A 72089-nucleotide genomic window follows, 5' to 3' on the forward strand; every position below is an offset into this window, starting at 1 on the left:
TCTGCCCAGGCTCCTCCTATACCCCTCCTCTCTGGCCTCACCCAATCTGACTAGGCTTCTCCTAAGCCCCTCCTCTGCTGTCTGACCCCACCCAACCTGCCCAGGCTCCTCCTATACCCCTCCTCTCTGACCCCAACCAATCTGACTAGGCTCCTCCTAAGCCCCTAGGCTCCTCCTAAACCCCTCCTCTGCTGTCTGACCCCACCCATTCTGCCCAGGCTCCTCCTATACCCCTCCTCTCTGACTCCACCCATTCTGCCCAGGCTTCACCTAAGCCCCCCCTCTGCTGTCTGACCCCACCCAACCTGCCCAGGCTCCTCCTATTTCCCTCCTCTCTGACCCCACCCAATCTGACTAGGCTCCTCCTAAGCCCCTCCTCTCTGACCTCATCCAATCTGACTAGGCTCCTCCTATACCCCCTCTGCCCAGGCTCCTCCTATACCCCTCCTCTCTGACCTCACCCAATCTGACTAGGCTCCTCCTATAACCCCTCTGCCCAGGCTCCTCCTATACCCCTCCTCTCTGGCCTCACCCAATCTGACTAGGCTTCTCCTAAGCCCCTCCTCTGCTGTCTGACCCCACCCAATCTGCCCAGGCTCCTCCTAAGCCCCTAGGCTCCTCCTAAGCCCCTCCTCTGCTGTCTGACCCCACCCATTCTGCCCAGGCTCCTCCTATACCCCTCCTCTCTGACCCCACCCAATCTGACTAGGCTCCCCCTAAGCCCCTCCTCTGATGTCTGACCACACCCATTCTGCCCAGGCTCCTCCTATTTGACCCCACCCAATCTGACTAGGCTCCTCCTAAGCCCCTAGGCTCCTCCTAAGCCCCTCCTCTGCTGTCTGACCCCACCCCCTCTGCTCAGGCTCCTCCTATACCCCTCTGACCCCACCCATTCTGCCCAGGCTCCTCCCATACCCCTCCTATTTGACCCCACCCAATTTGACTAGGCTCCTCCTAAGCCCCTCCTCTGCTGTCTGACCCCACCCATTCTGCCCAGGCTCCTCCTATTTGACCCCACCCAATCTGACTAGGCTCCTCCTAAGCCCCTCCTCTCTGACCTCACCCAATCTGACTAGGCTCCTCCTAAGCCCCTCCTCTCTGGCCTCACCCAATCTGACTAGGCTTCTCCTAAGCCCCTCCTCTGCTGTCTGACCTCACCCAATCTGCCCAGGCTCCTCCTAAGCCCCTAGGCTCCTCCTAAGCCCCTCCTCTGCTGTCTGACCCCACCCATTCTGCCCAGGCTCCTCCTATACCCCTCCTCTCTGACCCCACCCAATCTGACTAGGCTCCCCCTAAGCCCCTCCTCTGCTGTCTGACCCCACCCATTCTGCCCAGGCTCCTCCTATTTGACCCCACCCAATCTGACTAGGCTCCTCCTAAGGCACTCCTCTCTGACCCCACCCATTCTGCCCAGGCTCCTCCTATACCCTTCCTCTCTGACCCCACCCTTTCTGCCCAGACTCCTCCTATACCCCTCCTATTTGACCCCACCCAATCTGACTTGGCTCCTCCTAAACCCCTCCTCTGCTGTCTGACCCCACCCAACATGCCCAGGCTCCTCCTATACCCCTCCTCTCTGACCCCACCCAATCTGACTAGGCTCCTCCTAAGCCCCTAGGCTCCTCCTAAGCCCCTCCTCTGCTGTCTGACCCCACCCATTCTGCCCAGGCTCCTCCTATACCCCTCTGACCCCACCCATTCTGCCCTGGCTCCTCCCATACCCCTCTGACCCCACCCATTCTGCCCAGGCTCCTCCTATACTTCCTCCTCTCTGACTCCACCCATTCTGCCCAGGCTCCTCCTAAGCCCCAACTCTCTGACTCCACCCAATCTGACTAGGCTCCTCCTATACCCCCTCTGCCCAGGCTCCTCCTATACCCCTCCTCTCTGACCTCACACAATCTGACTAGGCTCCTCCTAAGCCCCTCCTCTGCTGTCTGACCCCACCCAACCTGCCCAGGCTCCTCCTATACCCCTCCTCTCTGACCCCACCCAATCTGACTAGGCTCCTCCTAAGCCTCTCGGCTCCTCCTAAGCCCCTCCTCAGCTGTCTGACCCCACCCATTCTGCCCAGGCTCGTCCTATACCCCTCCTCTCTGACCCCACCCAATCTGACTAGGCTCCTCCTAGGCCCCTCCTTTGCTGTCTGACCCCACCCATTCTGCCCAGGCTCCTCCTATTTGACCCCACCCAATCTGACTAGGCTCCTCCTAAGCCCCTCCTCTGCTGTCTGACCACACCCCCTCTGCTCAGGCTCCTCCTATACCCCTCTGACCCCACCCATTCTGCCCAGGCTCCTCCCATACCCCTCTGACCCCGCCCATTCTGCCCAGGCTCCTCCTATACCCCTCCTATTTGACCCCACCTAATCTGACTTGGCTCCTCCTAAACCCCTCCTCTGCTGTCTGACCCCACCCATTCTGCCCAGGCTCCTCCTAAGCCCCTCTTCTCTGACTCCACCCCTTCTGCCCAGGCTCCTACTAAGCCCCTCCTCTGCTGTCTGACCCCACCCATGTTGACTAGGCTCCTCCTAAACCCCTCCTCTGCTGTCTGACCCCACCCATTCTGCCCAAGCTCTCCTCCTATACCCCCTCCTCTCTGACCCCACCCATTCTGCCCAGGCTCCTCCTATTTGACCCCACCCAATCTGACTAGGCTCCTCCTAAACCCCTCCTCTCTGACCTCACCCAATCTGACTAGGCTCCTCCTATACCCCCTCTGCCCAGGCTCCTCCTATACCCCTCCTCTCTGACCTCACCCAATCTGACTAGGCTTCTCCTAAGCCCCTCCTCTGCTGTCTGACCCCACCCAAACTGCCCAGGCTCCTCCTATACCCCTCCTCTCTGACCCCACCCAATCTGACTAGGCTCCTCCTAAGCCCCTAGGCTCCTCCAAAGCCCCTAGGCTCCTCCTAAATCCCTCCTCTGCTGTCTGACCCCACCCATTCTGCCCGGCTCCTCCTATACCCCTCCTCTCTGACCCCACCCAATCTGACTAGGCTCCTCCTAAGCCCCTCCTCTGCTGTCTGACCCCACCCATTTTGCCCAGGCTCCTCCTATACCCTTCCTCTCTGACCCCACCCATTCTGCCCAGGCTCCTCCTATACCCCTCCTATTTGACCCCACCCAATCTGACTTGGCTCCTCCTAAACCCCTCCTCTGCTGTCTGACCCCACCCATTCTGCCCAGGCTCCTCCTAAGCCCCTCCTCTCTGACTCCACCCATTCTGCCCAGGCTCCTCCTAAGCCCCTCCTCTGCTGTCTGACCCCACCCAATCTGACTAGGCTCCTCCTAAACCCCTCCTCTGCTGTCTGACCCCACCCAATCTGACTAGGCTCCTCCTATACCCCTCCTCTCTGACCTCACCCCCTCTGCTCAGGCTCCTCCTATACCCCCTCCTCTCTGACCCCACCCATTCTGCCCAGGCTCCTCATATACCCCTCCTATTTGACCCCACCCAATCTGACTAGGCTCCTCATAAGCCCCTCCTCTGCTGTCTGACCCCACCCATTCTGCCCAGGCTCCTCCTATTTGACCCCACCCAATCTGACTAGGCTCCTCCTAAGCCCCTCCTCTCTGACCTCACCCAATCTGACTAGGCTCCTCCTATACCCCCTCTGCCCAGGCTCCTCCTATACCCCTCCTCTCTGGCCTCACCCAATCTGACTAGGCTTCTCCTAAGCCCCTCCTCTGCTGTCTGACCCCACCCAACCTACCCAGGCTCCTCCTAAGCCCCTCCTCTGCTGTCTGACCCCACCCATTCTGCCCAGGCTCCTCCTATACCCCTCCTCTCTGACCCCACCCAATCTGACTAGGCTCCCCCTAAGCCCCTCCTCTGCTGTCTGACCACACCCATTCTGCCCAGGCTCCTCCTATTTGACCCCACCCAATCTGACTAGGCTCCTCCTAAGCCCCTAGGCTCCTCCTAAGCCCCTCCTCTGCTGTCTGACCCCACCCCCTCTGCTCAGGCTCCTCCTATACCCCTCTGACCCCACCCATTCTGCCCAGGCGCCTCCCATACCCCTCTGACCCCACCCATTCTGCCCAGGCTCCTCCTATACCCCTCCTATTTGACCCCACCCAACCTGACTTGGCTCCTCCTAAACCCCTCCTCTGCTGTCTGACCCCACCCATTCTGCCCATGCTCCTCCTAAGCCCCTCCTCTCTGACTCCACCCATTCTGCCCAGGCTCCTCCTAAGCCCCTAGGCTCCTCCTAAGCCCCTCCTCTGCTGTCTGACCCCACCCATTCTGCCCAGGCTCCTCCTATACCCCTCCTCTCTGACCCCACCCAATCTGACTAGGCTCCCCCTAAGCCCCTCCTCTGCTGTCTGACCCCACCCATTCTGCCCAGGCTCCTCCTATTTGACCCCACCCAATCTGACTAGGCTCTTTCTAAGGCCCTCCTCTCTGACCCCACCCATTCTGCCCAGGCTCCTCCTATACCCTTCCTCTCTGACCCCACCCATTCTGCTCAAACTCCTCCTTTACCCCTCCTATTTGACCCAACCCAATCTGACTTGGCTCCTCCTAAACCCCTCCTCTGCTGTCTGACCCCACCCATTCTGCCCAGGCTCCTCCTATACCCCCTCCTCTCTGACTCCACCCATTCTGCCCAGGCTCCTCCTAAGCCCCTCCTCTCTGACTCCACCCAATCTGACTAGGCTCCTCCTATACCCCCTCTGCCCAGGCTCCTCCTATACCCCTCCTCTCTGACCTCACACAATCTCACTAGGCTCCTCCTAAGCACCTCCTCTGCTGTCTGACCCCACCCAACCTGCCCAAGCTCCTCCTATACCCCTCCTCTCTGACCCCACCCAATTTGACTAGGCTCCTCCTAAGCCCCTAGGCTCTTCCTAAGCCCCTCCTCAGCTGTCTGACCCCACCCATTCTGCCCAGGCTCCTCCTATACCCCTCCTCTCTGACCCCACCCAATCTGACTAGGCTCCTCCTAAGCCCCTCCTCTGTTGTCTGACCCCACCCATTCTGCCCAGGCTCCTCCTATTTGACCCCACCCAATCTGACTAGGCTCCTCCTAAGCCCCACCTCTGCTGTCTGACCCCACCCCCTCTGCTCAGGCTCCTCCTATACCCCTCTGACCCCACCCATTCTGCCCAGGCTCCTCCCATACCCCTCTGACCCCACCAGTGGCCAACTAAGGACACCATCTTTCTCAGTGTATCGGACCCACACCTCATTAAAAGATATAGGACCCACACCATGTTTACAGTACAAGTCATATAGGGGAGTCCCAATCGGAGGAACCAGACATGAGTCCTCCAATCGTGAGTCACTGTTGCAACCAAAACAAGACAACATACAATTTCTCCGACTTACCATTTTTCAGTCCGGAACACAAAAACAAACAAAACAAGAAACAGATATGTGCACCTGAACCAAGAACTTAGGCCTACCAAAACGAACTGATGTATCGATACCCAAACTAAACCAAATAGATTATCGTAACCAGAACAACCAGTGATAATCTTACGAAACCAAACCAAACCAAGAACCAAAAAGGATTTTAACAACCCTCACGAAGTAACCAGCTAGCAACCACTAAATACTTAACTGAGGTACTGTAGACGTCACCAAGGAGAAACCCGTCACGTTTCGCTGTACTGAGGACTGCACCTCGGGTCCAAGACAGGGCGACGGTCAAGGCAACGGCCCACTGCAGCCGTCTTGAACGGGAACCCTCGTGGAAGAGAACTTCGGGCCACTTTTGCGATATGCCGGGATCGATGAAGTGGGGCGCCTCCCTCAGGAATCTTCACACGAAGCTTCTCGAACTCTTCAGGCTTTTGGACCGGTACCGAATGACGTCGCCCGACGTTGGGCGCCAATTGGAGTTCTGGACTTTTTGGTTCCGTCCAGAGGTGTCAGGGAACAACACCCGAAGACCCCGGAGTTCCACCTGCCTTGGTGCACAAATGAACAGAAACACGGGCTTCTCGATGGTGGCGTCAAAGACCAAAGGTTTATTACTGCAGGGACACAGAAGTCACAGAAACCACGCATGGGCAGTGTCTAGGAGCCTGTTCAATTTGTACAAAGAGGGTTGCTCCTTATATACTAAATTTTAAGCTGGGGGCGAATTCTTTACATGTAATACATTCTCAAAACCTTTGTGTCTAAAACAATAAATATTTGGCGTTACACAGGAACCGTCGATAAAATCTGATACCAAACATCTACGAAGAGGGGTTCCCACTAGTTCATCACAATCCCTTGTCAATATTGCATTCAAGAGCCGGACCGCCTCATCGTAAATTTCGTTACCTCCCCCTAATAAAGATTCAGAAAGAAAGGAACGGAGCCAGGTGTGGAAGATAGGAAAGCGGGATAAGAGATGTTTGTGGGTTGTAAATGGGCAAGGCTACCGGCTTCGGCCGCCTAATCATGATCAGGACAATGGACACGAAGACCAGTTTAGCAGGACTGGCCTCGGGCAGAGGAGGCAGCCTTTGTCGAGTCATGCAGCTACAGCGTGATCTGGTTTAAGGTGCACGTGTCATGAAAGAGGTGAATCTCCGGCTAAGGCTACGTGTCCTTAATCGAAATGAAGTGATCAGAGGTTATTGCGTATGTGAGGGCAAGAAACACAAAATGGCTGCCATGATCTAAGATGGATGCCGTGGGTAGATCAGAAATGTGTTCATAACAGGAGTGCTCTTGCTCGTAGCATAGCGAAAACACCAGGATATGCTAAATGGATCATTTGCGGTTCGCTGATACCAATATTATGTATTTCCGACAATATTGAAAACACGGGTTCAAATCGTCACGGAACCTCAGACCCTCCTTTTGCCCTTACATAGGCAATTACTCAGTCTATGTCAGAATCTAATTCTATGCTCATCAGGTCAGTGACATGCTGTTGTATCATCATCCTTTCTCGTGCCTTTTCTCCAAACGCAGGTGGTTTCCTAAAACAAGTTGCAGCACAAAGACTACACAGAGCAGGACCACACTGGATAATCAGGCAGCATGAGAATAGGAATACTAAGATGACACCAATGACCATTAGAACCTTCCATCCCCACGCTGAGATCAGAGTCCAAAACCACTCCATGAAGGACCAGTTTCCCTTGTCTACGTGTATAGAGTCGGAAATCTTGTGTAGCTTAGAGATCGCCTCATAGACTGTTGGAGCATTATTAGGAATAAAGACACAGCAGCTCGATTGGATCATTCTGCATACCCCACCTCGATCTGCAAGTATAACGTCTAGAACCATACGGTTCTGCAACGTCATGAGTCTATCCGCCTGAAGCTCAGCTGTCAAATTGCTAAGGGCACCAGCAGTTTCGGTAATAGTAGATTCAACTACCTGTGTTAGCTGACGTATGTTTCTACTATTGGCCATAGGCCCCCAGAACGGAAGGAAACCTTTGAAGAAGTCTCCAGCTTCCTGACCAGCGGTATCTTCCTTGCTGAAGACACCTCTCGCTACTCTGGTCTTGTGGTAGTCAGATGAAGCAGTGTATGTCGGAGGTAACAATCGAGCAATATAACAAGAACCTGAAAAGTCGGCAGGCAACCATGTATAAGCTCTGTCTCGACAGATGAAGTAGGTACCCCTAGCAGTAAGAAAGGCAGGGGAAGAGTTAGCCGGAAACACATAAGTCTCTACGCACTCACTCCTCCCTAGCTGAGCTCTCGGATTTCTCCCATTACCTTGCAAACAGACCTGACCTCGGTGAGGTACGACCCAGATTGGAGTTGAGCTTTTACGCTTGCTTTCTCCCAAACTAAGGCGATACTCTGAAGAATTCCAACTCAAATATACTCGCAATTCGTCTCTAGGGTAAGATGGAGTATTATTGACGTCCTTGATCATGTCAATAATTCCCTGGACTAAAGCTTTGTTGGCAGAGTTATATTTAGTGGAACGTGGTGGACGTGGAGGATAGGTTTCAAGGGCATAAGCAAAGATGGTTTGAAGGGCCTGAAATGATCCATTATAGCTAAAAGGCAAAACCAGATAGGGAATACCTTTATCCATAGTGTGGGGTATCAAGCCACACACCCAGCAGTCTGTAGTGTTAACTACCAGTTGGTGTTGATGCAAGAGCTGTACAAAAGTATTATTAATGAATTCTGAGCGTCGAGCTTGCTCATGTTCAGGAAACGAGTGAAAAGAGTGTATAGAGGAAACAGTAGAAGTAGCAGGATCAAGGGGAGGTACTGTGGTTACTGGTACAAAAATCAAACTCATACCGAAAACGATTCCACCCACCAACGTTATCAAAACAATCAAAAATGTAATGGCACATTGTATCAAAAAGCATTTGCTGTGAAGAATTCTGTAAAGTCTGTTTCTGCTAACATAAATCACATTTTCTCGTTGCAGCGCAGGAAGCTCCATCTTCTACAATCCGCTCGCGACCACTGATGATGTGTACGTAGATGAAAATGCCTCTATCAGCCCTGGGAGTTCCCAGAACCAACAGAAAGATCGACCTTGTGTCAGACCCCCGCAGATTCAACTAGGCACACAGCCACGACCCTACGGCTACCCAGACGGCAAGGCAATTTTAAAACAATAAAACAATAGCAAACTTCCTGGCTGAAGGCAAAAGTTCAAAATTTCAAAATATCACAATGGGCAGTTGCCTGCTTTATTTGTCCATATTACGAGGTCGTAAATTGTATCTTTGCTTTGCAGGTACTGTTTGATCGGCAAATAGCGTATCACTGGTAGCTGTTGCAGTGTTCAAGTTCGCAGATGACAGAGTTTTTTCTGATGCAGGGGACAAATGTTCAGAGTTCAAAGGAGTCTTTTCAGGAGGAGAGTCAGAGTTTGGAGTGTCGGTGATCAATTCGGCATCGCTGAAAGGGATGAACTTTGGCGTGTGTTCAAATTCGGAGGCACCAATTCCCTTCTTCACCCAGTCGTCGTAAGGAAGTGGCAAAGGTACACGTTTGACGTGAGATGCATGTACCCAGTGCTTGCGACCAGCTACACGAACTGCGGTTCTTGTCACAAGCAGGACTTGGTAGGGGCCGACGTATCTGGGCTGAAGGTTCTTCGTCCTCGCGAAGTTTCTTATTACAACTTGATCGCCGGGTTTCAGCTGATGCCCTGGACTCTCCGGAGGCTTTGGTAATGCATCGAAAACCTGTTGGTGAATAAGACTCAATTTAGCAGTCAAGTCGTAAAGGTAGTCTATCAACATAGGATATTCTAGAGAACAAAACTCTTTAGGCCTCGGCACACCCCAAATATTTGCCGGGCGGCCAAAGACAATCTCATAGGGGCTAAGCCCCACTCTAGAATGTACAGTTGCTCTCGTTGATAACAAAGCCAAAGGAAGTGCGTCTGGCCAGGGTAAACCTGTGGATGCTTGTATTTTAGCTAGTTTTAGTTTGAGGGTGCCATTGTAACCCTCCACTAAACCAGCAGACTGGGGATGGTTCGCACTGTGGAACTTCTGTTTTATGCCTAGGCCGGCACACACACTCTGCATAACTTTCCCTATAAACTCACTTCCGTTATCTGACCATACAATCCGTGGCATACCATATCTAGGGAAATATTCTTTGAGAAGAATTTTGGCAGTTGATAGGGCAGTATTGTCCTTTAGTGGGTATGCTTCGATCCATCTGGAAAAAGCACAGACTACCACCAGGACGTACTTCAGATTATTACAGCGATCCATGTGAATGAAGTCTAACTGGATCACTTCAAAGGGGCAGGAAGGAGGAGCGAAGTGACCAGCAGGAATTGGAGTTCCCTTGCCAGGATTATGCATCAGGCATACCATACAATTTTTCACCACTCTCTCTGCACACTTACTGATCCCATCATTCTTCCAGACTGGAGCCAACATCTTACAGATTCCTTTAGAACTTATATGCACTACTCCATGCGCCATTGTCACCACTGCAAGCACATACGCATCAGGCAACATCCAACGCTGCTGTTCTGTCAAATCAATCCAACACCCATTCGAATCCAACTTGCCCGTACTTTCTCTCCATACACGTTTTTCCTCCTCAGTTGCCTCTTTCTGAATCTCTTTCACACTTTCCATTGTATCCTCACACATTCCAGACTCAGCAATCCATCTTGCAGACGTAGCAACATACATTCTGCTCATCATGTCTCTAGCTGTCTGTTTAGCGGTTTCATCAGCAAAAGCATTCCCACGACCAACATCATCCGTGATTGCTTTATGAGCACTGCACTTTACAATCGCAACTTCAGTCGGCAAGGTTAGAGATTCCAACAAGTCGTTAACTAGCTGACCATGTTGAATCTTAGTCCCATGGGACGTAATGAAACCTCTTTCTTTCCACAAACGGCCAAAACTATGGGCCACGCCAAATGCGTACTGACTATCTGTAAACACATTCACTCTCTTTCCCTTAGCTAAAACACACGCTCTTGTTAAAGCTATTAATTCTGCAGCTTGGGCAGAATTCTGACTCACTCTTGCAGTCTCCACAATCGTCTTCAAAGTCGTTACTGCGTAAGCAGCAGTCACATCACCATTCTCCAATTTAAAACATGACCCGTCCACATACAGCGTGCCATCTGGATCTGATAATGGAGTGTCTTTTAAATCAATACGTCCTTTTGTCTCTTCCTCCGTTCTAAAACAACAATCATGTGGCTCGGAATCACTCGACTCTTGATTAGCCGGCAACAGCGTTGCTGGATTCAATACATTACATCTTTTGATCTGAATATGACTCGCTAGTAATGTCAGCTCGTAACCAGATAGTCTCGCACTGGTAAGGTGTTGTGTCTTGGTTCGGTTCATGAGTGTATCCACCGCATGAGGAACCATGACCACTAGCATGTTGTTCATCACCAAACCAGCAGATTGTCGAATGGAGGCTGCAGCTGCCGCTGTAGCTCTCAAACAACTAGGTAACGCTCTAGCTACCGGATCTAATGTTGATGAAAAATACGCACAAGGGCGTTGTTTATCACCAAACTTCTGTGTCAGAACACTCAACGCGCAACCTTCTCTCTCGTGAACGTAGAGCGTGAATGGCTTACTGTAATCAGGTGTACCCAATACAGGAGCTGAACACAATGCTTTTCGTAATTCAGTAAAACTCTCCTGACATTCATCAGACCATGGCACCGGACTCGGAACATTTTTCCCAGTCAAAGCTACCAACGGTTTTGCTAAAAGAGAAAAATGTGGGATCCACTGCCTACAGTAAGAGGTAATACCTAGAAAGGCACGTACTTCTCTCTGTGTGCGAGGAACACTCATCTGCGTAATTGCTTTTATTCTTTCTGGGGTCAACTTCCTTCCCTCCTTTGACAAGAGATGACCTAGGTAGGTCACTTCTTGGCAGCAGTATTGCATTTTCGAAGGTGATACCTTGTGATTCAAATTAGACAAATGATGCAATAACGAAATCGTAGCTGCTTTGCAAGTTTCCTTGTCATCGGCAGCCACTAGAAGATCATCTACATACTGCACTAGAGCAGAACCTGGAGGAAGGACAAAGGAATCTAACTGACTTTTTAATGCTTGACTGTAAATAGATGGGCTCTCACAATAGCCTTGTGGAGCGCGTTTAAATCTGAAACTTCGACCTCCTAGACAGAAACCAAAAATATCTCTGCTTTCCTCGGCTATCGGAATGCTGAAAAAGGCATTCTTCAAGTCGATGACTGAAAACCAAGTAGCTGTAGCAGGAATCAATGTTAACAAGGCGGTAATGTCTGGAACCACAGGAAACTGCGGGACCACAATCTTATTAACTTCTCTGAGGTCGATGACAAACCTATATACTGGAGGCTTTGTAGGATCAGTTCGTTTCAAAATCGGTAATACAGGACTGTTACAAACATTTCCTCTAGTTTCTTCAACCACACCTTTCTTAATCAAATCTTGCACAATCAATAAAAGTGCACGCTCACCTTCACTAGATATTTTGTATTGAGGAATTCTTGGAAATTTTACATTTGCTTTCAAAGTGACTACATATGGTGGTATTTCTAAAAGGCCTACATCATTAGGACCAGTCGCCCAAAGAGAATCAGGGAGTGAACGCAGCTCTGGCGGGAGTGCATCCATTGACAAGTACATCGGAGAGGTGATTCTTTTACCCAATGTAAGCTGTACTCCTTCCGGAGAACAGTACAATGTCGCATATAGTCGTTTTAACAAGTCTAAACCAAGCAGATTTTCATTACAACCTGTCGTCAAAATCAGGGGTGCTTTCAATTGACACGGTCCAACAGAAATAGACAAAGGACCAGATATGGGGTTGTAAACAGGGGCGCCTGAAAAACCTACAGAAACATTTGTTAAGCCGGACAAAGGTGCGCCAGGGAGTTTCGCATGAATGATAGAACTTTTTGCGGCACCAGTATCCAACAGAAACGGTTCGACTACACCTGATGTTGCTACTGCGACATAAGGCCCACTCTGATCCACTGGAACTGATACTACTCCCTCTCTCTGTCCATGGCTGTCCTAGTACCCATTTTGCTGAAATCCCTCATCCACTTCACAATAGTCTTCAACAAGATATTGTTGAGATCTATTTTGCTGAGTAGACTGTCCATTTCGTTGATCAAAGTGATTGGAAGGACGATCATTCGTTTGTGGAGGCATAGCACCTCGCCCTCGACCTCTAGAATTCTGCACAAAACCACCACGACCTCTCTGAGCTGCTGCTGCATTATTTTGCGCTAAGATCGGACACTCATTCTTGTAGTGACCCTCTTTCTTACAGTACGCACACTGGTTCCACTGATATTGAGGTCTCGGTGAACTATAATCTGTTCTTTGATACGAGCCCTGTTGCGTATTAGTCTGATTCATGCGAGGCGGATACGCCTGTTGCAAAAGAACTTTAGTCTTTAAATCTTTCGTTTTCGTGTCTGATTTCTCTTTTTCCTCTTTATCCCTATTTTCATAATACTGTGCAGTTGCAAGTATTTGCGCAGTTGTAGAAACAGCCCACGCACTCTCTGAATCCTTTAATTTATTGCATAACTCAGGTAACAAATTATGCACGAATTTATCGACAAACAGTCTCTGTCCTCCTTCTGTGCTCATATCCTGACCACTATGATCTACAAAAGTCTCTTCGAACCTGGTGAAAAAGTCGGAGACACTTTCGTCTTTCTTCTGCCTGCATGCGGATAACTTGTCCCAATTAACACGCAATGCGGGCATCAGAGTCTTCATTAAGTCGATTATTCTACCTGGAAGATTAGCAATTAGGGGTTCGGGTTTTGCACCACCTGTTTGCTGACCATCCGCTGCAACGATAGCTGCCCAATCACCACCTAGGGCAACTGGATGATTCTCTCTACGAATTTTAGCCCAAATTGGTTGCGGAACTACATTTCCAAATAACATATTGATGTCTGCTAAGTTCATTGTACAAGCCTCAACTGTCTGTGTTAATTCCTTATAGTATCCGGCAGGATTCTTACGCGGGTCTGACAAGGCCTGCTTCACTGCTAGCACTTCGGCTCGCTTCCACGGAATGTGTATCCACACTCTTTGGAATTGCGCCGGAGCAGCTACAATACCATTAACATTATCAGCTTGCACATCTTCGCGCCAAATTGGAGGAACCTCCCTCATTGGATATTGGCGACTTAACTTCATCTTGCTTTTCTCTAAATCTCTTGGTGAACGAAGTGATGGATCACTCCTATAACTTAAAATCAGTTCCATCGCTTCTTCTATATTTTGACCTACTATCATTCCTGCAGCAAACTCTTTCTGAACCTTAATTAAGTCTTCTAAATTTGATTCAACATCATCTTCTTCTATCTCCTCACGTAACAGCGAGCACATCTCATCAAAGACATACCGTTGCGTTGGTTCCTTCCACTGCATAAATGTATCTAGCACATCTCTCGTACTATATCTCCTACTCTTCGAAATCCATCTGAGAGCCGTGGAATCTAAAATTCCCCGTTCCTCAGTGCTCGGAGCTGACTACGTCTCTGAACAGAGTCAGAAGTAGGAGTCTTGATTAAGGTTTTATAGAAAGGAGACAGAATGCTAGAAACAGAATCAGTGATTCTTCGACGAACAGAAAGTGGAGTCAACACACTCGCAGACGTAGAGAACACAGTAGAGGTAGGAACAGATAGCGGAACAGTATGAGTATCGAGGAAGATAGTTTGTGGAACAGTAGGTGTAAGCGACACAGATACAGGTATAGAAGTCGGCAAACCAGGAGGAGGAGGAGCCGTAGGAACATTCACATTGACCACAGGAGGTACAGGAACTTGATTCTGAGGAGCAGGAGCAGGAATACCAGGTTGTCCAGCAACCGGCAATTGAACATTCGGTACAAGTGGAGCCGTAGCACCTTGTGCATACGGTGGAGGTGACCGTAACAGATAAGACAACAGAGGATCGTTTTCGGAATCCTCTAGTATCTTAGCTGTTTTCGATGGCAAGGCAGGGTAGCACTTGTCAATCGCTAAATTATGCTCTCTAATGGCCACCTCTATGGCCTTCTCTGACTCGTTAACTTGCAGCTGCTTAGCCGCTTGCTTCAGAGTCAACTCTTCTTGCTCTTTCTGTTCTTTCTTTAACCTTTTCATTTCTCTCTGTTTGGATTCTTTTCGCCAGTAACGGAAAGAATCAAACATTGCCGGCCGGGCTTTCTTCCTAAACAATTTCGCTTCTATTGTCAAGAATTTCGGGTTCAAAACTACCATGCAGTGGCCAACTAAGGACACCATCTTTCTCAGTGTATCGGACCCACACCTCATTATAAGATATAGGACCCACACCATGTTTACAGTACAAGTCATATAGGGGAGTCCCAATCGGAGGAACCAGACATGAGTCCTCCAATCGTGAGTCACAGTTGCAACCAAAACAAGACAACATACAATTTCTCCGACTTACCATTTTTCAGTCCGGAACACAAAAACAAACAAAACAAGAAACAGATATGTGCACCTGAACCAAGAACTTAGGCCTACCAAAACGAACTGATGTATCGATACCCAAACTAAACCAAATAGATTATCGTAACCAGAACAACCAGTGATAATCTTACGAAACCAAACCAAACCAAGAACCAAAAAGGATTTTAACAACCCTCACGAAGTAACCAGCTAGCAACCACTAAATACTTAACTGAGGTACTGTAGACGTCACCAAGGAGAAACCCGTCACGTTTCGCTGTACTAAGGACTGCACCTCGGGTTCAAGACAGGGCGACGGTCAAGGCAACGGCCCACTGCAGCCGTCTTGAACGGGAACCCTCGTGGAAGAGAACTTCGGGCCACTTTTGCGATATGCCGGGATCGATGAAGTGGGGCGCCTCCCTCAGGAATCTTCACACGAAGCTTCTCGAACTCTTCAGGCTTTTGGACCGGTACCGAATGACGTCGCCTCACGTTGGGCGCCAATTGGAGTTCTGGACTTTTTGGTTCCGTCCAGAGGTGTCAGGGAACAACACCCAAAGACCCCGGAGTTCCACCTGCCTTGGTGCACAAATGAACAGAAACACGGGCTTCTCGATGGTGGCGTCAAAGACCAAAGGTTTATTACTGCAGGGACACAGAAGTCACAGAAACCACGCATGGGCAGTGTCTAGGAGCCTGTTCAATTTGTACAAAGAGGGTTGCTCCTTATATACTAAATTTTAAGCTGGGGGCGAATTCTTTACATGTAATACATTCTCAAAACCTTTGTGTCTAAAACAATAAATATTTGGCGTTACACAGGAACCGTCGATAAAATCTGATACCAAACATCTGCGAAGAGGGGTTCCCACTAGTTCATCACAATCCTTTGTCAATATTGCATTCAAGAGCCGGACCGCCTCATCGTAAATTTCGTTACCTCCCCCTAATAAAGATTCAGAAAGAAAGGAACGGAGCCAGGTGTGGAAGATAGGAAAGCGGGATAAGAGATGTTTGTGGGTTGTAAATGGGCAAGGCTACCGGCTTCGGCCGCCTAATCGTGATCAGGACAATGGACACGAAGACCAGTTTAGCAGGACTGGCCTCGGGCAGAGGAGGCAGCCTTTGTCGAGTCATGCAGCTACAGCGTGATCTGGTTTAAGGTGCACGTGTCATGAAAGAGGTGAATCTCCGGCTAAGGCTACGTGTCCTTAATCGAAATGAAGTGATCAGAGGTTATTGCGTATGTGAGGGCAAGAAACACAAAATGGCTGCCATGATCTAAGATGGATGCCGTGGGTAGATCAGAAATGTGTTCATAACAGGAGTGCTCTTGCTCGTAGCATAGCGAAAACACCAGGATATGCTAAATGGATCATTTGCGGTTCGCTGATACCAATATTATGTATTTCCGACAATATTGAAAACACGAGTTCAAATCGTCACGGAACCTCAATTCTGCCCAGGCTCCTCCTATACCCCTCCTATTTGACCCCACCCAATCTGACTTGGCTCCTCCTAAACCCCTCCTCTGCTGTCTGACCCCACCCATTCTGCCCAGGCTCCTCCTAAGCCCCTCCTCTCTGACCCCACCCAATCTGACTAGGCTCCTCCTATACCCCCTCTGCCCAGGCTCCTCCTATACCCCTCCTCTCTGACCCCACCCATTCTGACCAGGCTCCTCCTATTTGACCCCACCCAATCTGACTAGGCTCCTCCTAAGCCCCTCCTCTCTGACCCTCACAACACTGCTTTCTGAAGGGGCGCCAAGAATCTAAAGTGATTGTGAGCACTTTGCGGGCTTTTTAGGGGTATAAAGTGCTATATGAACTATATAATGCAATCCAATAATAAAGGATGAATGAACTGGTTAAAAGTTGAAGAGGCTGTACTATGGGTGCATTTCAGGAATCTCTTTCAGGGTAGTGAGTGCTGTGTAAATGTACTCAGTTGGATCATTTACATTCCTGTCAAGTGATACTTTTGCAGCCAATCCTGGCCGTTGGGCTACAGTGCTTTGCATTCTGGAGCTTGTCGTCCATTTTTTAGTGATATAAGAATCCATAAAGTGAAAGTGCTGCTGTCTATAAAAGACAGTTATGGCTGAGTGTGTCGCACATGACAATTGTCAAAATTGCAATAACATCATACGCGGAACAGTCACCAATCAACCTATGAAGGGTTACAAAATTAAGCTTCATGTAACGGCCCCCTGTGAAACAACCGTCGTTTACCTGTTAAAATGCCCCTGCGGCAAAGTGTACGTGGGGAAAACTGAGAGGAAGTTACAACTAAAAATGAATGAACATAAGTCGAACATAAGAACCAGGAATACGAGTAAACAGTTGCGACACACTTCATGGAAGAGAAGCACAACATATCTCAGTTGAGATTCATGATTTTGGAGACAATTGACAGAAAATTACAGTCTTACAGACCCGGCCTCAATGAACGAATAGAATATGCCTGCTACCTCTGAGTAACAGGCATTTATGTTTGCTCGCAGGAACTGTGTTAGTTGCTTAGCAATAAGCCAACATCCATACTGTAAATAATGGATCTAAAATAATTAATGTTATGGACACAATGTAATGTATTATTTCAATTACACGCTGCTAACTCATTTAAAGCATTCAGTCTTTATTTGATATTGTCTTCAAGACACGTATCCATTCAACAACAAACATATCCGGCACTGTGCACTCTTGTTAAGTCCGTTTTTACTTTTTACTTTTTACTATCCCAAACAGCATCATCACACATACGCATGCCACTGTTTACAAACGCATCGCGGAAAAAGCACCCTCGACACTCCGTCGCTGAACGGATTCGCCGGTCACAGACAAAAACTCCGACTTTAGAAACACTTTGTGGAAACGGCGTACAAGTAAGTTCTACAAAGGAATTAAAGAGCTTTCGCTGAGCGCGATGGTATAGAATGCCACAGACACGCGTTGAATACTAGAGTGTTCTAGTTATTACGGACGACCGCATCAAACACCTTTCTTCCAGCATTGACATTTTTTTAAATTTCCGTTTTTTTAAATTTCCGTTGTTATTCTTTTCACAGTACTTTGTGAAGCACACACTGCAGGTACTGAACGTGAATAACTTTATATATTTTTTAACACGCTGGACACCTTGAAAAATCACAAGCACATAAGGCACATTTTTTGGTCACTACATTCACACCCATATGACTGCATAATGAGCACTATATCAAAACGCATGTCATCTATCATGATAGAAATCCAGATAATAGAATGAATAAGTCCTGTTATCACAGTATTATTTAACTTATAGATTGTACTCCCTGATGAAGAGCACATATGCTCGAAATGCATTGGAGTGTATCAAGTACTAAAAGTGTTTATTGAAGAAGCAATGTACTAAGAAGAATAAACCCATGGAATGCAAATAATTTCAATGAAATAGAATGAATGAATACATTCATGAAAGAACAATAAAAAGTATTGCATGAATTATTTAAACCTCTAAGGATGGTATTGGAGTGCCCAAAGGGGGATGAAACCAAGATTCTTGAAAGCACTAATTTGCAGCACATGACATTGTGCCACTTGACAGCTTTGTAATTACAGAGAGAATGTGGCAGACAAGGTGTGATGTGAGGCTGTCTTGGTGTGGTAATAGCAGGACAATTTGAGGATCCTAGGACAGCATGATATGAAAATAATTTGACACACCAGAGAGTGGTTGCCAGTGCAGCATAGGGTGGCTATCTCACTCTCCATGTGGCCATAGAAGCCATGTCCAATACTGGTTATTCATCTACAAATCCTCGCCATCAAGCATTACAATCCAAATAGTTCTATGGAAGCAGACCGGGGCCAGACTGCCATTTTATTCCACCGGGCATTTCCCGGTGCGCTGGTGCCCTTGGAGGCAATTTTTGATAGTCCAGTGCCACTCACTGTGTCTCTATACCTTCTCCAGCACACTAAGGATAATTGCCACAGGCACAGGGAGGCTTTAAGCGAGAGAGAAAGATAGGAACGGAGGGCTAAGGTAGAGAGAAAGCAATCAGGGGTGGAGAAGAGAGAGAATGAAGCGAGAGAGAGAATTAATGGATAGAAAGGGAGAGGTTCCGCAAGGTTTGAACATTTTTGGCAGGACTGCTTTTGATTCCCCAGCCCAGTCCTGATGAAGACTACAAGAGCCATAATGCATTAGAAGCTCACATAAAAAAGCCCAGAGGTAGAAAGTGTCCGTAATGCCATAAAGTGAGATGGTACCCTATGGCTAAGTGAAAGGCACACATCAGAATGTAGTTGGAAATGAGATAAGGAGGGCAGGGTGGATGCTAATAGTTGGTGAGATTGGATTAAAGTATGGGGAAAACTGATTATGTGTGGGAGGTGTGTTGTACTCTTTGAGCATTCATGTGTTACGTCAGAAGAATAGAGTCCAGGTGTAAAGATTTGTGGACACTGGATTGGCGGCTACATTCTCATGATCTGGGCGCAGGAAACATGTTGTAATCCCAGCATCCAGGGTTTACTAAACTGTGTGATCTCTGGATCAGCTCTTCCTCCAAGTTTTCTCGACTGCCCACTGCTTGTGCTGCTTTATGTAAATTATCAGGATCCGAAATGAGCCAGCAGGAAAGATGGCAAGAAATGACACTGGCATGAATACAAAGAGGTTGGAGCAGAGCCATTTTAAGGAATGTTGGCGTGCCTGGCAAGACACATTTTGGGATATCCTGTTTCGAACAACTTTGAATTTGTTGCCCATTTTCAGTTAAGTCAACCCCTCAGGATGCCACAAAATATTCAATATTCAAAATATTCAGTTATACATGAAAACTCAGAAATAGGGACACTCAAAGGAGCCAAACGTTCAAGCTACCCATTGCTAAAGCCTCTTCCTTTTGGACTTGGACCTACTCAATTTGGTCTTGCAACATTGTACGTAGAATAGTGTCTAGCCAGTCTGTCCCTCCCGGTGTAGGAAGGAAAGGGTAATGGAGGTTTGGTGACTATTTAGTGGAAACGTGCAAACCTTAAAATCTGGCCTATAGAGCTTCGAGTTTTGCTTTATTTGAAGTAGATTTATAAATCCTTCTTTATACCTGGGATGCTCGCTGCTGCAGGGAATGCCAAAACCCAGGGGTCAAACCTGATAATTTTCTCTTCTATCCACTTCACTTGGCTTGTCCCTCCTACACCCTTTCTATGGTTAGACAGTGACCACGGGCTCTGCTCAGCAAGAGCGAGTGGAGAAAGGTGGAGCAGTTAATAGAATGGTACAGCAAGAGAAGTAAAGTAGAAGGGGGGTAAAGATAAAGTTGAAGTAAAGAGATAGGTGACGCAGGGAGAGATACAAGGTAATCAGTTAGACAGAGAAAAGCGAGGTAGCCAAAAAGAATGATACAGAGGTAGTGAGCAAAAGAGAAGCAGAGAGATATGTATTGGGTTATAGAGTTGAGAGAGACCTAGAGACAGGAATAAAGAAATGTAGAGCGAGAGGCGTGGTATGCAGGGGTATGGGATAGAGCAAGAGAGGCAAGACAGAAGGTTGAAGAGAGAAACAGAGAAATGAAAAGCAGAGAGTGCTGCTGTAGAGAGAAGCGCAAAATGAGAAATGAGTTATAGAAAAGATGTCAGATAAAGAGAGGACTAAGGCTGACAGGAAGGAAGAGAAATGGTGTAAAAGGTACAAAGAGAGATGGGGTGAAAATAAAGAAAAAGAAGAGACATTTGAGCTACAGGTGAAGTATATACATTGAGATGTAGTGAGAGTGAGAGAAAGAGAGGTAAAGCGAAGACTGGGGTAAAGAAATTAGGCGACGTATAGAGAGACATGAGACGGAGATAGGTGAGGATGAGAAAGAGAGATGGGACATATGGACGACATAGTTACTCAGAAACAGGAGTAGGTAGAGGAGTGATGCAGGGAGAAAAACAACAATAGGGTTATTGGTGGGTACAAAGGTAGATGCAACAAGACAGGGAGGAAAGAGAATGAAGTGAAGTAGACGAAGGTAAATAGAAAGAGAGCAGAGAGTGATGTTATGGGGCTTTACCTACTTAGCGATTGTGAAAATTGCTATAACTAATTGAACTTTACAATGAGCACAATTGCATCATGACCACAAGTGGATAATTGTAAGGCATGGGAACTGATTCTGTAAAAACAGTCATCGGAAGGTGTGAAAAATCTAAGCAAATGTGAGCAACAACCCTGGAGTTCTGAGCAGAGACTTGGTGCATTGTTTTATTTATTTTCATGTATTGTGCCTCGGTTTGTGGCGGCTGATGTACTTTGAAGGCAAGCCATACAGGGCCGGACTGGGAACCAAAACCAGCCCTGGCAAAGTGCTCGGTAGCGCCCTCCCCCCCCCCCCCCCCTCACCCCCCCCCCCCTCTCCTACCCCGGGGGTTGGGTGTGCCGCCGAGCTCTTTGCCAGGGCCGGTTTTTGGCCGATTTTGTTACAGGACCGATTTTGCAAAAAAGGCCCTGTAACAAAATCGGCCCCCAGGGGCCCAAAACCAACCCCCGCCCATGCGGCGCAACTGGTGATTGCCCGGTGCCCGCTACGGCCAGTCCGGCCCTGAAGCCATATCATGGTCCATACCAGGCATTGTTATGTATTGTGATTGAAAGGAGCTGTGTGCATTGATTGGACTTTAATGTAATGTACGGTGGATTTGTAGAGCGCTGCTTGTCACCCGGGAGGGTATCCAGGTGCTGGTCTCCTGAAAACGGAATGACCAATATTGTCTGGGCCCTGTGCGGAATAAAGGCGAGTCCCTGGCTTCTCTTCATCTTTCGATCTTTCTTTACAAGTTGGTGACAATGTTTGCTACAGCTACTCTCCGTTTCTCCAGCACGGGTGGACACGTTTTTCAGAGGTAGGAGGGGAGGCTGCCATTGGCCCCATATGGAGTATATACTGAAATACATCCTTTCCTCTGACCTGCCTCTCTCCATTCCCGTATCTCTCCCTCTTCCATGCTGTTCCTCTCCTCCTTCTTTCTCCTCTCTTCCACATCTCAACATTTCTCATGTAAACCAGAGTAGTCTCTGTCAGTTGAGCCTCTCTCTGCCCCGAGTCTTCCTAACCACTGTCCGTCTTTCTCCCCTCTGCCCTGTATCTTCGATCTCGTCCCCTGCCCCTCTCTCATCCCTCTGCTGTGTCTTGTGCCTCTCTCCAGTATCTCTGACCTGTCTTCCATCTCCACACTCCCTCTTGCCTAGGGTGACCAACCGTCCGTAAATTTCACGGACAGTCCATAATTTCGTCCATCTGTCCGTTGACCGTGAAGGATTCTTTAACAGACGCCATTTGTCCGTAATGTTAACCTGGCACCGGCCGCACCACCCTAAAGCCGGCACAGCTTCCACCCACCTACCTTCTTGACTCCAATACTGTTGAGGTCGGGTGCAACAGACTCCGATGCAGTACCAAAGCTCAGATACCCAGCAGCATTGGAGCCACAGTGGGATGGTAACCCTCACACCTCCAGCCCGTGACGAGCTGAATGCGTCATGTCTCTGCAATTTAGAGCGACCTCACACATTCCCTTTCTGCCCAGGGCCCCAAACATCCTAGAACCAGCCCTGATTACACCGAGGCAGCACATGGTTCTCTTCACTCTTCACAGAGCTTAATTACTGTCATTAAATTGTAAACAAACCTCGGTTCTTCAAACATGCAGTCTATAATGTCATAAAATAAAGAAATGGCACATTCGCACCCACACTGATTAACAAAGTATGGAGGACAATCAGTTAAATAAATTCTCTCTTAGTATCTCATTTAAGTACTGTACATCACAGTGGGGGATGGCAAAACTAAAATTTTGGAAAGAGAGCATGTCTTCTCGTTGTCTTGTCCAGGAGGGGTTGAAGAGCCCTACCCCACCCTGGAAGAGACCAAGATGATACTAGAATACTGCATGCCCACCCAGGTGCCCACCCTGGTGGATCCTGTTCCCCCTCCTGTGATGGCTCCTCGCCCCCTCCCCCCATGTGGTGGCTCCTGTCCCCCCGCCTGTGATGGCTCCTGTCCCCCCCTGTGGTGGATCCTGTCTCTGCCCTGGGTGGCTTCTGTCCCAGTCCTGAAATGGCTCGTGCAGCGAGGGTGAAGTTCTTGATAGGCCTCTTCTTAAAAAGGCTCAGCTCAAACTTAATATGAAAAGGTGGGCGCGTGAGTAAGTGAAGGGATGGGTGGATGGCTGAATGGATTAGTGAAAGGGCGAATGGATGAATGAAAGATTGAATAGATGGATAATGAGAGAGGATGGATGGATTGATGAGTGAGTGAAAGGATGGAAGAGAGAAAATGTAAATAGCTGGATGCATGGGTTGAAGGGTAGCTGGATGAGTAAAAGGGTGGATGTTTGAGTGAAAGGATAGATAAGTGAAACGGTGGATGATGAGTGAGTGGGTAGATGGATGAGTGAAATGATGGATGGATTGATGAATTGATAAGTGCAAGGGTGAATGGATGAACGAATGAGTGAATGGGTGGATGAGTGAGTGAAAGGGAGGGTAGATGGACAAAAAGATGAATAGATGAGTGAAGGAGTGAAAGGATAAATGGATGAGAGAAAGGATGGATGAGTAATAGGGTCAATGGTTGGATTAATGAGTGGATGAGTAGATGGATGAGTGCGTGGATGAATGGAAGGAAGGATTGCTAAGTGAAAGGGTCGTAGGAGAGAGAAAGGGAGGTTGGATGGATGACTGAAAGGGTGGATGGGTGAAAGGATGAATGACTGGGTGGATGGATGAGTAAGTGAAAGGATGGCTGGATGGGTGAAAGTGTAAATGGCTGGATGGATGAGTGAATTGATGGAAGGGTCGAAGAGTGGATTGATGAGTGCACAGATGGATAGGGTGAAAGGATGGATAGATGGATAATGGATGGATGAGTGAAAGGATGAATGAAGGGATGGATGAGTGAAATGAAAGATGGAAGAATACATGATGGATAGGTTTGCAAAGGGTTGAATATGTTTGGATAAGGCTGGGCTTATTTATATACTGTTGCGCGACCTCTGATGTGTCTGTAAAACGTATCCACTTGTCCTGAAGTTTTGTCTTGAATTTTGACCTCCTGTCCTGAATTTGTGTCCTGAATTTTTACCCATTGTCCTGAATTTTTTCACTCACCGTCCTGAATTTGCACCAATGCCAGTTGGTCACCCTACCTCTTGCTTGCTATATCTCTGACTATATTCCAGGCCACATACGAAGGAGGGGTCCCTGCTCTCCATAACTCTGTCAGTGACATGGCCTCCTCGCATCTCCTAAACTCTCCCCTGAAGCTTCTATTTCTGACGGAAATTGGTGTAGTGAAATGAAGAACACCTGTAAGTTGTTGCAGAAGTGTTTTGGCCCATGTGTGTGTTAATAGCCAATTTTTAGTTAGTTGTATATTTATTTGTCGTGTAGCTTTGATCACACAATGATACCCTGCATCAGAGGGCTTTACCCCGGGCCACTTGAGTTATGCAGCAGGGGAGGGCCTAATAATGCAGCAGGGCTGACTAAATTATGCAGCAAGAAAAGACAAATTATGCGCCACAATACCGCACATTTTGTGAGAGTATTAGTTCACTATTTTGATATTTTTAGACTTTTTAGCAATCTCTGGGCATAGATTAGACCCAATTGGTACCAGTGTCACTCCTAAATATAGCAATAAGCAACAGAAAGGTGACCAGTCAGCCTTTGCAAAGGGCCTTCCACTGCACAGCCACACGTGTTGCTACATTTTTAATAACCTCTGAACTGTCTGAGCTAGAAACAAATATTATTTCTTAAAATCTGCAGATTACGCAGCAGATGATGGATTATGTGGCAAATGCAGCAAATTCAGAACTATACAAAAAACGCGGTGGCTGCCCAATCGTATAATTCCAGTGGCCCCGGCTTTTCACTACACTTACAGAGATCAGTAAGAGGTAGAACACTTCACCAGCACTGATAGGAGTGGCCTAACAGAATGTACTTTTGTCAACGCTCTTTAGTGTGACATCATGGCCGTAAATATCTCTATAGGGTGGTAACAACATTTATGACCATGCAGAGGTCTCTGCTGCCTTTTGTCTAGGTTCACGCTATGGAAATATCACCTACATACATACATACATACATACATACATACATACATACATACATACATACATACAAACAACATTACTTTGTGTGACCTTTGCAGTGGAACAGGTATGGCCACCAAGATGACAAGTTCCCCTGCAGAATCATGTTATGTGCTCTCACGTTTCCCCTTTCACCATGTAATTAGTTCATACAGTCCAGGTGTTTCCTTTAAATGGTAAGATTCAAGACCACTGCATTTCATTGTAAAATCAGGACTACAAGTCCCCTAAGGCAAAGAAAATACCTGCTGAAAATCAGCTACTTAGGCATGGAGCTGGGAAACGTGTTCTGCATGTCCTGCACCAGAGGGAATATTTAATGTTTAACAGAGATGTGAAAATGTGCAACAACACAATAGTTATACGATAAAAGAGCACATGCGTGACTAAGTTAGAAAATAATTAGAGCCAGAGGTCAAAGAAGAAAGGTGTACATATTTATTAAGATGTTACAAAATAAACGAGTGATCCTGCCTGGTGGAACAAGAAGCGGCAATTGATGCACATTCTGTAAACTGAAACTGCATCTTCTGAGCTTCTCACAGAATTCTATGTGTAGCACCACGGCGGCCATCTTGTGATCCCTGCAGACAGTCCTCCTGTGCTGAGCACACAGTTTATCGGTACTTGGAGGTCAGGACACCAGACACTGCGGCCAGGAACTTGTCCCAGGCAGCCTGGCACTGAGGGGTGAAGTCAGCAGGGAAGTGGGCGGCCAGTGTAGCCTGAATGCAGTGGGACAGCAGCTGAAAGAGAGAAAAGCAGAAATTGAACACCACCACCCAGGGAGCACTTGGACAAACCTGGAATAAAATGGAAAGAACGTCCAGTGATATAATGCCAAATTCACAAGATACTGAGAAACGCCGTTTCTTCCTACATAACTTGTAAAAACATATACAAATGCTACTTTATTTTCATTAAAAACAACATTTCATTGAAAGTACAAGAATGGTACTTCCTCAAAAAAGCAACTGTATTTCTCACTGTGTCCAATGTTTTATCCTCACCACTAACAAAGATTTTGCCTTGGCTTTCAATCAAAGAAAGCAGAAAGAAAAAAAGAATTGTGAAGTATGTGAAAGAGTTCCCATATAGTATTCTTTTACGTACTCTCATGCAGCCGCGGTCCATGCAGGTAACAGCGGTGGGACCAGGTAAGGGGGATTTTGAGGGACAATGCCGAGGGAAAATGTATTATTTATTTAACTTTCCCTCAGCATCGTCCCTCAAAATCCCCGCAGACCCGGCCCCACTGCCCCATCACTCTTACCTGCACTCTCATGCCTTTGTCAATTAGTCCAAAACTTCCGAAATGGGAATCAATTGATACAATTAGTACAGATAGACAGGACTGTGCCCTCTTTGCACTTTTACTAATAACGAGTTGAACATTTTAAGGCCAATTCACAAAGACATTTAATAGTAGTGAATGGGTATTCCTGTGATTAACTAAATCCATTCCATGTAGATCATTTTTTTGTAACAACACCAGGTAAATATGGTGGCGGCAGCTAACTTTACCAGGAAGGAGGGTGGGGGGCCACCCACACACACATACACACTAACTCACACCCATGCATTCAAACACACACACACAACCATTCACAACACTTACTAACAAATACACATATATTTATACAAACATACAGGCATGCATGCACCAAACATTTAAAAAAAAACATAAAACTTACGGTCACTGTAGAGAGGAATGCCTCAGAGGTCCCAAGAGGGTTGGGACTGATGCCTTCCTGATTGACACTCAGCCCTGGGCACTTCAGGGCTTAAAACTGAATCGCCCAGGTCTGAGGTAATCAGTGACGCTCACAAGGGGGAAGGCCTCGAGGAACCAGGCTGAGGAGGTCACGCCCACAGGGCTGTGAAATTATCAGCGTGGCACAGTTCAGAGCAGGCAGCCAGGAGCATGCTCCTTAAGTGCATGTCTTACTCATGGCTGCCTGATCTGAACAAGAAGAGTGTCTGTCACGCCGACCTTTGCTGAGCCTGACAGACATTCCTCTTGCTGGGAAAAAGGTGCGGGACGTAGCCCAATAGCCCAATAACCCATAAGGATCGGCCGCAGCTGTGTTAATGTACAGGGCCACACAAGACACCTCAGTTTTAGAAAAAAGGCTTCTTATAGGGGGCAGATCAGGCTCTTCCAATGAGTAGCTCGTGAGCTACTGGTAGCTCTCCATCTACCTGCAAGTTGCTCTCGTGTATACAGCCCAGCTTACTAAATTAGAATATTTTGCTTAGCTAAATTAATTTATAATACCAAAATTAAAAAACATGTATTTGAGCCAAACGTGTATTTTCAGAACTTATAAGCTGAAGTTTGTAAAAAATGGTTGAATTTCGTATACATGTTCAAGGCAGATATTTGAGAGATAAATCATGCAGTGTTGGGGAGGCTTATCATTTATATTACCTTGGCAACAGAAGCATTGCTGCTATGACTTCTATATCATTTATGTTGAGACATTCCACAATGGGAAATCCATTGTAACATTACTGCTGGCACCCGTTCCTGTTGAACTGAGGTGATCACTGTTGTAGTGGTGCATATGGTGGCCACTAATGTAATCTTGTCTGATGCTGTCAGTATTATAGCTCTAATAATATTAGGAGCTCACGATGCTTTTCATTGAACATAAATAACTCTTATTACAGAAAAGGTTGGACACCACCGGGGCAGACATTTTATTTATTTGTATACTCCCTTACAATCTGCTGTGGAAACATTCAAACAAACACCAATATAGACGCTTGAAGTAGTGAGAAGCAGAGCTGTGCAATTATAGATTGATATTTATTTTTTAAAGTCCTATCCATGAAGGTCTGTTTTTTAACTGATTTAACTTATTCACTGCTGGCTCACCTGGAAGTTACCGGGGTCCACGCGGAGGTTGTAGGCGTGCAGGTCACTCAGTTTGGACAGGGCCTGGTCCAGGCTGTCCAGGTGCTTGGCTGCCTCACCGATGGCGCCCAGGACCTTGCCTCCATGTCGCTTCACGTCAGCAGAGCCCGGGGAGAGGTCGAAATGGCTGAAGTAGGTCTTAGTCTGACCGAAGCTGGCAAACAGCCTGGGGAAAAGGACACATCAGCTTTAATAAAAAATGCTCTAAAAAGCACATTCACATCAATATTCTATCCAGCACTGTTACCTTAGACAATAAATACATATATGAAATGGCTATTGCTGTGGCAAAAATGGAAATAAATATGTTTTGGGCATCACTGGAGATGTAAGGAAAGATTTCATTCATAACAAAAAGTCTGACCCCAAAAAAGTCCAATTGCTAGATCAACGTTTTGGCACAAAATTCGAATCAACTAGAAAACTTATAATTACAGTGACCCATTTGCTCTAACCTCTGCTTCCTGTTGGCCATCATCTCTGAACATTTCCATCATGACTTGCAAGCCCTTACCTTCGCCCGAAGTCTCCAAACTCTTACCCCGTAGCTTCTAACCTCTCCCATTCCTTCTTTGGGCTCTAACTCCAACTCTTAACCCTCATAAAATCTAACTTTTTTCTAATCCCGCTTGGGGCTGTAACCAATTTCTACCTTACTGTAGGTTCAAAACAGTTACACCTATGGGATCTAACCCCACGGTCACTTCCTCTAAGCACACTATCCATTTACCACTTCACCCAAGGAATAACTTCTTATCACTTCGCCCATCAGCCTTACACTCTTACCGCCTCCCCAAAGTATTAACCTCTTACCAATCCCACTATAGGCCTTAATCTCTCCTTTTGCTATCTCAGCTGTCCCAGTGACATGTTTGTGCTCCATCCAGATGCCCCACCATGTTTAAAGGGACTGCGTACTGTCCAGTAAAAGCCCAGGCTGTACACTGCCCCTTTGGCCTACATTGCTTTTGGCGACGAGGCGCAAAGATCTGTAAAGCTCAATGACAGCTTTGCTGCTGGTTCGCTGCTGGTGGAGACACGGAGAACTCTGTGTGCTCATCTAAGACAAGCCCATATCTAAGCTACCTGGATGATCCATGAGTTGGATCAGAACACAGCCAGGTGTGCCAGGAAGGTGAACCAATGTTGGAGCCAAGAGGTTGTATTCAATAGCAAACATCAATTTGAGGTCTATGTACACTAATCCGCCGGCGTGAACACCATATATGTCGAACAATCTTAACCAAATAGGATTCATAATTGTCTAGCAGGAGCAGACCACAGTCACCGCGCACACACCCCTTGAGCAGAACTCAGGAACTTTTAGGAATCTGCAATGATTTTAAACTCCTAACTGTTGGTAATGCGGGAATAATCAATTACATGTCAATAGGAAATGGCTAAAAGGCAAAAGTCAGCCCCAGATGTGACTGTCTCTTTTTTTTATAAGAGATGTAAAAAACCCAAAAAACACAACTGTCAAAATGTGCATCGCCATCCTATAGATCAGTTTTACTTTAAATATTTGCACACCATACTAGACACAGAGAGAGGGGGCATGTTACAGTGGCCCTCTCCATAGTGCTCACCTGTCCAAGGCTTCTCCACCAAGGGCATCGCAGTGCCCAGAGATCTTTCCCCAGAGGCCGACCACCAGGGCCTTCTCTTCAGCAGACAGAACCATCTTGAGCGGTGGGTGCTGGCGGGCTCAGGATACACAAGAGATGGAAGTTGGAGACAGCCCATGCTCTGTGCCGGGCAGAGCCACTTTTTAAAGGGCAAGGGGGCCGAGGAGCCTGGCAGCCTTCCACCGTGATTGGTCAGTTTTGGATTCCACCCAAGGAGGCGGGGCTATCTTATCTCCCTGAAACACTGGCAGGGAGCAGGTGTGTCTTTCCAGCATGACGTGAAAAAAGGTCTAATCTGTGGGTTGCTTCATTAACTTGGCCAAGAAAGACGTTTCTGGAATTTCAAAGATCTGTTTAAAGGAATTGTACATTCTTTTAGGTCATTTTTGTTATTAACAATGAACTTTCATCAATCCTTGGAAAGGCTTGCAATTGAAAACATGCACACTCTGGTAACAGAGAATATGGCACGTTGCGTTCTTACTCGGTGCTGAACTCACATTGAAGATGACATTATGCATGTGCATGCGAAAATATGCCTACACGGAGCCATAGGTCAAGCCGGGTTGGTAGAAAGAACAAACATGAAGGAAAAGGTGACATCTTCGTTTTTCACAGTTTCATGTTATAGGACATTGGTTTAAATACAAAGAAGGAATATTTACCGACCAAGTTCCTTTTCCGAGTATTTCTAATTCAGATGCAGGCAGGAGTTTGTGTCCAATAGACATTATAAATCGTGCAACATTTTTCTGTCTTTTCCACAAACAAATTCTTACGAATTTGTGTAGGGAAAACATTTAATTTCCAATGTTTCACAGCCCGAAAAGGAGAGAATCAGACTATACCAATAAATTCTGTTTCTTTCTGAGGGGTGGAATCGGGGTGTGAATGTATTACTGCATCTGGTACATACCGCAGCACATTCCTGCAAGAAATTACCTCCCAAAACTATGAGCTATTCAGACAAAAGGTTCAAGTGAGGTGGGACATGCTGTGTGGTACCACGAGCTCAACTCACACGCGTGAAGGGGGAAATGGTCAAAAATGTCTCCCAGTAGGATTGCTCCTACCTTTGGAGCACATTTCCAACGTCAACGAAATTCACTAAAAAACAAGCAAAGGCACCCGGGATATCTCGGCAAGTCATACAATGCTAGGAGCAGGGTACAAGTTTTAAAAAAAGAAGTGGGGGGACTATCCTAATTAATCAGTATGCAAGTGGCATCACGGGCGCCTGACATCACTCATGGCGCCTGACATTGCGGCGCGTGACATCACAGCATGTGGCATTACAGGAAGTGGTATTACAAGAAGAGACATCAGATCTTAAGCCCTCACATATATGTTTAACGTTTCTATCATGAGTACATTGGAGCACATTTGAAGTATACTTGCAAACCCTCCTGATTTAGGCAGAAGATTCACACTTTTGTAAGCGTCACATAAACCAATGTTGCCTTTTGTCAGCATAAAGCTTCCTCTACCCATAGTGCTTTAAAAGAAAAAATAGTGATATTTAAATAAATACAACGCCTCCTCAGGGGTATTATGCGCTATACAAATGCTATTTATGTTGTGCCAATACTGGGAAAGATCAACACATTTGATATTCTTACAGTGCATTCATATATCCTAAGCAAAGCCTGAACAAAGTGAAAAGCTGCCTCTCTCAAGTATGTGTGAAGTTCTAACAAGGAGTGAGGCTTTGTTTGTCTTCTGCTGCATCTGCATCTAGGTGTGAGATTTCTGACTGCTGCCAGCCAGGAGACTCGAACAAAAGGAGGCCTGATGGCACCTCAGATTCGGCCTTTGTTATGGACCCAGCAGGAGTCTGCAATAAGAAAGACCTGTCACCACCTGCAGGTTGTTGCGGATCCAAACAAGGCCATGTGCACGCGCTGCTGAAAGTGTCCCGGTGTTTGAAAATTACACCGGGACGAATTCAGCAACTTTTTCAGTGGGGCCCAACTTCTTGGCAGGGTGGACCGCGTCCACCCTGTGAAAAGGATGGGTGGATGCCGTCCCCCCAATGTACCCCCGACTGGTACCCTGGCTAGGATTACATACATGTACATACATACCCCAGGCACTCCACACCACTGGAGTCAAGCTAGCCGGGCTGATGAGAGGTGTTACCTCGAAACCGGTCCGGTCCTCGGATGCTTGATTCCGTTCTGGGAAGGACATGGCTTTTGTAGTTCGGACTGGACTGTTCCCATGGGGCACAGGGTCAAAGCTGATTTGCATATCGCCATTGTCTAACCCAGGGTGGTGTGGAGTGCAAAAAAACGATGGATCTGGGCCCAGATCTTTGGACTGGGGTGAATGTGTGACATTGATCCACATTCTGTCCATCACCTGTTTTGTTTGCAATTGCCGCCTTAAGTGCGCTGGGAATGCTCAGACGTGGGTCCCAGGCACTCCACACCACTGGAGTCAAGCTAGCCGGGCTGATGAGAGGTGTTACCTCGAAACCGGTCCGGTCCTCGGATGCTTGATTCCGTTCTGGGAAGGACATGGCTTTTGTAGTTCGGACTGGACTGTTCCCATGGGGCACAGGGTCAAAGCTGATTTGCATATCGCCATTGTCTAACCCAGGGTGGTGTGGAGTGCAAAAAACGATGGATTTGGGCCCAGATCTTTGGACTGGGGTGAATGTGTGACATTGATCCACATTCTGTCCATCACCTGTTTTGTTTGCAATTGCCGCCTTAAGTGCGCTGGGGATGCTCAGACGTGGGTCCCAGGCACTCCACACCACTGGAGTCAAGCTAGCCGGGCTGATGAGAGGTGTTACCTCGAAACCGGTCCGGTCCTCGGATGCTTGATTCCGTTCTGGGAAGGACATGGCTTTTGTAGTTCGGACTGGACTGTTCCCATGGGGCACAGGGTCAAAGCTGATTTGCATATCGCCATTGTCTAACCCAGGGTGGTGTGGAGTGCAAAAAAACGATGGATTTGGGCCCAGATCTTTGGACTGGGGTGAATGTGTGACATTGATCCACATTCTGTCCATCACCTGTTTTGTTTGCAATTGTCGCCTTAAGTGCGCTGGGGATGCTCAGACGTGGGTCCCAGGCACTCCACACCACTGGAGTCAAGCTAGCCGGGCTGATGAGAGGTGTTACCTCGAAACCGGTCCGGTCCTCGGATGCTTGATTCCGTTCTGGGAAGGACATGGCTTTTGTAGTTCGGACTGGACTGTTCCCATGGGGCACAGGGTCAAAGCTGATTTGCATATCGCCATTGTCTAACCCAGGGTGGTGTGGAGTGCAATAAAACGATGGATTTGGGCCCAGATCTTTGGACTGGGGTGAATGTGTGACATTGATCCACATTCTGTCCATCACCTGTTTTGTTTGCAATTGCCGCCTTAAGTGCGCTGGGGATGCTCAGACGTGGGTCCCAGGCACTCCACACCACTGGAGTCAAGCTAGCCGGGCTGATGAGAGGTGTTACCTCGAAACCGGTCCGGTCCTCGGATGCTTGATTCCGTTCTGGGAAGGACATGGCTTTTGTAGTTCGGACTGGACTGTTCCCATGGGGCACAGGGTCAAAGCTGATTTGCATATCGCCATTGTCTAACCCAGGGTGGTGTGGAGTGCAAAAAAACGATGGATTTGGGCCCAGATCTTTGGACTGGGGTGAATGTGTGACATTGATCCACATTCTGTCCATCACCTGTTTTGTTTGCAATTGCCGCCTTAAGTGCGCTGGGGATGCTCAGACGTGGGTCCCAGGCACTCCACACCACTGGAGTCAAGCTAGCCGGGCTGATGAGAGGTGTTACCTCGAAACCGGTCCGGTCCTCGGATGCTTGATTCCGTTCTGGGAAGGACATGGCTTTTGTAGTTCGGACTGGACTGTTCCCATGGGGCACAGGGTCAAAGCTGATTTGCATATCGCCATTGTCTAACCCAGGGTGGTGTGGAGTGCAAAAAACGATGGATTTGGGCCCAGATCTTTGGACTGGGGTGAATGTGTGACATTGATCCACATTCTGTCCATCACCTGTTTTGTTTGCAATTGCCGCCTTAAGTGCGCTGGGGATGCTCAGACGTGGGTCCCAGGCACTCCACACCACTGGAGTCAAGCTAGCCGGGCTGATGAGAGGTGTTACCTCGAAACCGGTCCGGTCCTCGGATGCTTGATTCCGTTCTGGGAAGGACATGGCTTTTGTAGTTCGGACTGGACTGTTCCCATGGGGCACAGGGTCAAAGCTGATTTGCATATCGCCATTGTCTAACCCAGGGTGGTGTGGAGTGCAAAAAAACGATGGATTTGGGCCCAGATCTTTGGACTGGGGTGAATGTGTGACATTGATCCACATTCTGTCCATCACCTGTTTTGTTTGCAATTGCCGCCTTAAGTGCGCTGGGGATGCTCAGACGTGGGTCCCAGGCACTCCACACCACTGGAGTCAAGCTAGCCGGGCTGATGAGAGGTGTTACCTCGAAACCGGTCCGGTCCTCGGATGCTTGATTCCGTTCTGGGAAGGACATGGCTTTTGTAGTTCGGACTGGACTGTTCCCATGGGGCACAGGGTCAAAGCTGATTTGCATATCGCCATTGTCTAACCCAGGGTGGTGTGGAGTGCAAAAAAACGATGGATTTGGGCCCAGATCTTTGGACTGGGGTGAATGTGTGACATTGATCCACATTCTGTCCATCACCTGTTTTGTTTGCAATTGCTGCCTTAAGTGCGCTGGGGATGCTCAGACGTGGGTCCCAGGCACTCCACACCACTGGAGTCAAGCTAGCCGGGCTGATGAGAGGTGTTACCTCGAAACCGGTCCGGTCCTCGGATGCTTTATTCCGTTCTGGGAAGGACATGGCTTTTGTAGTTCGGACTGGACTCTTCCCATGGGGCACAGGGTCAAAGCTGATTTGCATATCGCCATTGTCTAACCCAGGGTGGTGTGGAGTGCAAAAAAACGATGGATTTGGGCCCAGATCTTTGGACTAGGGTGAATGTGTGACATTGATCCACATTCTGTCCATCACCTGTTTTGTTTGCAAAAATGCAATAAGCAAACGCAAAAAATCCTGCGATGAGGCTAATTGCGTTACAAAAAGCAGTGAAAACCAGCGACAAACATGCAAATCCCAATCGTCTGCTGGGAAAATGCACTATGACAGATACAAAAAGAACACACCAGAAACAATCCAAAGTGTGTAGCAACATGGATGCACCCTGACCATGCGCTGAGGTCGACGCAAACCCCACAAGCCCCACAGACCACCAGCAAGGAACAACGGGGTCGGGGAAGGCCTAGGAGAAGAGGGAGAGGAAGACGGTGTGCAGTCCGCAGCAAAACCAGATCAGCGTCACGGAGGTGACAGAACACAACCATCAACTGACCCACAAATAGACCACGGGGGATGCAGTCGGAGTGTCGAGGAGGTAAAGAGGCGCTGGCATGATGTGAAAATCTAAACCGGGCACAAAGCCGCTGCCAACAGGAAGGCAGCAACAGTGACAGAAGGTGGGAGTCCTGCACCACAGGTGGAGCTGGAGGAAACAGAGGCCACAGTCAAAAGTCTGGAGATGGTGTAAGGAGTCGGGAGTGCGGACACAGCTCGGGAGGACCTGACACAACATCAACAGGGTGAGTAAAGACCAGGGGCTGGGGAGACATGGGCACAATGGCACACATGCCCAACGATGTGTAGCACACTGCACACCCACAATGATCCTGGATCATGTCCCTCATCCCTGTGGCACACTGCAGCACACACACATAGCAATAACAGCACATCCACATAGACGACAATGTGGTACAATGTGCAACCCTGGCACTGCAGAACAGAGGACACAACTGGCTCTGCACACACGCAGAAACAGGCCTACTACATCTGACAGAGCTGGAAACTGTGAAATGGAAATGTACATGTACAACCTCACATCCATCATGTAGTCCAAATGTACACTGTCCAGCATCTAAATCCTACACCTCCAAAACACGATGTACATTGTCATACAGTCTGCATGTAAACAAGGACAATGCGCCAACATACATGTCAACACAAAGTCAACATGCATCTCTCCTTCACATTGCAGAGGGACACACAACACCTCCAGCAGAGCACAGTAGACCACACATCAGTGAGGCCGGAGAGGACCACCACACCCTCGACACCAACGCCCTACAACAGCCCATGGACATCCCATGCAACCCACCACCAGGACCAGGGCAGCCAAGCAACATAGAGGAGAACAAAGCCCCTGCAACAGACCACACAGCATGAAGCACCCGCAAGTACGGCAGGCCCACAACACTTCATGGACCCACACATGGCACCCCAATGCCAGGTGTCAGAAAGCCAAAAGGAGGTGGCCGACCAGGTGCAGGTGTTGTCCGAACCCATGGAAGGCGAACTAGATCACATACATGGGTATCTATTACCCTTCAGGGACCACCTACACCCCACAAAGGAGACCCACACTACCATAGAGACACATGCAGATGCACATTCCCAGTACAGATCAATGGCCAGAGACATGCACATATCAGTCACACACCCACGTTGACTCTGCGTACGATGGCCAGGCCACTCCCCTTACAAATTGAGTGGGTGACTGTGGGCGTGGGAGGGGAGGAGGAGATGGGCGCGGTAACAGTAACCGGCTAAAGACCAGAGGATTTCTTCAAACTGGGTTTTATTTTCAAGGTTCGCCGGGTTCGAAAAGTAAGTCTCTCTCTTGCAAAATCCAGATTGTCCGTGGTGGCGGAGTCGTTTGGCCGAGGTAGCTCCTGGCAGATGTCTTCTCCTCCCGGTCAGGTACGCTGTCTCCGGACCGTAAGGGAAAAGAGACCAATAGAGGGAAGCCGTTAGTTTGCTGACTGATACCGGCTTACCCGAATTAGGACCGAGTGATTGTGAGGGAGCACCCGTGTTTTATACAAGAAGAACGTGCTCGTGCTCAGGGAGGAGGAGTGGCGTGAGGAACGTGGAAAGGGTAAGGAGGGGTGAAGGGTATGGGAAAGAACACGGGAAAGTTACACACAGGGGTATTTACAATAATTACAAAGGGGCACTCTTTTTCCCCACCCAGGCTGCCCAACCCCGCCGTACCTGAGAAAGCCACACTCCTCCCTCGGGAGTGTGGCACGGCGGTTCACGGGGTCGTTGGCCTCCTGGCTCTCCTCCGCTCTCGTTTCTCCCGTCCTCTCCGTCTTCTCCTCGCTTTTCCTTCGGTTCCTCTTCTCCGCTTCCTTCTCCAACCTCCGGGGTGATGTCACACCTCACATACAGTACTTCCTGCCCTTTCACTAATCTGGAGCCTCCGACGTCAGCAGGGGGCGGAGTCTCGTCTTGGTCGTCATACGCCCAGTTAAAGGCGCCGGGGTCATATTCATCGTCCCGTTCAGAAAGGCTTTCCCATTCTGCCCTCGGAGAGTCAGTCTGCGGGGAAGGAGGGGAGTTAGGGTCAGGGGTCCACCAGTCCTCAAGACCTCCCGCCCGACCCTGTTACAGTGACAACAAAGCTACATGTCCAAGCTTTAAGCCGCTGCCTGCGGTGACATGGTAGCGTCCGCTGTACACAGCACAATGTAATGTCGTAGGGCCCAGGGCCCTCATGCATACAACAAGACCACAGGGACACACACAGATATCATGTTGAACTGGCTAAAGGCACGTGCGCCCGGCCTCTTTATTGGCAGGGCCACATGTACAGTGACGCCTGTGCTGGATGTGTGTGGGGTGAGTATAAGTTAGCCCACACGGAGAGCTTGGTGCCGGCAACAACTCGAACAGTGGACACCAGTGCAATGGAAACAGAAAACACCTGCATAACAGAGTTAACTGCTGAGCAACGTGGAGGGAGCTGGAGTAAGTACAGAGGTCACTCGACATACAAACAGAAGTGTCCTTGAGTTTCAGTGCACAGGGGTTGGGGCACTAGAGCTGAGCACACTCATGTGAAGAAAATGTCTAGGATTGTGTCCCTTCTGGACATTCCTGATGCAGCTGCAGTGAGGGGGTGTCACACCTGCATCATCTTCCTCATCGTCATCCCAAGTCTCCCACTCTGTCTGAGGTAACATTTCTGCGTGAGCTCTCCACAGTGCATAACCAAAACAGTAATGGGCGATGATTCGTGGTGCACTGAGTTAGTGGCACCTGGAGTTCTGGACTGCTGAGCAGGGGATCAGGCAGAAGATGGCATCCACGACAGGTGCAAGCAACCGTTTTGAAACTGGCAGTTGGCGGTTGGAGTAAGTCCTGACGGTGGTGGAGTGTGCCTCCGGCGGTGATGCGATGTCTGGGTCGGTCAGGACTCGATTTGATTTGTGAGCCCTGGTAAGCCGCAGTTGAGACTGGAGGCAGCAGACAGTGCAGGGCCACATACACATGGCATTTATGACCCCAAGGCCATCACCTCGGAGGCCATCCAATATCTCAGAAGAAGGGGTCCCATTCCTGACGAGCACAGAGTTAGTGGGCCCGGATGCATAGCGGCCGGTACAGGCACCCCTCCACGGGATGGTGACTTCCGGTCCACTGAGGTAGGGCCAAGCAGGCTGAGCAGGCCTGCGTCGATGTTGAAGGTGAATGTGGCAGAGGGTTGCGGGGGACAGTGGAAGGTGTCCTCCAAGGCATGATGCAGAGTTCTGATGTTATCCGGAAGTAGCAAATGGAGGAGTGGAAAGCGACAGCCTCGTTGCCACCACCAATTCGGTATCAGCTACATGAGGATGAAAAGTAGCCGCTAGTCAATAGACTCAGCCTCCGCCAATATACACCCAGAGAGTGTCCATGAATGTTGGGAAACAGACTTAGTGATATCGGGGCTGAGAGGGGATGCAGTCTGCGATGATGCCGGTACACTGATATGAACTCTGCCATTGCTAAATCAATACTCAGTGACCTACTGCACCACAGTGTAGGTCGGTGGCAGCGGTCAGCAGTGGCCCTCAGCCACGTGTCGTAGGTTCAAGATGCACAGATTTAGTGACACCAGGGCAGTTGTTGGTGGTGTTCAATCACCTGCGTAACAATGATCAGTTTTTTCTCCCAAATGCAACGCGTCATCCTCTTACACCTCTTCTTGGGTGCAATGATATGTACTCTGCCTTTGTCAAGTCAAGTCAAGTGCACTTTATTCGATTTGTTAAAAATCATAAAAGGGATAAAACATTACATACAAAAGATTAAAAGTTCATTGTCTGAGTTCAGTGAAATTTACCAATATGATAAAATACATAAGATACATATAAAAACATCTAAAATGTAATTCATCAAAAACAGTCCGTGCAAAAATGGGCATAGAAAAAGTGGTTTATAGTACAGTTGTAATCGCATTTTGTGGCTTAATTCTAGAAGCTGTCACCAGAAAATTGGCCACACTAAATATAATGTAAGGGCTGCTCAAGGACTGAAGATAAACTAAGGCTGGCCTCAAGTGAATGAAGCCAGCTGCCCTTAAAATGGGCAACAGATATGTTTTTCTTATTTCTGCAAAGTGGCCGCAAAACATGATAAAATGCATTGTATCTTGGAGTGAATAATTATCACAAATACATGGGGGGCCCCCCTCTGGTTTTGCCCATGATTGATAATTACCCAAATAGAAATGGATCAGATTAAAGCTGAACTTGGTCAGCAAAAACCTGTGGAATGGCCTGGAAACAATCTTAAGGTATGGCTCAATTGCAGGGGAATACGATAAGATATAGTGCGCTTTAACTGTGGCTTTCAGCAATTCCCGTTCCTCCCGTACCAGTCCCACCCTATCCTTGAAGTGCATTTTGGTCCAGGTGACATCCTCTCTCCTGATACTGGATGGTGATGAGAAGAGCTCGGGCCGACCCAGCTGGCCGAAGGTCTTTCTCAAAAATTCCAGCCAGGGGACTTTTTTAGCATGTTCTAATGACAGGACGTCAGATAGGATTGCATGATTCAATGTTAATTCGTCGTTGAGCCATGTCTTCAGCCAAAATATTAGAGGGGCCAAACTAAGTCTGTCGGTAACATGGGCCAAACCCACCTACGCATGGATGGAAAAAGTCGGGGTGGATTGAGGGACAGACAAAAGTGAGCGCAAAAAAACTATTTTCTGCCCTCTGGATCGGATTATGATGTGTGTAACCCCACAGGCAAGAACCATACAAAGCAATTGAGATGCACTTAGAAATATTACTTTTTAGGAGTGCCTCCATTGGCCTAGCCCCCAGCCTTTTTGCAAACCCCAGTAAGGCAGAAGAAGATCTAGCCACTGACAAGCCTTTTGCCTTGATTTGGGGGCCCCACGAACCATTCTTGTCAAACAGGACCCCCAAGTAAGGGAAGGTAGCTACCCTGGAGACCGCCTCACCCTTGCACAAAAAGATTTTAGATTTATTCTTGTTTTTATAGCGACCAACCAACATCGTGTGAGATTTTTTTGCATTTATTTTCAAATCCAACCTGCCCATAAATATCCCAAAAGCATCCAGCAATCGGTGGAGGGCCACGCCAGTGCGAGCTATTAGGACTTCATCATCCGCGTATAGGAGAGCCGGTATCCTTGCTTCTCCTACACGCGGAACGTCCCCATTCACTGCCTCCAGATGGCTTCCGAGGCCATTTATGTAAATTGTGAATAGAAGGGGGGGCCAAAATACAGCCCTGGCGTACTCCTCGCTTAGATCTAAACCGGTTTGTGCACCTTCCCTCTTTGGTGACTCTAACTGTAGCAAATAGCTCCAGGTGAAGGGATGCCATAAAATTTACCAATGCCACGTCAATCCCAATTTCCAATAGCATGGCCCATAATTTGGCCCTGTTCACCAGGTCGAAGGCCGAGGAGAGGTCCATAAAGGCCAAAAATAATGACCCCTCCTTGGCTACAGTATATTTCCCAATCAGCATATGTAAGTTAGAGCATTGCTCCAAAGTTCCTCTCCTTGCTCTAAATCCGTATTGGATATTTGATAGCCCCCTGCTTCTCTCAATGCTGTCCCTTAGTTTCGCCAGCAAAATACCTAGTATCTTGACCTCCGAGTCTAGGAGCGAGATGGGTCAGTAACACCCTGGGTCTTCTCGTTGGCCTTTTTTGAAAATAGGCACTATAATTGAGGTAGCCCAGGAGGAGGGGAAATGTTTACCATTGGCAGCAGAGAAGACGTTTGTTAGTATCCTAGCCCAGAACTTTGGTAGATGACTATAGAGATCAGCAGGGACACCGTCCGGCCCAGGGGCCTTGTTTTTTGAGGACTCCAAAATGGCTCTCTCAACTTCTGTTTGGTCAAATATTAGGGGGGGGGCAGACTCCAGTGCTACAAAAAGGGGGTCTTGGTGTTCCAGGTCCATATCTCCATACACCTCTCTAAAGTGGCACACAACCATTTTTCATCAGGTATAACACAGTCCATGGCCGTGTTATCTACCTCTGAGAAGAAAGGCTGATTAATTATGGCCCAGAATTGGCCACTGTCACGTACGACGTCAATAGACTGTAAATTATCCCAGGTGGCTTTCTTTATATCATTTTCCCTACCCTTAATAATTCGCTTATACTCCTTCCTAAGGGAGGCAATGTCAACCTTGTCTCTTGGGGATTGTTTTAGGGCTCGAATAAGTGCTCTATGGGATTTTGAGCAGTTTGAGTCAAACCATCTATGCTGCTTTTTACCTCCCTTCCCAGGTGTGGTCATTAGATCTTTAGAGATTTGTATGCATACAGATTCAAAGGCCCCCATGATTTCGTGGGAAGAGGTGTTTGAGTCCTGACAAACCATCATATCCTCCCTGGTTTTAGGAAGTAATTCTTCCATAAAGTTCTCAGGGACTACATTTGACCATTTCAACCTTCTCCCTTGGTCCACAGGGCGTAATGCTGATCTTGGGTTAGCGGGGCAGAATTTATGAACCACAGAGTCGCCCCATAACATCTCGAGCAGCACGGGATTGTGGTCACTGTATATGGAAACAATTGCTCTGTAAGAAGCAGCCCTATATGAAATGCCTGGGGACAGGAAAAAGTAATCTATTATTGATCCTGGATCAGAGCCCTTATAGGTTACTGTTCTGGCTCCCCCCTCAGACTGAGTTGGTTCAAATAAATTAATGTTCGCCAACAGCGATTCCAGGGCCTCCCCAGACTTAGTGTGCTCGAAATGGGGAACCTCTGCACCACAAGGGGCCTCATGCTCTTCAATGTGGCACGAATCGCTGTAGGGATGAATATTAAAATCACTCTGCCTTTGAATAATTGATGTCCAGTTCCAATTCTGTGACCTACTCGAGGGCAGCGTAGGCCGTGGGCAGTAGTCCGAGTGGGCCCACATGCAAGTGTGGTTGAGATGCTATGCACAGACTTGGTGGCACCCCATCGAAGGGATTCTAGTGATTTCCAGTCAGCCATAAACATCATCCTCTGCCATTGTGTGATCAAGACTCAGTTCCAAACGTGTGATCTACTAGTCCGCTGTGTCTGCCGGTACAGTACCTAAATGAGAAAGGAGTACTGCACGCCTTGCTCGCAGAGGCTGTGATGGTCGTAGCAGGTTGCCAGGGTCGTGGGCATCAGGCTTGGAGCGTGCACCGGCACGTGGTGGGCCCTCTTCGACACACGCCGGTGTCTGCTGGTGGACATTGAGGCCTGGGTGCGCAGGGCCGGGTAAGACAGGTTTGGGGGCCAGCGTCCCGGGTGCAGCAGGCGCACAGGATCGCAGGCAACCCCGCTCACTGCGTTGGCCTTGTGGCAGGGTGAGAGGCGCCGCCCTGGCAGAGTTGTTGGGCATTCCGGAAGAGGGCCACGTTCAGGGTTACTTGCCTTTTATTCACACCCCACCCATGGCCTGACGAATGCCGGGCCAGCCCACTCCGCTCACGCTTACAAGGGGGAACATAACAAGCTACATTCCTGCGATTTTCCCCACTGGCTGGGGTGACATGGTTGCGTCCACTGTCCACTACACACCAAACATCATTGGTGTGTGTCGACATGGATATGTGCGTGTGTGGTCTGCATACCACAGTCTGGCCCTCACATCCACACCTCACTTGGCATTGTGTACATTCTCATTCATCTGTCACTTGCCTCCTTCGCACATGCCTGCTCCACACCTCTTCCGACATTCTGCTATTGTGTGGCTGAGGTGCCATGCCATTGATGGCTAATGTACATGGCTGGGCCACGTTCCCACAGTGAGTTGTGCTGTCTGGTGGATGTGCATGTTGTATGTGAGCTTGTGACGTGTGCATTTCCTGTTTTGTGATTTGCATGGTTGTGGAGTAGAGGTGTGTGCATTTGGTATTGGCCAACGAGCAGTGCATTTCCGTATGTGCCATCCTGGTAGCGCAGGTTGATGATGGACTGTCGGAGGTGTAGTTGTATGAATCATGCACACTGCCTTGGTGGTTGGCGACGACGTTGGAGGAGATTCCCCGGTGGTCCACTAGTGCATGCATATTGGTGTGATATGTGTGCTTTCTGATGCGCTTATTGTGTGCAGTGTCAGCAGGGGGCACAAGTAGGACATGTGTGCAGTCAATTGCCCCAACACGGCTTTCTTGGTCTCCGGCTGTTCCTGCACAGTGTGTGGGAAGTATAGATAGTGGGGTACCAAGCTGATGGTGTCATTCATGACCGTTGTGAGGGACTTGGATTGGGCTGGCTGTATGACTCTGCCGACTAGGGCGGTTGTTGGTTGGATGGTACCAGAGGTCAACAGGTGCATCACGACTAGCAGCTTTATCTGAGGGGGGATTTTGGTTGTCCGATGTGGCCGGTGACCAATGGTGGCCAGGATGAGGAGGTGGGTTGTCCCTTTGAGCTTGTAGTGGGCAATGACATTCTCTGGTGTTGGGTCTGTGAGGTTGGTGCATTTTCTGGGGTCTCTGTCTTTGTCTGTCCTCCCTCAGTGTTGGTCTGGGAGGGTGGGGGGGGGGGGCGGTGGGTGTCTGGGGGGATCCTGGGGGTGGTGGTGGATGTTATGGCCCTATTTAGTGTTTGGCCCACATGTTCAGTGGCTCTATGGCATCTGTTGCACTTCAAGTATGGCTCTGGGCTGGGCTCCCTTTTGTGGTGCAGGCTGTGGTCCGACTTTGCACCAGGTCAGAGCAGGTGTTAGTTTCCTGCTGCTAACGCGCCTTATAGCCTGTTTTGTGGTTGTATCGCCGATCTGGTTGGTCATTGAGAATGTTGCAGAGTGATGTTATGAGGCTTTTGGCACGCCTATTCTGCATCTCATTAGCGATAGTTGCTGGGGTCATTTGTGGTGATATTGAAGGTAAACTGGTGATATGGGCTGTTGGCACCAGCTTTTGAATGGGTTGTTAAATTTATCACGACTTTGGCTGCGGTAAAGTGCTGTTAACTCGGCGATAACGCCTTGAGAATATGCCCCCGACTTTTCTATTTTTTACAGATTTTTACAGATGCATTCAAACAGAAAGCATCGTGTTTGCTGTCTTAATTTATTTGTAAAAGCAGAAAAATACAGTAAATTGTGCTTCTTGTGAGTAACTCTCCGTGCTGTCCTTCATGACTTCTAGGCCAACAGTTGAGAAACATCATGGAAAGTTAAAAAACAACAACATTAAAATCCCTTAAATACAGTTCATGAATATTTATATTTAATGTTAATATTTAACTGTCAGTGTATTGTTTTTTTGTATTTGGCTGCTTAGTTAGCTGAAACGTTACCGGTATCAAAGTATGAGTGCATGTTTATCAGTTAAATAAATGCAGAAATATACCATTTCACATCTCTGTTTATTCTGAAAATACAAAATAAATACGAATAAATACCAATAAGATGGCCAAAAAATAAATATGTATAAGTACAGACGAAAATGTTAAAAACAGAAATTCCATAAACCGGGAGCCCTAACCATAACCCGAAAAAAGAGAGGAGAATGAAGCGTTGAAATATTTCTGTTAGCATTGTTACTGTACTACCAACACTTACCAAGCAGAGTTTGTTCAAGTTATTTCATTACTATCTAGATTATTTCACATCTATTCAGAAGCTAAACACAATATAAACTCATTCTGCAGTCCCACATTGTCTCTCCTAAATATGAAGGTTTATCCCAGGCTACAATTACAGGCACAAACACGAATTGTGAAATTAATTAAGAAGAAAACCAATATGGACAATATAAATACATTGTGATTATTTTGGGAACTATGGATTGTAACACAGAATTTGCATAAACCTTTCTGTTATATTGTTTACAAAGTAGACACATGTTTTTCATAAGCATATATGGGATGGCAGTCATGGCTATTCATGTAACATAATTTAATTGAGAAACCTTGTCACATGACATATGCAGTGTAATAAAGCCCCACAGCTTTAGCAGTTGGCACCATATATATATATATATAGAGAGAGAGATCATTAGAATTGAGACACAGTATGCATTACAGTGTCTCATTCTGGGGTGCAAACTGCTATTCTCTGAAATCCAAGCCTGTTTCCATGGGTCTCAGAAAGGTGCCCAGGCTACTTGTACCTCTGGCTGTGGTAAGCTCATATAAGTGGCATCTGCGATCACAAGACACTTTTTAGAAGTTGTTTGTAGTATCAATTTTTTTTAGCATGAAATGTACCAACTACTCCCATCAAATAGTTCATTTCTATATTTCCAGTACACATCTGGGACCTGACTTTTGGCTCGTAACAATTTCCTATTGCCAAGTATCTTCAGATGTTTTGCTGGCAAACAGCATTTACCCTGCATGCAAAACAACTTATGCCATTACAACGCAGTCATTACAACAACCGCATTGTTACATCACATGCCATTACAAAGCAAGCCGTTACAACAACTTGCTGTAGGAGGCAGAAGCTAGCTTTTAAATCCAACACCTTCCCTAATGTTGCACAGACTGGAGTTGGAAAAGTAAATTATACTATTCCAGCATCCAGCGCCCCCCTACAGCAAGTTGTTGTAATGACTTGCGTTGTAATGGTATGTAATGTAACAACGCGGTTGTTGCAATGACTGCATTGTAATGGCATGCATTCTAAACGCATGCGTTATAACGTGACCTATTTGTTTTACTACTTGTCAGAGGTCTGCACTTCACCTGTCCACCCCAGTTGCTGAACCTAATAATCACTCTTTGTTTACAGAGACCAGACTTTGCAGGAGAGGGCATAGCTTATTGGCCTCTTCCGGTGCTAAGGAGTGAGGGCAGAGTGGTGCACTCTGCACCTACAAACATAGAGCTGTGCACTGCTTCAGCATAGCGTCCCTCGACTACTAAGTGCATGCACCATGAAATCGTCGCACCCGCTTCTTTTGTCACTGACTAGCGGGTTCAGGTAGACCCTTTTATTCAGAATCTATGACACCTGTATACTTGCCATCATTCTGTAACCAAACCCAGGTAGGATTTACTATGTTTCACAAGTGCTAATCATCAAAATGACAAAATCACAGGAAATTAAATCATATGCTCCTTGACCCCTGTTGTGGACATCTTCAGCTTGCATCATGGACACCAAAAGAAGTACCAGAATGGCCTTGAAAGATTGACAAGCAGTAGAAGTGCCAGACCTCTCCCCCTGCGACCTGTCTGAGGATCACTTCTCCTTTCTGAATCTGGGTCTGGTTAGGAATGGGCTGAGGTTCATGTGGAGTGGCCCTCAATGCATGCAAAGCCAATCGTCAGCAAGTGGCCTCTTCCAAGGCTCCTCACTGGGCCATCAACCACTTCCCTCCAATGTTGTCTTGCTGCAGAATGACTCTGGCAATCTCTCGCCTTCTTCCATTGACACTCACTTGAAGTGGAAGCTTGCCATGCTGCCCCCAATTGATGATTACCTGGGTGAGTCATCGGGGTGGGAGTGGGATCCGGTGCAAAATCACAGACAGGAAGAGGAACCTGTACCTCTTTCATTTGGGCCATTAGATACTTCCATCTTAATGCTTCTCTGAGTAAATTGAGGGTGATAGTTAACAGTCATTAGTGCACCCCAGGGAACACTGGGGCCAGATAGGCCCTTTATTTCACTGGGTATATCCCCCATGGGCTGGAGCCTTTCAGGCATGTTTTGAGAGCCCAGGGCCTCTTCTGGTGCCTCCGTCACTTCCCCATCTCCCCCAGGTTAATTCCAGCAGGCATGGGGAATCATCTCCAGAGAGAAAGTGAGGGAGGGGAAGGAAGGGAGGAAGCTGTCAGAGAGGGAGAAGAGAGAGTGCAATGGTGCTGGAACAATTTTCAGACGGGGGAAGTTGCTGCCATCAATGTTACCTCACTGTAGTCACAGAGATTTTGAAAAATCCAGGCATCACACAAAAAACAAGTGTTGCAAATGAGCAGCGCACATTCAGCAGGAGAATGGTAACCCTGTCTGCTATGCTCCCCAAGAATGCTGCTGTCTGCTACCCTACTTTCAACCAGAATCATCCACAAGTCCCATGCGTGTCATGATCCAGGATGAAAACGCTTCTTGGTGTAGAACTATAGAGACTGGACGTGCTATGGATGTTGTTATGACTGATGAGGTCGCTGGTTGTCCTGGTATGTGTGCCTCATGGTTCAAATACTGACAGTACTGACTCAGTTTAGTCAGTGGTTACAATGCGGATTTGAGTGTCTTGAATTCCAGCGCTCTCATTTCTGTGATCCTTGGCTAATCATTTCACCTACCTGACCCTCAATACTGTAATGTGACAAAAAGTTGAGACACTGACTTTAATTAGAAAAGGTGGCAATTTAGATGGATGTATGACGTTACAACGCGTTATTTTACAACGCAGACCGTTACAACGCAATTTTTACAACGCAGGAACCATTACAATGCATGCCTTTACAACGCATGTCATTACATAGCAGATACTATTACAACGCATGTCATTACAACGTAAGTATAGGTAAGTATATCTTTTTAAAAAAAATGTAATTAAGTTAATTTAATTAATTTAATTTTATTAATTTAATTTTATTAATTTAAAAAAAGTAATTAATTTAATTTAATTTAATTATTGTAATTTAATTAATATTAAAAATTTAATTAATTTAATTTATTTAATATAATTTAATTAATGTAATTTAATTAATTTATAAATTGTAAATAATATAATTTAATTTAACATAATTAATTTAATTTAAATAATATTAAAATAATAATTAATATAATTTAATATAATTTAATTAATGTAATTTAATTAATTTATAAATAGTAAATAATATAATTTAATTTAATTAATTTAATTAATTTAACAAATGAAATTAATTTAATTTAATTTATCTAAAGAAATGTAATTAATTTATTAATTGTAAATAATATAATTAATTTAATTTAATTTAATTAATTTAATTAATTTAATTTATTTAAAGTCGTGTTTTTAAAAAAAGTGAACCCTAAAAATACCCCTGTACCCCAAAACACAAATCCAGCCCTAAAACCTAAAAATACCCCTTTACCCCAAAACCCAAACCCAGTCCTAAAACCTAAAAATACCCCTGTACCCCAAAAACCAAACCCAGCCCTAAAACCTAAAAATACCCCTGTACCCCAAAAACCAAAGCCAGCCCTAAAACCTAAAAATACCCCTGTACCCCAAAACCAAACCCAGCCCTAAAACCTAAAAATACCCCTCTACCCCAAAAACCAAACCCACGCCCTAAAACCTAAAAATACCCCTGTACCCCAAAAACCAAACCCAGCCCTAAAACCTAAAAATACCCCTGTACCCCAAAAACCAAACCTAGCCCTAAAACCTAAAAATACCCCTGTACCCCAAAAACCAAACCCAGCCCTAAAACCTAAAAATACCCCTGTACCCCAAAAACCAAACCCAGCCCTGAAACATAAAAATACCCCTGTACCCCAAAAACCAAACCCAGCCCTAAAACCTAAAAATACCCCTGTACCCCAAAAACCAAACCCAGCCCTAAAACCTAAAAATACCCCTGTACCCCAAAACCCAAACCCAGCCCTAAAACCTAAAAATACCCCTATACCCCAAAACCCAAACCCAACCCTAAAACCTAAAAATACCCCAACACACCAAACCATATACCTCAGTACCCCAAAACATGTACTCCTATACTCATACTTATTTTTAAAATTACTTAAATAAATATATTTGATTTATATTAAAAAACATAAATAAAAATATTTAAGTATATTTAATATTAATAAAAATAATTAAATAATATTAAATAAAATAAAAAAATATATATATACTTACCTATACTTACGTTGTAATGGCATGCGTTGTAATAGCATCTGCTATGTAATGTTATGCGTTGTAAAGGCATGCGATGTAATGGATCCAGCGTTGTAAAAGTTGCGTTGTAATAGAAGTCCGTTGTAAAAGTTGCGTTGTAACGGTGCAATACCATTTAGATCCTTATAGGTGAATATTAACACGGTTGATGTGCAGTGATTGCAAGCACTATAACATAACTAGGCTATTGCTTGTGTCCTATGTGCCTTTTAGCCATCAGCACAGGATCATGGAGTTGTATGAACACTTCCACTCACCCTAAACAGGAAGAAAACAGGCACATTTGTAAACACACTTTGATATTTCTCTACTTTGTTTTTTACTGTTTCACTCACACCAAACAATAGTATTGCTGTTTTTAGTTGAAGAATTGGAATAAAGCACATGGAATTTCGAGCATTATGAAGGGTGCAATACCCTTGATAATTTATGTACCACTTTCCTTTGCAGTCTTTTATAGTGAGCGCCTCTCCATCGAATTCAGCAAAGACAGAAAATAAGAGTAAGCAAACTGTTTGCAAGAAAGTATATTCTTAGGTGCTATTAAGGCTGTTATCTTGTAAATCTTTAGCCAGGCCATTGCATCTGAAAAGTTGTAACTGATTGGCTGTGCTTCAGTCAGTTCAAGTTCAGTTCAAAACAACTTTATTTGGTTTGTGGTTCTAACCATAAAAGTTGCACAACAAAAAAAAACAGTTTAAATGACAGTACCTGTGTTTTGATGACAACCAGAACAGCAATAAAAATTGAGAATAGTTAAAAACCTGAGGAAAACACTAAATTATTAATCCATGTATATCCTGGAGTTAACAATAGCTTTTAAAAAACCACTATAAAAAATAAACACTCCTCTTTCAATAATTGCAAATACACCAATGCAGAACGAACTTGTCTAAAATTCATTCTTTTAAAAATAGGAACCAAGTCAGGTGGAGCAGTGGAACTGTCCCACTGATGATTAGTTCTTGGCACAAGTCACAGGCCGGATGGTCTTTTGGTTTCATGAGACACTTGCGGTCTAACGGCAAGGACCATTGGGATATAGATGGGGTCCATCTATCACCAGCAGGAGGGATCCCTTCCCGTGGATTGGCAGGGGGCCGTAAATGAGAAGTTGCAGGTGAGGAAGGAGCTGATTTTGTGGGGGGGCTCTGTCGGCGACGGTGGCCGCCGCCAGAGCTGTGGCAGTTACAGGGCGATCTGGAAGCAAATGGGTACAGAAGGGTACCTCTGCACGGCACATAGGGGTGCCAGAGCCCAGTAGCCTCATGGTAGGTTCCTGGAAACCGTGTTGGCGTCCCGTGAGTCCTTCGGGCGGTTGTGGGCCTAAACAACCGGGGGCTTGCATTGCTACGCTCCGCCCTGTAAGGGGCGTGAGTAAGAAGGGACCAGGTGTCACGTGATCAGGGAGGAGGATCACCAGAAGGGAGAGCACAGATGGGGTTCGCCCCAGTGCTGCCCGGCTTATCAGGTGGGCAGGTGGCAAGAATGCTGCCTGCCCTTGGACCGCCCATAAGATAACCCACCATATTACATAACGTTATATGTAATAAACTTGGAGCATTTTTCCCAATACAAAACCTGTGTGTTTTGTATTTATTTGTATGCATGCCATGTGCTTGGCAGTGGGGAGAGTCGCCATGATGGTACTATGCGGCTGCCCAAGGCCACCGCAGGAGGCCACTCAAGAGGGCGGCCCTCTAGTGTCATCGGGCAACCCACACACCCCCTTCCCCCTGTGGGGGCAGGGACAATAGGGGAGTCCCTTTCCTGCGTGCAGGCGGAGCCACATCATCTCCGGTGCGAGGTGGGGCGAGGGGTATATAGGTCCCCCTCTCCATGCTGATGACCTCTTTGTTGCGCCAGACATGCAGCGGTCACTGCCTCGCTGGACATGCCGTCTCCCACCCTACCGCTTACCCGGCGTGGTTGGTGGTAGGAAGCATGGTGAGAATGTTGTAATCTTGTACTTTTTTCATTGCAAGCGGAGTTACAGGGCGATCTGGAAGCAAATGGGTACAGAAGGGTACCTCTGCACGGCACATAGGGGTGCCAGAGCCCAGGAGCCTCATGGTAGGCTCCTGGAAACCGCATTGGCACCCTGTGAGTCCTTCGGGCAGTTGTGGGACTGAACAACCGGGGCTTGCCTTGCTACGCTCCACCCTGAAAGGGGCATAAGAAGGGACCAGGTGTCACGTAATCTGGGAGGAGGATCACCAGAAGGGGCAGCACAGATGGGGTTCGCCCCAGTGCTGCTCGGCTCATCAGGCGGCCAGGTGGCAAGAATGCTGCCTGCCTTTGGATCGCCCATAAGAAAACCCACCATATTACATAGCGTTGTATGTAATAAACTTGCAGCATGTTTCCCACTACAAAACCTGTGTGGTGTGTATTTATTTGTATGCATGCCATGTGCTTGGGGGTGGGGAGAGTCTCCATGATGGTACTATGTGCTGTGCAACCAGCAGGATGCATTCCACGACACACATATTTGTAGAGTCACCTTCAATAGACCATCATACTATAAACTGCAATAAGTGACTATGAAGTGAACCTCTTCTTGCATCAGTAGAAATGTAAAATGGCTTTCTGGTGGGTGGGCTGATTTCGCAGTGTCAAGCGGACATCTAGTTAAACAAATGTAAAGATGCCTATCATACCAAGTTGTATTCATGTTTCGGAGTAATTGTGCAGAAAGGCCAAATGTATCCTATACTTTTTGGACTGGTGTTAGCCAAGAACTTTTGTTTTTAAAAGAAAGTCTTAAAAATAGATACATATATGTACATACATAACTACATGGGCGTTCTGTCAGCCCTCTCCGTCCATTGGCTGACCATAGTGTCATTCTCTTTTTGCGCCTGCCCACCATAGCAAAAAAAAATGGGGATAACGGGTCATTCTTTCATTTGCTCCCCTCACTGGGAATGGCGGTATTTAGCTTCTGCACAATGTGCACATCAGCTTGAAAATGTGTCCCCTTTCAGTGGACCTTTGGCGGGCCTCCTGGGGCTTTGACAAATCATTATTTAATCCTTTTGTTTAACTTTTTTGATTTTCCTTGATCTGTCCCTCCTCTGCCTGTCCCTCCTTGCTTTGGAGGAACACGACGAACACACTTATCTTGCCTCGGGGAGGAGGCCCGTAACACACCCTCACTCATCTCTCGCACCTCCGGGTTATAGAGAGAAAAAAAATGCTGGCCTGCGTTAGGGGCGTGACCTAAGGCCCTGGGTTGGGGGCTGCGCTCCAGTGGGCCCCTCATCACAATACCGTGGGCTGTGAGCCCCTAACTCCGGAGGTAGAGCCCCCCATGTTCATTGCAGGGGGACCCCCATCAAGTTTCATTACGACACTTACGTCACTGCCCTGCCTGTGATCATAGACACCCTCCTTGGGGGTCTCACCCATCAGCCAGCCGCCTCTCAGCCCCTGCTGCTTATTCTGCAGTCGCCACGCCCGGCCTACGTCGCTGCGGCAGCAGCTCTCACTGACTTCCGGTTTATACCGCACGCATGAAGCAGATCCGAGTTTTCCATCTGGCCTCGTCGGCTCAGCATTTCAACCTTCTGAAGTCAATCGTTCTCGTGAGCTAGTACACCTGTTCACGCGAATGGGAAGGCTTCTTGTGCGTGCTCTCTAAATAGATACCATTTATTTTTCTAGACTGACACATAGGAGTGTTTGAATAAAGCATGTTTCCCAGAAATTTACACATCCTTCAAGCACAAACATACATGATCCGTTCCAGTAGCGACAGTTCAAAGTATTTGTTGTTTCTACCGTTTTATAAAGAGCACTCTTTTCACGTACTTTTTCATCTATTTTTTTCACGTACTTTTTGCTTTATTTTTGGAACACAGATCCCTATATATTGAGTTATGCATTAATATTGTGGTACTTCCATTTCCATTCGGGTGAGTACATGATGCAAGTTTTATCAGCAGCGTAGTCGCTGTCGTGGGCGCCAGTGTAAGCAAGGACATTAGCCCCATGGTTGCTGTTTGAATTACACAATATAACATAAACCAGGATTCAGTGTGCCCTTTAAGACCCTGTGCCGCTGCACCTGCGGCACCAATAAAAGCCATGCCCATCAGTCTTACAGTGGTATTGTTTCATCGGGCAATAGCCTATGCTGTACCTTCCAAAGTGCATTTCAAAGTAGCTTTTGCATAGCGATTCTTGTCCTGTGCCCAACAAACCTACATCATATTTGGTTGTTTTTAACTTCTTTATAATCCCTGTGCATCTAAACCTTGCTTTGGCCATGTCTGAAGCCATTTACATTCTTGGCATATGTCATGTCCTTGTAGTCGGACTGCCGAGACACCAGACACAGGACACAGGTGAGGGTATGTAATCTTCTTTATTGGCTTAGCAGCAGCGAGCCTCTGCACGTCCTGTCCCCTTGGTCAGTCCTCTTTGTGTGTCTCCCCTTCCTGTTCCCTAGCAGGATGTGGTGTCCGGTGACCTGGTCACCTCCCTCATGACCCACAGGGTCCTAGTGTCCCCTCCTGTCCAGTCGCCCATCTGTCAGGTCACTACACCTCCCCCCTTGTCGCAAACAAATCTTTGGTACATATAAACAAATCTTTAGTACATTACACTAGACATTGTCACCCCCTTTTATGTTGACAGTATTTGCTGATGATTTTTTAGGAGAGGTATATATATATATATAGAGAGAGAGAGAGAGAGAGAGAGAGAGAGAGAGAGAGAGAGAGAGAGATAGACATTGATATGCGGAAAAAGTGTGTCCACAGGTCTCCGTTTCTGCATCTCCTCAATCAATTTCTTGTACTTCTTGCCTTCTCTTTTTGGTCCTTGTTCTGTTAAGTCTTCTTGTGTTGCTTCCCTTTGGGCGTCTTTCTTCAGCCTATCTTTCAGCCGCTCCTCTTCTCTTGTCTTCAATTCTCTGTAGTACGACTCATTTCTGGTGAAGTGGTATTGTCCTGCTGACGCCGTTATCATTTGTCCTCCCACTTTCGTTATGGTCAGTGTGTCTTTTGCGAAAGTGCTCTCTACCTTCCGTTGTTGTCTTTGTCGAGCTAGCGCAGTGTCTCCTTCTTTCGCTTTCACATCTGTTGCATGTCTCTTCCGATCGGCATCCGCCTTCATTCTTGTTTTCGCTTCTTTGTCCCTTTCAGCTATGTCTTTTTGTTCCACCCTTTCCACTTCTTTCACTTGGTGCAGACTCGTTCTACTTGATCGCCCCAACACCAGCTCCGCAGGGCATCTTCTTGTGGGGCTGTGAGCGGTGTTTCGACAGTCTCTCAGCACCTGCCACGGTGCTTGTCCAATTGAGATTTGTGTTTGCTTGTTGCTCTGTATTGCCTTTTTGATCATTCCCATAGATCGCTCAGCCATTCTGTCTTCTTGCGGCCACAGAGACGCTATTCGTCGATCGTTGATCTCGAGATACTCCATGAACCTTTTGTATTCGTCACTAGAGAATGGTGGTCCATTGTCTGTTTGTTGTGTCTGCTGTGACGCCCATGCTGCCAATATGTCATCCAGAGCTGGCAAAGTTTTGTTGGCTGATGTTGACGCTACTTCTCTCACTATGGGGAATCTGGAGAGCTCCTCTATTACTACCAGTAGGTAATTTCTTTCTTTCAACTGCCCGTAGAGATCAGCTGCCAGCTCTGTCCATGCTTCTCTTGGAAATGCGGACATTTGCAGCGGCTCCTGCTTTGATGCGGGCCCCTTTATTTGGCAGATGTGACAGTGCATCGCACTTTCTTCTCCCATGTCCTCAAGTCCCGGGAACCATACTTTTTCTCGCACCATTTTTTTTGTTGTCACAGTCCCTCTGTGTGACTCATGTGCCAATTTTGCTGTCTTTCTTCTCAGCGTCCGTGTTATTATTATCCTGGTGCCTCTCATTACTGTTCCGTTCTCGCTTTCTGATAGTTCTTCGCTAATCTTTCTGAACACCAGCATCTCTTCCTTCAATGCTTTTTTTTTCCAGCTGCTGTTGTTGTTAGCGTGCCTCCACCTTTGCTGTTTGGTCACCTTCATTATGGTCTGCATGGTGATGTCTTGTTTTTTCTCTTGTTCTAGTTCTTTCATTTTTATCGTTGCCGGTGTGTTATGTTTCAATGCACTGTTTAGATGTTCCTCCGCCATGGTTGCTGTATCGTGTTCCTGTTCCTTCCCCGGCTTGTGTATCATTTCACACGCCCACACTGCCGCCAAACTCTCTTTTTCCGGCTGGTAGTATCCCGACTGGGAGTGTCCTTCTTCTACGTTTGATATACTTTTGCTCCCATATGCCACCATGTGTCTTTGGTAATCTTTTCCTTTTTTGTGTTGTGCCAATATTGCTCCCAGTCCCGCTGGGCTGGCATTTACAGTCAGTTCAATGCGCGGCTTGCGGTATTCTTTTAGGATGCTTCTTTTCTCTGTCGTGTTGTAGGTCATGGCCATGAGACCCATTGTCTGAGCTGTGATGATGCTCAGCAAACATGGCGCTGAGATGTCGCCCTTCAGCACATAAATGTCCTCTTTGCTCTTTTGCTCGTCGTGTGTCGGCTCTTCTGTAAATTTCGATACCCACATGTTACAAGTTGTACCGCTGTCCAAAGCAAACTTTGTTTTGTGTGATCCTGCTCCTACCGTCACGTACTCTGTCTTTTTCATTTTGCTTTTGCCCACCAGGTACCTTCTTTTTCTTTTTCTATCTTCATTCATTGACTCTATGGTAACATCCGTCATAAGATAGAGTCGTCCAGTCCTTTCTTTTTCTTCTTCTTCTTCTTCTTCTTCTTCTTCTTCTTCTTCTTCTTCTTCTCCCCATTCTGGTGATGAGCTCCTTATTCCTTTTTCACCATGTCTGCTCGTTGACACTTGCGGTCTCCGTCGTCTTCCTCTGTCATTTCTGAACTGCATTCCTTGGCGTGCGCTGGCGTAGTCATTTCTCTCGTTCGATTTCTTGCGCATCTGGCCGCGCGTTAGGCATGGGCCTCGATGTGGACATTCAAGTCCACCCCTGTAGCATGTTCCTTCATCATGGTACTTCCTCGTGGCCTGTTCATTCCTGCCTTTTTTCCAGCTGCCAGCACGATCTTGTTCCACTCTTTTCTCTTTCCCTCGCGACGTGATATTCTCTAGTGACGCCAGTTCTCTAGTTCCTACTTGTGACTCAAACAACTTGAAGGGTGGCGGTCTTCTGTCTTGTGCGCTTTGTCTTTCTTGTTTCGTTTCTGCCATCTCTTCTATTTTCCGTGCTCTTCCTGGCACTCTTTCGTGTGCTCTTCCTGGTACTTTTTTGTTCTTTCCCGTGCTCTTCCCGGCACTCTTCTGTTCTCCGTGCTCTTCCTGGCACTCTTTTGTTGTTTCCGGTGCTCTTCCTGGCACTCGTTTCTTCTCCGTGCTCTTCCGGCACTCTTCCATTCTCTGTGCTTTTCCAGGCACTCTTTTGTTGTTTCTTGTGCTCTTCCTGGCACTCTTCTGTTCTAGGTGCTCTTTCTGGCACTCTTTGTTTGTTTCCTGTGCTATCTCTTCTTTTCTGTGCTCTTTTGTTATTTCCGGTGCTCTTCCTGGCACTCGTCTCTTCTCCGTGCTCTTCCGGCACTCTTCCATTCTCTGTGCTTTTCCAGGCACTCTTTTATTGTTTCTTGTGCTCTTCCTGGCACTCTTCTGTTCTAGGTGCTCTTTCTGGCACTCTTTGTTTGTTTCCTGTGCTATCTCTTCTTTTCTGTGCTCTTTTGTTGTTTCCGGTGCTCTTCCTGGCACTCGTTTCTTCTCCGTGCTCTTCCGGCACTCTTCTATTTGTTCCTGCGTTTCCTTTTTCTTTTGACCTTTTCTTTTTGTTTTTATTTATTTATTTCTTTATTTCTTTCTTTATTTCCTTGTTTATTTATTTGCATTTGCATTTGCTTGTGCTTTACTGCACCATTACTTCTTAAGTCGGCACTTTTTCCACTTTCCTCTGAACCTTTCTTTACCTTCTCTTTCTCTTATTTCAGTCTTTTACCACCTTTCCTTATCATATTCTTCCTTTGCCTGACTCTGTGATGGCTGCTCTGTTGTTTCCAATGCCTTTTTCTTTGGTGTCCTCTTTAAAATGGCCGCCGCTCTTCTCGCGAGATTTCGCGCTCGAAATCTCGCTCTCGCCTGACCTTGAAATGGCCGCCCACCACACTCTCGCCTCCTATTGGTCCAGCCGCCTGGATCTAAGATGGCCGCCGAGACTCTCAGCCTCTCGCGAGAGCTCGCGCGTCCAATTTCGAAGCTTCGCGCTTACCGCGGATGTTTCTTTTCTTGCTTCAGAGGCGGTCGGGTGGGCTCCGATGTCGCTTCTCCCCTCGTTTCTTCTTCCCACCACTTATCCAGGGTGGGCACCTGGTTACTCCTGATGCGTGTGAACGTCGATCCACGCGTCGATCTACGCGTCGATCTGCGCGTCGGCTCGTTTCCCTTCGTCGCCAGATGTCATGTCCTTGTAGTCGGACTGCCGAGACACCAGACACAGGACACAGGTGAGGGTATGTAATCTTCTTTATTGGCTTAGCAGCAGCGAGCCTCTGCACGTCCTGTCCCCTTGGTCAGTCCTCTTTGTGTGTCTCCCCTTCCTGTTCCCTAGCAGGATGTGGTGTCCGGTGACCTGGTCACCTCCCTCATGACCCACAGGGTCCTAGTGTCCCCTCCTGTCCAGTCGCCCATCTGTCAGGTCACTACAGCATACATTAAACTGTGTGAGACAGATTCACAGGTAAATAGCTGTGACTTAACCTTATTTACCTGGTCCCTGGAATTATGCGCCAAGGGAGTACTGCATTACGTGTCTGGGTTGGGTAAATTATGTGGCAAGAAAAGGCAAATTATGGGACATAATGGAGCACATTTTTTATAGTATTGTTTCATTAGTTTGTCTTTTGTACACATGTTAGCATTGTCTGGGCAAAAGTTTCACCTCATTAGTACCACTTTAACACCCAAAAACAGGAAGAAGCATATGAAAGATGACCAGTCAAAGTTTCCAAAGGGCTTTCCACAGCGCCGCCAGACATGCTGTTTTGTTTTAGCAACTTTTGATCTATTTAAGCTAGACGCATTTTTGTGTTCCAGTCTACAGAATATGCACCAGATGACACATTAGGTGGCAAATTCACAATTCTGGGGAAAACGCCACAGCCGCAGAACCGCATATTTCCAGTGGCCCGGCTTATTTATTACTGAATTCCAGGTAATATGTTTAGAGTACTCCAAGAGCAAATCACAGGTACTCACAGCAAAATCTTTGTGAATCAGGTTCAGAGCGTTTTTGGTAGTTGTGCCCTAATTTTGAAAAAAAAAATACTCGTCTCCCTGGCACCTGCTCCTGACGGAGCTGAATTACAAAATGGCCAATTCGTGACAGTCATTCTGTATCTGCATCAGAATCTATAGGCCGGCTAAATCAATTGCATTTAAACCTAGAAGAAGCAGAGTGGTTGGAAGCTGGGAGGACTGTGTGCTATACAACATTAAAATCAAATGCAATAATTGTAAACAATTGCTACCTTAGAATTTACACATTTGTATATTCTAACTCCACTTTTATGGCTGCCAGCCTACAATATTGTTGTATTATGTTTTCGGGGGGGGTGCAGTTTTTGGGTATTGCTTTCCATTGTGCTTGATATTTCAACCACTTTGGGGTGTCATAGCTGGGTCTGGTGGCTCAGTGGACTAATGCGTCCCCTGCAGGGTCTGTTTTTACCCCTTGGTCACAGGTTCAAATCCTGGCGCAGTCACTCAGCCTTTTATCCATCTGAGGTCGATAAAATGAGTATCATTCAGTTGGGTAACAATAAACATCTGTTCTTCAGCACCAAGATGCCCACGAGTGAACCTGCGATTTACAAATTGTTATGTGTAGCATTTACAAAATTATTTTCTGGCTTTATACCAAGGTGCAAAGTCATTCTTTGACAAATGAACAGTAACAAAGGTTTGTGTTGGATAAGTAGGCCTTCTTGATGAGCTGGTGTTTTGGGATGAAGGGGACGGTGGAGGTGTGGTATGGAAGGTAGTCTGGAAGTGATGCAGATCATCAATGGGCATTCCAGAGCAGATGCTCCTTTTTAACTGGCCAGCCATCAAATTCATCAAAGTACTGAGTGGCCTCCCATCTCAGTTGTTCATATCTTTTCATTTTAACCAGCTCGAAATATTCATGTGGCAAACAATGTCATAATGTATTGTGCCACAAGGATCCCCTTTTAACGTCTGGTAAAGAGACAGCTTTAACGGTCTCTCCAGCCTAATGTTTTCAATCATATTGGCAAAGCCAATGGGTCTGACGGTGGCAAGTGTGCAGTGTTTTTTTGTGCAAGCATATGCTATAGACAGTGACACCGTCCGTAATTTTCACGGACTGTCTGTAATTTGGACCTCACGTCCGTGAGGATCCCTTTTATGTAAATGTAAATGTAGTATACTTGTAAAGCGCACAGCTGCCCCAGCAACGGGGCGTCCCGGCGCTGTATAACGCTGTGGAACCCTTCCTGGCTCTCCCTGTGAGATGCCCCTCCTGAGCACCCCCAAGGTGAAGCCAGGCATCCCAGTGTTGTTGGGGCCGTTTGTGGAGACTAAGCAAGCTATTGCCCAGAGTTGCAGCGTGGGACCCATGATTAGAGTAGGCACCACGGTGAGAATTATCGAGTCTGTGGACATTGAGCCCAAGACCCTGCCGCGACCCTTTTACGGATGCCGTTTGTCCATAATTATGGCCAAGACAGGGAGCAGCACTGCTCCCCTGCATGAAGCCTTAGCCCCCTGATGGGGTTGCTTCACACTCCTCTGAGCACAAGAGCAGCCCCACCCCGCGCATTGTCATTCTGTATTAGGCTGATTGCTACATACAGAATGACAATGGGGTAGTCTGGACTGTTAAAGCATGTGGCGGCCTCCTACTGCCTTAGTGTACAGCAGGGCATTCTGTTAGATTGATAAGAGGTAAAACGCTCATGCTGCAACATGAGAATACAGTTTATATAAAGAAGAAAGTTAAAAGGAACGGGTTATAGTTCTTTCACTGTCTCATCATTTTAGAACTGACGCATTTTCAATATTATATTCAACAAAGCCATGGTTGCTGCTTTTTTATTTTAAGCATCAAACAACCACTGACAAAGCCAATAGTCATGGCTTGTTGTTGGTGTAATGATACTTGCTGTATTATATATCTGGAGGCAATGACAGAAACAACATAATACCATTCGGGCGGAACACTATGCTAAGCATAGATTTTTGACCTAGATGTTTTAAGCCGCACCCTTAATTACATCTAACACCCCCTTTGAAGAGACCCCCCCCCCCCAGTTTTTTTTATCCCAATGAAAGCCCTGGAAACAACACCATGTCACCTCACATCCTGGCACTGTGCATCATGCATGACTCATGACTTTTAAGTTTTCAGATTGCCTATGTGCAGAGGCATAGTGAACCCTCCCCCACCCCACCCCACCCCTTGCTTTACGAACTACAGCGAGGTGAAGTTCTTGATGGGCCTCCCCTGTCAGCAACTCTGCAGAGAAAGGCTCACCTCTTAATGTGAAAATGTGGGTGAGTAAATAAGTGAATGAATGTGTGAATGGCTGGATGGATTAGTGAAAGGATGAATGGATGAATGAAAGGGTGAATGGATAGATAATGAAAGAAAGGATGGATGGATGAGTAAGTGAGTGGAATGATGGATGAGAGGAAAGGTAAATGGATGCATGGGTGGAAGGGTAGATGTATGGGTAAAAGGGTGGAAGGGTGAGTGAAAGGATGGATGGATGAGTGAAAGGGTAGATGATGGGCGAGTGAATGGGTGGATGGATGAGTGAAAGGATGGATAAATTAATGACTTGATAAGTGAAAGGGTGAATGGATAAATGAGTGAAAGGTTGGATGTAAGAATTGATGAGTGAGTGATTGGGGAGTAGATGATAGATGAGTGAAGAAGTGAAAGGGTGGATGGATGAGAGAAATGATTGATTAGTAATAGGGTAAATTGATGGATTCATGCATGAATGAGAGGGTGGGTGGGTGGGTGGAAGGATGGATGGATGGATAGGTCAAAGGGGATGGAGAGAGAAATGGAGGATGAATGATTGACAGTGTGAATGGGTGGAAGGATAAGTGGCTGGGAGGATGGATGAGTAAGTGAAAGGATGACTGGATGGGTGAAAGGGTAAATGGCTGGATGGATGAGTGAATAGATGGATGGGTAGAAGAGTGGATGGATGAGTGTACGGATGGATGGGGTAAAAGGATAGATGGATGAATAATGGATGGATGAGTGAATAGGTGGATGGAGGGAAGGATGGGTGAATGATGGATGAAGGATACATGATGGATAGGTTTGCAAATGGTTGAATATGTTTGGATATAGATGGGTACACAGATGGATGGACAGAATGAATGGTGAAAGCCTGAATGATAGATTACAGAATGATTACACCTTGTAGCACCCATTATCTTAAGTAACATTTCCTATACATTGACTTTCACGTTTATATGAGTCATTATCTCTATATAAAGTGTGTGTGATTTAACGCATTCCGGCACCCTGCCCTACATACTTGGGATGAGTAACACTATAAAAAAAATTAAATACATATGAGAGACGATCTATGTGAAGATGAGGGGCACCATTAGAGGGTGGTAGCAAGGCCGGACTGGCTGGACTGGGCATCGGGTGTTTCCCTGGGAGGCTGGAAAGGGGGAGCTGTTTTATTACTGGGGGCTGGCACTGCAAAGTTCCTTGTATATCCAGTAATTTTCAATCAACAATAAAAACTGCCTCACTTATATTCAGGTGTGGTTCATCATTTTCTACTGACCAATATACCTGCTGGAACAAGATGCAAGTTTTAAATCGTCTAAGGTAGCAAGCTGCAGGCATACTGTCTCAACCTAATATAAACTTATTTTGACTTGTACTCAAGTGGATGTCTATTTACTTACATATATACTATTATGCAACCTCCTCTGACATGTCTGTAAAACGTACCTTTTGTCCCACAGTGTTGTCCTGAATTTTGACCTCCTGTCCTGATTTTTTGTCCTGAATTTTGACCCTTTGTCTTGAATTTTTACACTCACCGTCCTGAATTTGCAACCATGCCAGTTGGTAACCCTAAGTGAAGAGAGTGAGTGACTTAATTTGACTGATCCATTGCCCCATCCTGTGTGCTGTGGCGGGCGGAAGCCATTCGCTGTTTTTGATTTTGATTGGTGGAATATATTCTTATCACATGTTCACATCCACCTAAAGTTGTCAGAGCGCTTTATATAGGAACCAGTTGCAAAACATAAGGATTTAGGATTACATGTGTTACATAAAAGATACCAACAGAAAAAATTGTAAATGTACAAGATGTAAAGTCACTCAAGGAAGAGATACAAATGGATATACTCTAAGAGTCACATAGGAATGGTAGAGAGTACAAAGGTCTACTGCATATACTAGTGATTAGAGTTATTTCTATATACTTTTATATATACACATAGTAGATTTTCTCAGGTCAAGACCCCCCAAAAAAACCCAGAAGAGCAGAGATCCATTATAAATAAATAAATAAGTAAACAGTGCGTTGTAGTACCAGGACTAGTGCTGTGTTGGGCAATGTCTCACATTCTTTTTATTTCAAAGTGTATGTCTACCAACATTAAATTGTGGTATTTTTACATTTTATAATTGCAAGTGGTTTCCTTTTTTTATTCTGCACGCTTGAAAAAAATGTTTTAAAATATGCATGTGCCCTTGCCTGGTGCAGATCGACTCCTTTGGAAATCAATCCTTGCTCAAAAAAGTGAAGGCTGAGATGAAAAGGAGGTCACCAACCACTCTCCCCCAGAAAGGATGTGGATATTTCTCAGCCCAGCACCCCCACTCTGATAATTGTTCCAACACCACTGATCATAGAGGGAGCGGGTTAGGTGTGATAAGGGGTGTATCGGGGTGTCATTGTACCGTACAGCACAGCCTTAGTCTGTCCTTTGTTTCTACACATAACCCATAAGGCCCTTTTCCACCCTCAAAACTATTCCTGTCTCCAACGCACGTGTGTTGTGTATGTCCTAAAATGGGAGTTGAGATCTGTCATGTGGAATGACTGTGGGTACTCTGCAGAGAAATAAAATTATTAAATATATTTATATATATGTCACTCCATTTGCTCGAGTATAGTATTACAGAAGACGAAAGTAAGGAGGCATTGATAAGCAATTGGCTGCTATACATGGGCCTCCTGTTGGAGAAGTTCTTGTGGAGCAAAGATTGAGTGGAACATAAACAAATGTGTACCTTAGCACAACAGTGAAAATACAAGAGTATCACATCCAAAATGTACTCGCATTGCTTGGGTTGTGCGTTGTGTGCGTGTGTGTCTAGGAGTGCAGGGTTGGGTGGCTAATTCTTTCAGCGAAGGTGGCGCCTTATCTCAGGCCTGATGCGTGTGAGATGGGCCTTATCTTCAAGCACAGGCCATTGTGAGGCTTGAGGACACTCCTACGTGGGCTGGGCAGATAGGAGGGACACGAAGGGGCCGTTAGCTTGGGCTCATGTGCGACGAAGAGGCAAAGGCGCCATTAATCTAACCTTTTTCTTTTTTTTTGGTCCAATTTTAACTGATATAAAATAATATCCTAAAGTATTATCAGTAAATTAACATGTCAAGACGTCAAGTAATAGGGCAATATAAACACGGCTCGATAAAGAGGAAAGGGTGTGGCCTAACGGCTAGAGCAGTTGGCCTCGAAGCTGCGGAACCTACTCTTGGCAGGTACCCTCAACATCTAGTGATTCTGAGCAAATCACTTAATCTCCTGGTGCGTACCGAAATAAAATAAATGTGTCTGTCAGGCAACAGGTGCTCATGTAAAACGCACAGATACCTTCCGGTCGAGTTCGTGCTAATGCAAAACTACAAAAAAAGGGATCACGGGATTAATTGCTTTTCCTGCTTAACTCCTGGTACTTCTACTCTAACTTACCCTTACCTCAAGGGACATGGAGGCTTTGGCAGGAACACAAAGTAAACAAATCTAGATCAACCCTGGCAAATGCCATAAGACTTCAGTGCTTAATTTAAAAAACACTAATAGGTGCCAGGGCCCAAAGTTTTGCTGAGCAGTCTGCCTCCAGCGCTATCGAATGCCAGGTGTGCTGATTCCCAAGGTTGAATAGTCTTTATTCAACCTCTTGCCTCTTTCATCCACCACAAAACACTCCCTGTCTCTTTATTTCTGTCTTTCAGGTTCTTGTCCATCCCTGTTTTTTTTTGTCACTGTTGTTCTGTCTTTCTCTATCTTCTCCTTTTGTGTTTTTCTCTGTCCTGCTTTGGGTCAAAGTCTGATGAGGAAAAGTGCATGCCGGTCCTCAGAAATGAATGTCGGTGCCCCCACCTGCAGCAACCGGCCCAAATAAAGCACGGTTAGCAGGGCTCGAGTCTGGGTACTGCGCAGGTGGACGGCGTCCCCCCCACTTGTTTTACCAGGAGCTCGATAACTGGAGCAAATGGAACTACACATTCACTCTTTGGCCTCTCTGGGGCGAGATCGGAGCTCATCCAGAACGCTGCTCACGCTCCGGTTTCTCTGATGCAATCGCATCTAAGGGGTGAGCAAGGGGAGGCAATGGTGCAAGCCACCTTTCGTAATGTCAATTCCTGTCGTGACGTCAGCTTCCCCCCACTTCTTTTTTTAGGACTTGTTCCCTGAAGTTTAGGCCTTCCTGCAACCAGTACCAGGTTCTTGAGAGGTAAGGGTGCCAGTGGATATGAAGACTGTGAAGCCTTCAGATTTCATAGAATTCATGTCACGTTCACTCCCATTAATAATATTTATAACACTAATAAAGTTATTTGAAAAGCGCCTAGCAACCTAATCAAGTATCCTAGCACTGAGGAATAGCTCTTGAATACAGGTCCAGGCGAATTACCGCAACATCCGTAATGAGATTGATCAAAATAACCAGATTTTTAAGTTTTTAGAAAATGTTTGTTCAGGTTTTTCCCTGTCTGAGAGAAAGGGGAAGAGAATTCCACATTTTAGATGCAAAGAGACTGAAAGAGCAGCCTCTGATATGCGATCTTTTTACAGTGAGAATGCCATTGGTGAATTTATGTAGATTATTATGATTGGGCTTAATTCTAAATTTGACAGCATTATGATATTAGGTGTGGCTAGGAACAGCTTGAGTTGTCTGCCAGAGCTCATGTTATAACAAAAAAGAATACACACAGAGGTCTCTTGGGTCAGCCCTGCTGTTGTCCAGCCTCCTTACGGCACCTGGTTTGACCATCAGTTTGTATTAGTCCCAGTGCTTAATTTGTAAAACAACGTAAGTGCAGAAGCTCAAAGCTACAGTCTGCCCTACCAAAAGTCACAGCCATCAAATACTAAGACAGCCTCGTCTCGATTCCACTGCATGTCGCTTTCTTCCACCTCTGCAGAACTTCTTGTCTTTTCATCTCACTCTTGCAGCTTCATTTACATCCCTGCTTTCTCCTTTTGTCACTGTTTTCTTATGATTTTGTTCCTCTTGCTTTCACCCAGTTCTATGTTACTTTCTTTTGTTCTGGATCAAAGTCTGATGATGAAAAATAAAGTACCAGTCTGTAAACTTGAGTACTGGAACTGGCCACCTACAGGACTGATTAGGAGTGCTTCCCTTGCAGTGAATGCAGGGTGAACTGTCCACACACTGAGATGGAGAAGCGCTGCTACCAGTCCTCTCTGGGTCTTACACAAGTGATGCTCTGCAGGGAGGCTGGCTCCCGAGCCTTCCTGCTCCACTCAGAGGGGCAGTCTTAGCATGTGCACTGGTCTGGGGAGGGCCAGCGCCAGAGGTCTCTCTTTATCGGATAGAAGTGTCAGTCTAGTAATGCGCAGTGGTCTGCGGTGGGCCGTCCCCAGAGCTCTATCTTTATCGGATAGAAGTGTCAGTCTAGTAATGTGCAGTGGGCTGTGGTGGGCCGTCCCCAGAGCTCTATCTTTATCGGATAGAAGTGTCAGTCTAGTAATGCGCAGTGGTCTGCGGTGGGCCGTCCCCAGAGCTCTATCTTTATCCGATAGAAGTGTCAGTCTAGTAATGTGCAGTGGGCTGTGGTGGGCCGTCCCCAGAGCTCTATCTTTATCGGATAGAAGTGTCAGTCTAGTAATGCGCAGTGGTCTGCGGTGGGCCGTCCCCAGAACTCTATCTTTATCGGATAGAAGTGTCAGTCTAGTAATGCACAGTGGTCTGGGGTGGGCCGTCCCCAGAGCTCTATCTTTATCGGATAGAAGTGTCAGTCTAGTAATGTGCAGTGGGCTGTGGTGGGCCGTCCCCAGAGCTCTATCTTTATCGGATAGAAGTGTCAGTCTAGTAATGTGCAGTGGGCTGTGGTGGGCCAGCCCCAGAGCTCTATCTTTATCGGATAGAAGTGTCAGTCTAGTAATGCGCAGTGGTCTGCGGTGGGCCGTCCCCAGAGCTCTATCTTTATCGGATAGAAGTGTCAGTCTAGTAATGTGCAGTGGGCTGTGGTGGGCCATCCCCGGATCTCTATCTTTATCGGATAGAAGTGTCAGTCTAGTAATGCGCAGTGGTCTGTGGTGGGCCGTCCCCAGAGCTCTATCTTTATTGGATAGAAGTGTCAGTCTAGTAATGTGCAGTGGGCTGTGGTGGGCCGTCCCCAGATCTCTATCTTTATCGGATAGAAGTGTCAGTCTAGTAATGCGCAGTGGTCTGCGGTGGGCCGGCCCCAGATCTCTCTCTTTCTCGCATAGAAGTGTTAGTCTAGTAATGTGCAGTGGTCTGCCGAGGGCCGGCCCAGAGCTCTCTCTTTCTCAGATAGAAGTGTCAGTCTAGTAATGTGCACTTGTCTGTGGAGGACCGGCCCCAGTGCTCTCTCTTTCTTGGATAGAAGTGTCAGTCTAGTAATGCGCAGTGGTCTGCGGAGGGCCAGCCCCAGAGCTCTATCTTTCTCGGATGGAAGTGTGTGGTATTCTTCATTAAGCTCAATCTCCTTCATGTGTTCTGTACTGTGGCTCTTGCATGTGCATGAAGTTCTAATGTGGGATGTATTTAATTTAGAATGTTTGGCCTCAAGCTAAAGTCAGTTGTATGCTGGACTTTGGAGGATGAGGTCTTTAGCTTAGAGTTTACAATAAAACTCTTATTTATTTCACCTCTGCCTGCCTACTCATCATTTCATCGACCGCACTACATTTTGGTGACGATTGGACTTCACCTATGCATAGAGACCTCAACTCAACGTATTTAATTTGGGATTTTCTTTGATTTTGTTCATGGACAGCCTTGGTTCCTACCCTGCTTAAGATCAAGGATCCACCACCTGCTGAAGGCCGAGACACAAACTTATTTACTCCGAAGAGTCTTTCTGCTCTTGTTGAACTTTTGAACTATTTTGTGTCTTCCTGCCATTTCTGCTTGCCATCTAGAGGACCCTTCGTTTTGGGACTACATTCGGCAATTGTTTTGCTTGACCAAAGAACCTCTAAAAACTCGCTGGATGTGGCGCTGGGTGTGGCATATCAACAAAACTACAAAGAAATTTGGATCCCAAAGGTAACTTTTACTTGCCGTTGTGCCAACAGCTCTTTCTCGCTGTGTTGTGCTTCAAATGGCTACCGAGCAACCGCGGACCTCGCCATCCTCTTCTGCTACGTCATCCGTCTCTTTTTGCGTCTCTTGGTCACCTGGCAACCATCAGCAACATTCCTGATTCGCCGGAGGAAAGACCCGTCTTCGCAGAGACCACGTTGCGTGCGTCTTACATCAGCACGTTGCGCAGTGACGTCGACACGTCATCCTCCATCTTGTTTCTTTTCTGACGCTAATCGGCATAGCTGCGAAAGCCGGTTCCACCTCCGTTGATCGGCACAGCTCCTTTGTTTCAACGCCGATCCCGCACTTCCATAGCGGGCCACCAATAGACGCCCATTCTAGTCATATGGGTATTGCTAAAACCAAAGCGAGAGTTAGGGAAGTCTATTTGTGGCCCGCTATGGACACTCAAATTGAGAGATTGGTGCGTGATTGTGCGCAGTGCTCGGTTAGCGATAAAATGTAGGACACAACCCATGGTAATCAGTAAACAGTCTACTGGTCCTTGGGTAGATATTTCTTTGGACATTCTGGGCCCTGTCAAAGTCAAGACAAATATGTTCTTGTATGTGTAGACATTTTTTCCAGATGCCCTTTTGTCAAGATTGTTTTCTCGCTGATTGGCACAGCTCACGTCGATCCGGAAGTGTAAAACAGTGATCCCATATTCAAACCTTCTCTCTTTTTCGCTGATTGTTGCAACGCTCTTAGTGAAGCCAATTAGGGCTTACAAGCACTGTTTAGTCAAGGTTTTTTTATTATCGCTCCCAGCATTCCACGACCCAGTCTACTGTTTAACTTACAAAAGTACACGTTTCCACGTCTCAGATTAATAATTATCTTATTACTGTGCTAGTTTACAACCACACTTTACAAGAGTGTCACAATACCGTATTATTTTTTTTTTTTTAGTCAAGTTGCTTGGCTCTTCTCTTGAAAAAGCTAAAGACAACCTGTGGCAAAAGGACAATCCCACTCTTCAGGAAGTAATAACTGCGCTTAAATTACATGAACATTCTAACACGTGTTCCGAAGTTATTCGTAAAAATAATTCTGAGAAAAAGGGGTCTACTGAGGTCAAGGAGATAAAGACATCCTCAGCTTCCACATCTCAAAAGACAGCTCTTACTGAGGTGGAGAGCTCTGGTAATAACAAAGGTACAAATTCGAGTTCCAAGTTGTCTAATGTCAAGTGTTATCGTTGTGACAATGTCGGTCATTTGGCCAATGCCAAAGATTGTCCTGAATGGAAGACAACTTGTTCTATTTGCAAAAGAAAAGGTCATTTCTCGAAATGTTGCAAGTCAAATTAGGCCCAGAAAAAAGTAAGAGAAGTAGACATTTATGATCAGTGCCAAGATGAGTCATTGGTGTGTCAAGTAAATGCTGTTAGGATGGATGGTCCCATAGAAAAGATGTTGATCGATGGAATGCGCTGTGGACATGTTGTTTGATTCAGGCGCGAAAATTACTTTGATACCCAGAATCTTCTTTGAGAAGTATCTACGAAACAAAGTTAGGCTACTCAAACCCGATATAATCCCCAGAGAGTATGGCGGTCAGATGATAAACCTTTTAGGGTGTTTCATGAGCACAATTAATTTCAAGGGAAGAGTTGCTGCTGGGAAGATCTAAGTTTCAATAAAAGGAGATTCTCTCATCAGTTGGGCGCATTAGAGAGACCTTGGTGTCTGCCTTGATCCCAACCAGGTTCCATCAGTGCGTTTGAGGGATCTTCCTTCTGGTGTGGCGGTAGTTTCAGATCGCAGCGATTGGGCCAAGAAATTTCCAAGTGTCTTTACTAAAGAGCTTGGGTGTCTTAAATAGTATTTGCACCTAATCAAATTGAAGAAGGAGTCTGTTCCTAAAGTTGCTAAAGTCAGAAATGTTCTGCTCTTGGTTAGAGATAAAATGAAAGCTGAGTTAGACAAACTGATAGCCAATGGCGTCATAGAAGAGGTCGAGGGCACAGAATGGGCTTCTCCGGTTGTGATGGCCCGCAAGGCCAATGGCGAGGCAAGATTGTGTATTGACATGAGAGAACTAAACAAAGCTGTGATAGTTGATCATTGTCCGCTGCCCAATATAACTGAAATAATGTTTTCTTTGGGTGGGGCCACGCACTTCTCCACGTTAGATCTCTCTTCTGCCTACCACCAGGTCAGGTTACACCCATCTTGCCAAGATTTCACGACCTTCATCACTCCTTTCGGCACCTAATGATTTCTCAGGATGCCTTTTGGTCTGATATCATCCGCTTCGGTCTTCCAGAGGGTGATGGAGGGCATCTTGGTTGGTCTCCGTGGTGTTAAAGCCTATCAGGATGACATTTTAGTACATGGTGTAACGTGTAAAGAGCATGATGACAGAGTGTGTGAAGTTTTAGATAGATTACAAGATGCAGGGCTCACCCTTAGACTAGATAAATGTAAACTTGATGTAGAAACAATAGAATATCTTGGGCATCTTATTTCTGGGTCACGTTTCAAACCTAAACCGTCGTTGGTGGAGGCCATCTCCAACCTCAAATATCCAGGCAGTAAGGATGAATTAGTCAAGTTTCTTGGCATGGCCGAGTTCTATAATAAGTTTGTTCCTGGGTTTGCCCAGAAAACTGAGAGGATGAGAACTTTGTTGAAGAAAGGACAAGAGTTTATCTGGGACAAAGGTTGTTGTGCCGAGTATGATCATATCAAGAGTTGTCTTAATCATGCTCAAGATCTGGCCAGTTTTGATCCCACCAGGGACTCCTATATTATGACAGATGCCAGTTGTAAAGGCATTGGGGCTGTTTTTTTACCGAAAGGAGAGAAAGTAGACAACAGCATTCTGTTCATTTCAAGGCCACTAAGGGGGGCTGAATGCAATTACTCGGTTGTGGAAAAGGAAGCTCCAGCCATTTACTGGGCTGTTCACAAACTCAAAAAATGTGTGTGGGGTAAAAGATTCTCTATCATTTCAGAATATAAACCACTTAAATAAGTATTTGAAAAGAAAGGGATTGATTGGATAAGGAAGTGGGTCGTTGCCTTACAAGACTTCAAGTTTAGTGTTTCCTATTTGACAGGTTCCAGCAATATCCTAGCTGACTGTTTGTCCAGGCTTACTGGATATTGTCTCTCTCGACAAAATGATGATACTTCTTTATGTAATCAGGACTTATAAGAGGATTTTAAAGTGTGCGCGGTTACGGAGGGTGTTATCACAGAGGGTGAATGGACTACTGAGTTAAGCTCTGACTCTGATCTCCAGCAAGTTATTGGGTTTCTACATGATGGTTGGTGTGAAAAAAGAAAGACTGTAATGGGGAGATTAACGGTTTCTGGAGTGTGAAAGATCAATTGTCTTTACTTAATGGTCTGTTAGTGAGAGGAAGTAGACTTGTTATGTTATGTTAATTTTGATTTATATAGGCCCAAATCACCGAAAGGTCTCTTAGCGCTTGCTTTGGGAACCCGTCCTGGCTTGCCCTGCGAGATAACCCCTACTGGGCATCCCCAAGGTGAAGACCAGGCACCCCATCGTTGTAGGGCCGTAGTGAAGATTAAGTAAGCTATTGCCCAGAGTTGCAGAGTGTGAACCCATGATTCGAGTAGGCACCAAGGCGAGAATTATCGAGTCCTTGGACATTTTGAGCTCAAGACCCTGCCGCGTCGGGAATTGAACCCTGGTCCCGGGTCTGACCGCTGCATCAGGGTCTGCCTCCTAAAAACCAGTGAGCCACACTTCTCCACTTCCACCTGAAAAACTAAGGTTCAAGATTATTGACAATGCCCATGCTAGTCATATGGGTATTGCTAAAACCAAAGCGAGAGTTAGGGAAGTCTATTGGTGGCCCGCTATGGACACTCAAATTGAGAGATTGGTGCATCATTGTGCGCAGTGCTAGGTTAGCAATAAAATATTATAATGTAGGACACAACCCATGGTAATCAGGAAACAGTCTACAGGTCCTTGGGTAGATATTTCTTTGGACATTCTGGGCCTGGTCAAAATCAAAATAAAGACAAATATGTTATTGTATGTGTAGACATGTTTTCCAGAAGGCCTTTTGTCAAGATTGTTTATCAAGTGGATTCTGCTTCTGTAGTCTCTTTTCTAGATGAGTTGTTTGCCAATGAAGGTTTGCCAAACTCAGTTTTTACTGACAATGGGGTGCAATTCACTTCTGGTCTTGTTGAGTGTTTTCTGAGTGAGAGAAGCATTGTTCACAACGGTGCTTCTGTTTATCATCCAGAAAGCAATGGAATTGTCGAGAGATTCATCAAGGTCCTTGAGGAAACCATGCAGTTAGCTCTTGTTTCCAGATGTGATTGGGAGGAGGCCATCAAGAAAAAGGTTTGTGAGTATTAGTTCACTGTGCATTCCTCTACTGGTGTTACACCTTTTGCTTTGTTTAAGGGAAGGTCAGCTTTCACTCCTCTCAAACCCTCTTGGGTTTCTACAAAGCTCGTGATGCTGCAGGTCCTAGTGACAACACACACAACACTACCTTTTGGAAAGAAAGAGAGTTGGAAAAAAGGATAAAAGAAAGTGTGAATATGATGTGAGGAAGGCTGTTGAAAGAACTGTAGTGTGTGTTGGAGATTTGGTGAGGATTAAACTGCCTGAGAGAAAATTTGGGGTTTCCAAGTTTAGTCAGCCTATAAAAGTTATCAAGCTGTGAGGTAATGTTGTTAAGACACAGGACCATAAGGTTTGGGACCTCAACAGGATTGCTGTATGTCGCTCCAATAATTTTGAGGAAGACTTTTGTTCTTCTTCC

The 72089-nt window shown here is 46.5% G+C and overlaps 1 protein-coding gene across 1 annotated transcript; it reads right to left on the reverse strand.

Annotated features, from left to right (window-relative positions):
- Positions 1 to 25423: 25423 nt before the first annotated feature.
- On the reverse strand, positions 25424 to 29650 carry LOC147661230 (hemoglobin larval subunit alpha-like). The gene is made up of 3 exons (XM_086951216.1): positions 29509 to 29650; positions 27881 to 28085; positions 25424 to 25745 (listed from the first exon to the last, which is right to left on the reverse strand). Exons 1-3 carry the CDS (start codon positions 29601 to 29603, stop codon positions 25617 to 25619), a joined length of 429 nt encoding a protein of 142 aa, XP_086807342.1. The 5' UTR covers positions 29604 to 29650; the 3' UTR covers positions 25424 to 25616.
- Between the last annotated feature and the right edge of the window lie 42439 nt (positions 29651 to 72089).

This window comes from Lissotriton vulgaris, unplaced genomic scaffold (genome assembly GCF_964263255.1).
Source record: "Lissotriton vulgaris unplaced genomic scaffold, aLisVul1.2 SCAFFOLD_2184, whole genome shotgun sequence".
NCBI lineage: Eukaryota > Metazoa > Chordata > Amphibia > Caudata > Salamandridae > Lissotriton > Lissotriton vulgaris.

Excerpts from the sequence above, each read along its gene's own strand:
- LOC147661230 (XM_086951216.1), bottom strand. The coding sequence starts at position 29,603 with ATGGTTCTGTCTGCTGAAGAGAAGGCCCTGGTGGTCGGCCTCTGGGGA. Across the intron at positions 28,086-29,508 it reads GGTGGAGAAGCCTTGGACAG|GCTGTTTGCCAGCTTCGGTC; the intron begins GTGAGCACTATG and ends CCTTTTCCCCAG. Across the intron at positions 25,746-27,880 it reads TGGACCCCGGTAACTTCCAG|CTGCTGTCCCACTGCATTCA; the intron begins GTGAGCCAGCAG and ends TCTCTCTTTCAG.